General features: G+C 43.5%; 4 protein-coding genes across 5 annotated transcripts in view; 1 reads left to right on the plus strand and 3 right to left on the minus strand.

The window, feature by feature from the left end:
• Positions 1 to 608: 608 nt before the first annotated feature.
• SYNJ2BP (synaptojanin 2 binding protein) lies at positions 609 to 8,489 on the minus strand. Of its 2 annotated transcripts, XM_082058423.1 has the most exons (5): positions 7,927 to 8,489; positions 3,810 to 3,946; positions 2,208 to 2,303; positions 1,077 to 1,198; positions 609 to 901 (listed from the first exon to the last, which is right to left on the minus strand). In XM_082058423.1, the coding sequence occupies exons 1-5, from the start codon at positions 8,360 to 8,362 to the stop codon at positions 847 to 849; spliced, it is 846 nt and encodes a 281-aa protein (XP_081914549.1). In that variant the 5' UTR covers positions 8,363 to 8,489; the 3' UTR covers positions 609 to 846. The 2 variants fall into 2 exon arrangements, with proteins under 2 accessions (XP_081914549.1, XP_081914550.1); XM_082058424.1 differs by having other exon boundaries at positions 609 to 1,198; positions 7,927 to 8,479.
• A 3,389-nt stretch (positions 8,490 to 11,878) lies between these two features.
• ADAM20 (ADAM metallopeptidase domain 20) lies at positions 11,879 to 14,366 on the minus strand (the record flags this gene model as incomplete). Its single annotated transcript, XM_082058757.1, has 1 exon — positions 11,879 to 14,366. The coding sequence occupies one exon, from the start codon at positions 14,364 to 14,366 to the stop codon at positions 12,093 to 12,095; it is 2,274 nt and encodes a 757-aa protein (XP_081914883.1). The 3' UTR covers positions 11,879 to 12,092.
• A 6,475-nt stretch (positions 14,367 to 20,841) lies between these two features.
• MED6 (mediator complex subunit 6) lies at positions 20,842 to 34,038 on the minus strand. The gene is made up of 8 exons (XM_082057457.1): positions 33,905 to 34,038; positions 29,939 to 30,098; positions 26,666 to 26,757; positions 24,077 to 24,159; positions 23,270 to 23,378; positions 22,701 to 22,816; positions 21,916 to 21,943; positions 20,842 to 21,341 (listed from the first exon to the last, which is right to left on the minus strand). The coding sequence occupies exons 1-8, from the start codon at positions 33,924 to 33,926 to the stop codon at positions 21,211 to 21,213; spliced, it is 741 nt and encodes a 246-aa protein (XP_081913583.1). The 5' UTR covers positions 33,927 to 34,038; the 3' UTR covers positions 20,842 to 21,210.
• Positions 34,039 to 54,904: 20,866 nt separating this feature from the next.
• The window catches only part of TTC9 (tetratricopeptide repeat domain 9), a 30,147-nt gene continuing 13,621 nt past the window's right edge, over positions 54,905 to 71,430 (plus strand). The window contains exon 1 of the mRNA XM_082059314.1: positions 54,905 to 55,381. Within this exon, the coding sequence (XP_081915440.1) occupies positions 55,018 to 55,381 (364 nt within the window). The 5' untranslated portion in view covers positions 54,905 to 55,017. The remainder of the gene's footprint in view (positions 55,382 to 71,430) is intronic.

Here is a 71,430-nt window from a genome sequence, read left to right on the forward strand (position 1 = left end):
CCTCCTGAACATCACATCCATCTTCACAAACAAGCAATATCCAAGAGAATACCAGCCCGTTCTCGGCTTCTCCCTTTCAATCATCACAAGATTTTCTGACCGTGGAAAGCAAGTTAGCTGCTACAGAAAACTTTACATAAAGTATTTTCCCCCAAAATAACCCACCAAATGGCCTTTTAACCTGAAAGATGCAGACTTCAACCCACTTGACAGATGGAGGGACTACTCCTTCACCACTAATTTAAAGACCCCACTGCAGCTTCAGCATGTCCAAATCTCTCACCACTATTCATCCCTGTGATTCAATTGTTGGCCTGTCTCTCTCCAGTATGCTCGCATTTTGTGGAAAGCTTTCTCTTAGAACTCTGACCTTAGAACTTAGAACTCTTAGAACTATGAGCAGTCATTCTGACAATCAAGGTCTTTTTCTAGCAGTACGCTATCTTCTGTCTTTCCAGAACTGGAATACCTCATGAATACTGCATATTACTGCTAAATCAGCAGCTACACTGATGATTTCACCTGTGAAATCACAGATTAGATTTTATACATTTTTCTTAAGGCATTTATTTAGCAACAACCAACAAAAATTCAATGGAAAAAAATAATACCCTCCACATTGCTCCTCTTTATTCGTGGTTCAGACAGGTATCATCAGGTTCAAGAAAAATTCAGTGAAAACAAGGCAAAGCCTCAAGTAAATGTTTTTGATTTAAAACCACCCCCTTTAGCCAAAAATTGCATCTTAAAACATGAAATAGATGAGTGTGCTTGAAAGTTCATGGTGCAAAATAGAGGCAGATGGCAAAACCTCCTCAGATTAGTCAAAAATAGAGCTATCCCACTCTATACATGAACATAGTCATCTCCCTTCTTCTTTTCCTCTCTGCTTCTATCCACCCTGGAACAAAATCAATATATAAAGAACATCAGCAGCAGCTTTACGATAGGCAATGATCCTTTTTGACATCAGTCTGTGATAAGATCGTTGATTCTCTATCTTTAAATTACATCATAGCTGTGTAAAATACGCAGTGATATCCAAAATGTGAACTCTTCACATCCGCTGCCGATACCTCAGCAAGATCCAGACCGCTGCCGCAGCCAGCGCCAGGCCTGGCACAAGAACAGCTGCTAGAGGAAGCCCACCTGATTCTCCATCACCTCGATGACCCACAGGGCCATTTTGTGGCTGCAACTACAAGGAAAAAAAAGTATTTACGTCAGAGCCCATCACAGGAGAACCCCCAGTTCTGTGTCAGGACCAGGTGGTTCTTTAGGGATGTACAAGATAGTTTTCCTAGGTACCTGTATGCTCCACACAGGGGAGGCTTAGAAAAGCTTTGGTCTGACCAAGCTTGACTGCAGGGTACCCAGTCACCACCAGGCACCCTCACGTTTCTCTGCCACTTGGACAACTAGGACTGTAACAGCTGGAGCTGCATATGTCTCATACAGCAAAAACAATGACATCCAGTGACCCCTTGATGCACTTCGCACCACAACATTTCCTGGTGTCTTTACCAGGAAAAGGGCATCACTAATTCTCTGTTTTTCTCACCTGCCCTGTATGTTGGCCCAGAAGATTTACTGCTTTTATTAAGGGAGCAGAAAAGGGGCCTCAATCCACCTCTTCCCACCAGCATGCTTCAGACGGATCAGTATTTCCTTCGTCAATGTCAATGCTAGCCAGGGATGTTCAAATGATTCCTCTCTTTCCATGTCCAAAATGGTGCCAGTATATTTAAACTATAGCAGCCTACATTTGTTCCTGTGTGCTGGGCTGCACACACATCTCAACACTAACATGAGCAATGAGCTCCAAACCAACATGGGAGTTCTGTCTCCAGTAAGATTTTGGTCTCTGAAACAAAACTGGAGAACTTGAGATTCTGTCCTCACAGACAAACTTTTGCCTCTGAGAAAGGAGATCTGTGAGAAAACACACCATACTCCAACTAAATAAAGATCTGGGGACTTCTCCAAACTCACCACTGCACTGATACTGTTACAAAGAAGTAATGCACAGATGATAACAGCCATGGTCAGCTAGAGAAGGCCATATTTCAAACAAAATATTTATATGTATAATTCACACTGAGCACCTGGACATGGTATTTTTCTGCCTAGTGAAATAAAGAGCTATCAGTCATAGAAACCAGTCTAAAATGAACCAAAAATAACTCTAAGAAAGGGGTAAAACATACCCTGCGCTGAATTCTCAGAGACACGTCACAGCCTGCATTCCTGAACATTTCCACAGCATCCTTGTGCCGCAAATCCTTCAAGTCTTTGCCATTGACCTAGCAAAAAAGGAAAAGGAGAACCAGTTGCTGAAGGGCAAAAATCAAATTTTTAATGATGCAGGCTAACATAGGAAGGACAGGAGATAAAAATCTTCCTCTTTCACAAAATTCTGTGTTTGGGGCATGATACTACAATCAGCAAGATCCACATTAATTCGTTCATATTATAGATGCATTTTTATGTTGAGAAGTAACATGAGAAACTCCAAGTCAAAAAACAGAGGTACTGAAAAAAACTACCTAGAAGCAAAACTAGAATATAAGAAAAGAGTTGTGTCAATAGCAGTTTCTTATGCGGTTGCTTCACTGGAAACAAATCAAAGGTGTAACTCTGACAGCTAATGAAAATAAAAGAGCTGCTACAGCAAAATTACTATTATGAGCATCATTTCCACATTGTTCCCTCTACTGGTCTACCTTTGAAATGTTCTGTTTGAAAGAGTCTTGTAAACATATATTTAAAAACATACTGATGTAATAAAACAAAGACTTGCATACATATTTGGCATTCACATGAAAGTTAGCATTTTTCTTAATTTAAAATAATTTCTCGTGGCACAAGTTTTTATAACCTACTTGATTTAATTCACTAACTAAAGATATCAATCCTAATTTTCCTGTTTCATCCCCATTACCCCTAGCTGTATCTGCTGAGATCACATCTAGTGCCTCTCTTGATATCTAGACTACCCAAATTCAAGTACATAAATATTAAACTGCCAAGAGAAGACAGGATAATATTCTGCAGTTTAACTTAATATCATTTTATGGATCAATAAAAGGCTCCAACTAGTACAAGGCAATCTATTTATAGAGGCTAAAATGATTATATGTGTAACACAATAACCAAGTACAAAATAAAATTAAAGAGTATTAAAAGATCACATATCACACTAGGAGAGACTACTTCTTCACTCATCACTTTGTAAAGCATATTGTCTTGTATGATTGCCAACTGTCTGAAGAACTAGGGACACTGAACCTCAGTCACTTTAAAACATTTTTCTTAAAAGAGAAGCAGCCTGTCATGTTCCTGATGAGATGCAATGAAGAGTTTTATGGCCTACAAGTTTTATAGCCTAAAAATCCTGGTAAGCAAAAGGAGATGGTTTTGACTACCAGTCAAAACATGGAAACTTAGAGGCGGAAGACCTTTTTTGTGTAAATGATGATCCATTGTGAGCAAGAGAAGGTCTGATGGATTCTAAAACTTTGGGGAGGCAAGTCACAGAGGAAATACCAATGCAGCATCAAGGAGTGCTTGTGACGCAAATCAAGAAGGCAGAAGAGATGGGCCCATGTGTGGAGGCACTCATCTTCTGAGTGCTCAAAGCTCTCCCCCCACCCCCAAGAGAGCTCATCCATGGAGTTTGCTCAGCACTATCTAATTGCATTAATCACATCCTTCCTCTCTGTGCACTACAACGGCAAACCTACATCTCATATCACATCACTGATCACAGCATTTCAAGAACACACGGGGCAACAGAAGAAAGGGCTTACCGCTAAAATTTTATCTCCTTCTTGTAACCGGCCATCAAGGTAAGCTGCCCCATCCTTTTTGATCCGGCTGACATAGATGCTGCTGTCATTGGAAATATACTGCTGATCTGTCCCTCCAACAATGTTGAAGCCCAGCCCTAAGGTAAGCCAAAGAGAAAGCTGATGAGAAAAAGCTCAAAGGTTCAGACATTCTTGTTGTTGCTGGGGTCTGTATCCTCCTATGCTGTCCTGTCTTCTCCACCGTACTAAAACTCGCAGCACACAGATCTGCATTGTCCTTTCCAATCACCGTCTAGAAAAGTTATTCTCATGAAACTGGTCTTGAAAGCAGAGGAGAGACCTTGAATGCCTGGAGGCCCAGAGGATGCATTCCACAAAGCATCCATGAGCTGTTTTCAGGTGGGTGTTGGGGAATACTGAGGGACATGCCACCGTTTCTGAGCTGTTGCTTCAGCCCTCAGCAGGAATATGCCTCTTCAGCACAGCAGGAAAGGAAAGCATTCTGCATTTCACAGGAGCCTATAGTAAATAATTACCTTTGACCAACAAGAAATCATGCCTGACAAGCATTTCATGAGCTGCAAAACAGTTAGGTAAGGCAAGGAGCATTAGACCCTGTCTACGGATGAGGAAACAGGCAAGAAGAGCTGTGCCACCAGCTCGGGGGTAGCTGGAGCTCATACGGCTCCCCTTCCACATCTCAGGAGCTGGAACCGGCGTCCTTTGCCTCCAAGAACAAGATGAGCTTAGATGCAGCTACTTCAAATTGTATGTAATCACTTTGTTCTGTTTTAGGAATTCAAAACATGACAGGAAATAAAGACACAGTTCTCTGGAATACACATACAGTAAACAGAAATTATGTCCACTTCACATTTTTGCTATGTTTCTTACTGTTCTTTCAAGTAAGCCTTGATTACAGATCTCTAGCTGGAACCAGCTGCTGGATTAAAGTGCAGTTAAAGGTTAAAACTTCTTGTTTCATCAAAATCCAGAAGAACAAATTGAATTAAAAATCTGGAAAAACACAGGTTACAAGAGCATTTTCCTCACTGCACATGCAGCGAAGTTTCTCTGTAAATAATAATAGGTGACAAGGGGTGGGAAACATTCCCTAAGAAGAGGCTCACAACTGAAAAAAAGAAAGATCAAAGGAAAAAAATCAAATATGCAATCAAAGTAAATGGAGGGAAAAAACAAACAAACAAACAAACCCACAACACCCTTTTTTTGGTGACATAAATTAGTCATCCAAAACCTATTGTCAAGAACAGCTAAAGGCAAGTTCTCCCCAGGCTCAGCCAGGCTGATTTGTTTAATTTCTCTTTCTTGCTTGCTTTCTCTTAAAGTTGGGACTAGAAACTTGGAGAAGGAGAGTTACAAATGAAAGTAAAACCACCTTGTGCCTGCTAGGAAGCAGCATTTTAAATCAGTCATAGGAGATCAAAGGATGTACAGGATGAGTCACGCTATTTTAAGTGTGCATCTACAGCTACGAAGTAAAAAAATATTATCAGCAATCTTGCCACACCTTTTTTTTCCCTCCCCTTCCTGGCAGCTTCAGACAAACGAAGACGAAAATGGAAGCAGCAGCAGATTGAAGAAACACTGATATTTCAGCTAGACTAATATCTATTCCAAGAAAGGACACTTATGCACAATAACACACCCTTTGATGGGAATTAAAAAGAAAAAAAAAATCCACAAACCTAAAAATTATCCGCTATGAAGCTAATAACCTGGGAACAGGAGGAATCAATACTACAGAAAATTAAGGTTTAATCAACATTTATTAAAAAGTCAGAAAGAAGAAATCAGAGTTTCGGAGTATAATGATTCTTTCATGTATATAAAACCCCCCCAATATATATAGATATGAAGAAGCATACATTTTGCAAGTCTTCACCCATAACTGGAAAAACAATCAAAAGTCACAGCTTTCATCAGCAGAGGCAACATGAGACAGGAGCAGATCTTTGTGACAAAAAGAGGCAGCAGTTCATGCCAGACCAAGTTAAGCCTTCACAGGCTTTTTCACTGTCTTTCCAGCACTTAAACTTCCACTCTGGCTAAAAATATCTTTCCTATCATCCCTTGAGCTCTGTGCTATTCTCCCCTTTCAGCTCATGCAGACGTAGAAAGAGACACAGCGCAACAGAGAGAAAAGGAGCACTAAATCCCTTGTCTACAAGGGACCAGAAGCAGAATGGCAGAGCTTTAAAAGCTTCTGGTTAAACTTCTGACCCTCTCTGAGGCCACAGACCTCCCTATGCCTCATTCACTCCACCTGGAACATAAAAAGTTCCTCAAAAATACATTAAAAAAAATGTGATTAGGAAGAGATAAATCAAATAATATTGCAGATTGATCTGATTAAGTTATTTAGTTTTCCATAAAACCAGATTTTTTTTTGCCTAAGTTCAGCCTAGTACTTCAGAAGGAAATTTGAAAGAGAGACATAAACATCCTGTTTTGTCTCTGTAAACACATTAACCTCCTCAGCAAACTTTTGCCAGAGATGCTTAGCATCAGACCTACTTTAAAAAGTTGCAGTCAAAACTCTGATTAGAGAAATTATGGGATTATACTATGCGTTACACATTAAAGTGTACTGTTCCTTCCACAGAAATTAATAATTCAAATGGTAAATGCATAAAGGTCATTAGGGGCTGTACAACCTTCAAATCAAGTGATGTAGTTAGAAACCTAACTCTAAAAATACTCAGTGCACCTTAATGATGGGACAAATGGTGCTGGTGACAATCAGATTTAAATTGCTGTGGCCACACTCAAGACCCCTCAGCTCTGCCCCTCAACATCCCATCCACCTCCCTCAAAACTTTAGGTTCCCAAATGTATGGAAACACTTTTCCCATGAGAACTGGCTTCATTTAGCAAATAATTTTCACTGACAAGCACGGCCTCACTAGCTTGGGCTCGTGGCTGCACAGGCAGGGCTACACAATTTTCAGAGCGGTGGCCACTCTGGCGAGCAGGGGAGGCAGAGGGATGCCCATCAGGCTCACCCTTGGGGTTGCGATTGCTAGCACGGGAGTCAGGATCGACCCCAGGCCCGCATGGGAGCTGCCTCCACCCTGCCGAAAGCAAAATGGCACACACGCCAGCGGTGCGGGTGCTGCGGGTGCCCGGGCAGCGCGCGGAGCCAAGGCCGGGAGCAGCCGCACCCAGCAGCCGTGCGGACTGAACGGCTGTCACATTTGTTTCCATGCCTGTTTTAATTAAAGAGAAGGGCTTGCACACCAAAGTACAGCTCTAGCCCCAAAACCTCTCTGGAGCCTGCGGTTCTTTGGAGCCAGGATTTTGTTCCGGCGCTGTACATTTGGTGCTAACTTGCCACACTTCTGGAAAGGTGATCTGAATGGCATCATAAATCCTGTGAAAATATGAGGGCAGGCAGGCGTCTGCAGGCTTTCATGACAGCACTCGCTGCCGTGACAGGGAAAGCAAAGCCAAAAAAGTGCCCCACAGACTGCGCAGTTCCCTCTCCCCCCCAGCCAGGGCTCCTCCTTCACCGAGAACCCGAAGCCCTCTCTGTACCTACCCCAGCGACTCACAACAAGCTGACGATATAGGGTACGATCACTCTGACTATCATCTTTCGAAATGCCCCCTAATTTTGGGTACCCAACACGGCTGAGTGCTGAGCGCCTGGCACCTCACTTGAAAGCAACAGGAGCTGCACCGCAGTCAGCCGGTCCCGGGGAAAACAGATTTGAGTTGTTTCAGAGGGGACTAGAGCCGCAGCGGGTGCTCCTGGCCGCTGTTCTCGCCGAAGACAAAGCCGGACCCAGCCAGCTCTCCCTCTCGCAGGTCACCGGCTTTTCCCGCAGCGGCGTATCCGCAACGGGCCATTTCCAGGGCACGCCGCGGCAGGGGAGGCCCCTGGGGCCGGGAACCCCGGGGCTGCCGCGCCGGTGCCGGGGCGCGGGCACCGCTCACCCTCCCTCCCTCCCGCCGCCCCGCGCCCGCTGAGCCCCCCGGGCAGCCCCCACCACCACCCCCGCGCTCCCGCTCCGGCCTCCCCGCCCCGCCGGGGGCTCCGCAGGCCGCGGGGCGGCTGCCCGGCCCGGGAAGCACCGGGGCCCGGCGGGGATACCTGAGGGTCTGCGGGTGAGGCTGATGACCTCCTCGGAAAAGCCGCCGCCCGCCACGCTGCCGTTCATGCTGCGGCCTAAAGGTGAAGTCGGCTCCCGGGGCGGCCGCTTTCGTTTCCTCGGCCGCCGGAGGGCCGCGCCGCGGAGCGCTGGGAGTTGTAGTCCGCACCCGGCCGCGCCGCGCCGCCCGGGGCCGGGGCCCCGCTGCCAGCCGGCGGCCCCAGCTCGCCGCGGACACCCGGGCCTGGGGGCGGCGGGTGAGGCCGCGCCCGGGCCCAGCACCGGGCTGTGCCCGCGGGGCCCGGCTCTTGCAGCCGGCCCAGCCGTGCCAAGGAAAGAGGTGCCAGTCCGGTTCCGCAGAGCCGGGCATCCTCCGGGCTGAGCGACCGGCGGCCGGCGGGACGCGGCTTCCCTGCGGTCCCCTAGTGCCCCTGCCATGGGCTCTCACCGCAGAGGCGGAAGGGCCTGGGGAACCCTCCCTGCCTGCCCCGGGTGCACAACACGGCCTCCCCCTGCCCGCAGGCGCCTTCCCCTGCCCCTACACAGCGCCTTTGCCTGGCCATGCTTTGCCCCCAGGCGGGAGGGGGGTTCGTGAAGGTGAAGGAGCGGGTGATAGGTTGCTGGAGTGGGCATAGCAGAGAAACGGAGGGTGTGACCTGCTCCCAGCCCTTGCAGCTGGCCACACAGCAAACTGAAAAGCTGATCGGACAGTGATGGGCAGAAGCAGAAGCCCAATGCAGGTAGGTAGCACAGGGAGCATCCATGCCAACTCCTAGTTATCCTCCTAACAGAGGAGCCACTTGAACTTGGGGCTCCTGTACCTCAGGGAGCTCTTGAATCATTAGTTTACTAGCAAAAAGATAGCAATGCAAAATTTATCCTTATTGATTTACTTGTTAAACTTTATCTATTGTAGCACATGCTACAATACAGACAAAGACAACAGGGAACAACGAACAAGGCCCAGTGCAATTTAATCATCAGACTGCTTGGCACTGTTAATACAGCCACCTCTACGTGTTGCAGGATCTTTTCTGATGAAAATGTGGACCAGATGCTCTGGTCATCATTGTTATACTACCAATTTGTTTGTTAGGTATTGCAAATACAAATATTTTTGACTGCATTCATTCCAAGACTACCTGCGCTTCTGGATTCTGGAATTTAGTAGGGAGAAGCAGCCTGGGTGCTGCACCTCTGGATTAGATGAAGAGTGTGCCACATACCTTAATGCTACACCATTAATGCTTAGTGCTAAAATGAGTGTTAGAATTCCTGCTTCGCAGGCGGGAGGCAAGCATTCGAGGCCCACATACATGTTCAATGACAAGCAAAACCAGGACTTGTCTGCCACAGGAGGACTCCTTAGACCAAGGGTGTCAAACTCATTTTCACAAGGGGCCATGTAAGCGACACAGTTGCCTTTGAGGGGCGGAACTGTAGTCTTTTAGGACTGTAGTCCTAAAATTACATTACATTCTGCCCTTTGAAGGCAACCACGAGGCTGATGTGGACACTGGTGAAAATGAGTTTGACACCCCTCCCTTAAACCTTTGGGCACAGCATTCAGTTTCACACCGGTTTCAGTCCAGTTCCCACAGTTATGTTGTCCTGGATATTTCTAACAAACCACCAGAAGTATCAAGGCATTTGTTGCTATGGTGAAATCAGAAACAATATTTTCAAGGAGAAAACCTTAGTGAGGGAACTCACACATTTAATAAAACATAGACAAGGTTTATTGGGATGCATGTTTGTCTTGCTCATGTGGCCTAAGCAGAAATAGAAGAAAAGTGTACAGAAACAGTCCAGTCCAAAGCTTGCTGAAAGCCTTCTCCCAATTAACAGTCATGGGTTTTAGATCAATCTTTAAGCATAGAGAAAAATGGAACTACAGCAATTTATTGTTTTGTCTCTTCCAAAACTACATATGCAAGTAAGCTTTGTAGCCTAAATTGTGCTTTCATTTAGACCTCTGTATCTTCTGTATGCAGGTCTGTAAATAAGAACTCTCTGAGTGTTTCTCTAGTCTCAGCATAGATCTATGCTTGGCAATTTATGGTATATTATCAATCAACAACAGCAGGCCATCAAGGTGGCAGCTTAAGACTTTTGCCATTGACGTTTATGTGTTTAAAAAGCAATATAAAAAAATGTCTGTGAGTACTTACCAGTTGTGCATAGCTAGTTGCAAGGTGCTGGGGGTAGTGCTCGTCTTACTTTTTATCTCCATCTTTCATCTAATCCACATCCCCCTTGTTTGTCACATATGCCTTGTTCTCACACCTGAATTAAGATTGTTATTTCTCCGAGGAGGGAGGAAAAACAAACAAACAACAACAAAAAACACCAAAACCAACCAAACAAAAAAAGCCCCACAAAACAAACCAAAACTAACTCTTTCCCTCCCCCTCAAAAAAGGTCTCTAGTTATAAGGAATAGACTTGGGGTGTTATCTTGTTTTCTTGTCTTTTGACATAAATGCAGGGTTAAATTTTCTTCATCTGATCAACACCATCCATATTGTATCAAAACAATAAGCATAGCCTGCTGAACAAACAGTGTGTTACCTTGTTTCCCTAGACAAATGTAGATAACAATTCAATGACCCATTTCCTTTAGACAAAAAGCTGTGAAGAATTGTGAATAACATCCCTTGTATTTCACATCCAATCATCATGTAATCAGCCATTTTTGGATGCAGAACAAAATCATTTTTAAAAAAATGCAGAGGGAAATTTTGTATTTTAAAAACACAAATGTCATAACTTGGGAGGCAGCAAGAGTTTAACATCATCATTTGTAGAGGCACCATCATCTTTCTTCCCTAATGTTGCAAGTGTTAGTGTACTTATCCTGCCTTTATAGAATGTTTCCTAAAAATGTGGTCTTTGTTTTCCAAATACATATTTGGTAGCAGGTCAGTGCATTATAGTCCTTAATCCAGAAACACCAGTTCTTTAAAATAAAGTTTTCACTGTAAATCTGGACTGCAGACTCTTATTTATGCTGATCTGGTTGAAAGATCTAGTCACTGCTATAATATAAATAATAAAAGTAAAACTTATTGAATGGTACTTCCACATCTCTTGTATTTTTCATGTTAAAAACATTTAATCTCCTGTTAAAAAATGAAACCTACAGTGCTTCTGCGTGACACTCTGTAGAGCTGCAAGGACTCATTCAGTAGTAGCTTAAGAAGCAAACACGTAGTAAACCAAGAGAAACCACCTGAGATCATTAGATAAAAATCTATCAGATATCGCAGGAATTCTGGGTGGGGGAGACTTGCATAATAGTTCCAAACATTTTAGAAATCCAGTTAACTTGTTTAACCTCACAGACGGCTCCTCTTAGCGACCATAAAACACATCGCACTTCTCAGAAGAACCCAGCAATCAAGGCACTGGAGCACTTCCAGAAAAGAAAGACAATTTGTTCTTGTGAAATGTCAGGTTTAGTGTCACTACACTCTTGATGTATATCCGATGGTTCAGAAATGTAATGCTTACTGGCATGATCTGGGTAATGCTTCTCTACTGTCTGACAAAATGAAGACCCGTTCCCTATGATTTACCTCCCTCCGGAAGGGCCATTCCCTGGAAACAGTTGAAAGAGTTTATGCCACAGACACCTGCATCTCACCGTAATACATGTTTCTCGCCTGCCTGCGTGACACAAATGTGAATTAAATGAAGACTGCAAGAGCAATTTTTTTTCTCTTTGGTTATTAATGAATGACAGAAGCAAGATGTTCGCAAACATCTCTCCCCCTGAACTGAAGAAAGCACTAGATGGAGGAGTAAATTGAAGCAAATAATTTATTTACACTTGTTTCAAGAAGTTTACATTTGTAAACTGTTGATATGAAGCATAAAAGTTATCCCTACAGCTTGCCTAACTAGTTCAGTTTAGGGGCTCAGGGTGGAAAGAAAAAAAAGAACAACATGCCTTATTGCTTGTCTTTATTAGCTTAAAAAACAAAACAAAACAAAACAAAACATTTACTCTTCTTTTAATAATACTACATGAAATCAGAACTATTCAGAATGTGCTGAAGAATTGTTTTGAAGAGTTATCAGCTGGGAGATTCAAGGGAGATTTCCAAAGGAGCATCCAAAGCTACTGCTTGTTGGTCTTCAGCAACTGCTTTGTGGTAGATTCTGACTCACCAGCAGGCATTCTCCTTAGGAACTGCTGGCACTTCCACTGTCTCAAACAACTGCTGTCTTCTGTGGAACCAGGCCTTTTTCTTCCAAACCCATCCCATTATTTCCCGTCTATAACGTGTGGCAAGGGTTACTCCAAGAATAAAGAGTAAAACAAGGCTAAACACCATGAATCCTGTCTTTGCTGCCTCAAACAGCTTCCTGGGTGGAGGGGGTCCACTGTCAACACTCCCTCCCAGTCCTTCCAGTTCACAATATGGAGGAGCCCAGCCATAGCTGCAGTGACAGTTCTTACGACTGTTACACACTCCTCTGTTGTGACACATTGTCAGGTTGCAGTCGTAGTTCAGCACTGACAAGCTGGTACATGTCCTGTTGATACAAAGCTTTTCACTACCACATGGTGTGCCTTCTTCCACAGCCCCCATGTCATCTATTGGTATCCCTGGGTGATAGTCGAGACCCCAACACTTCTTATCTTCAACAGGGGTTTGGAGTAGCGTTACATGGCTTTGCAAGACAGGCAATTTGTTTATGTTTTCACACTGGATCCTACCACATAAGATATTCTCAATACTGCATTTTGTAAACTGGGTATTGTCACGAATACCACAATTCCCAAACCGGTCACCTCGAGTATTCACTGCTTTGAAGCAATCTAAAGGAGCGACCCCGGCTCGTTTGCCGAAGAGATGCTTGCACTGTCTACTGTGGGAAGGACATTTTCCTTGATAGCAATAAGCATCGCCTTTGCAAGGGGTTCCATCTTGCATGTACATATCCAGCGGGCACTGAGGGGAGGTCCCATTGCAGTACTCTGGCAGGTCACAGTAGCCAGTACTTCCTCTGCAGAGTGTTCCTGCTGGAAGGAACTGACAGCGCTTGCAGCATTTTCCAAAAGCACAGACTGAACCTGCAGTAAGCGTACAGTTTGGGTGACAACAAGGATCCTTTCTGCAACTTGATGGTGAACCACAGTCACATTGCTCTCTATTTTCTACTACCTTATTCCCACAGTATTCACGCTTCAAGGTGTAGAAAGTGCCAGGTGCTGGAGGTCGACGAATGCAGCCAAGACCAGAGGAAAGCAGGTCAAAGTAGTCTTTGTAACTGCAGTCACTGAATGCATCGGTATCGACATCGTGTTCATGCATAATGCATTTCTTCCGTCTGCATTTACAGTGCTGTGTGTCATGGCGCATCCCAAGAATATGGCCCAGCTCGTGGGAAAATGTGACAATAAATGAGGACAACTTCCTATTAGTGAAGGAACAAACTGCTGCTGACCACTGGTTATCACACACAGACCCTAGAAACGCCAATCCCAGCCTCCTACCAAAGCGCTGATATGCGAATAAGTGAGCAGAATCATGGCGCATCCGTGGAGACAGCTCTGATTTTCGCCATCTGTTAAAGCTATCGAGTGCCTTGCCGATGTCGTTTGTAAGGATTATAGGGTTCTTTTCAGTCCAAATCTCCAATGCCAAAAGAAACAGATGAATAGAAAGCTGTTCGTACAGAGAGTCTGCAATGTTGATGATTTCTAATACTTGCCTCAAGACTTCAGATTCATTCCTGCCTGACTTCACAAACCGCACGTTGTCCACGACCACTACCATCTTCACATACCTGACATGCATCCACCAGTCCTTCACTGTCTCCTCCTCTTCCTCCTCCTCCTCCACTTCCTCCTCCTCCTGCACAGCCCGGAGGGCCTTGAACCGTGGCAGCAAAACTTCTTGGTGCTTCATCTCCTCCGAGGTCAGCCCGCAGGTGGGACCCACGGAGTCGTTGGCCCTCTCCATGCGGTAGAGAACGTGCCGGAAGGCTGGGTCGTCAGGGATGGGCTCAATCTCGTAGGTGCCATCCTCCACCCAGAGCACGCCACGGAGGCCCCTGCCGCAGGTGCTGAGGGCCACCAGGGAGCCGGGGCTCCCCTGCACCTTGCCCTGGTAGAAGCAGTTGTCCTGCACGAAGGGGTGCTCCTCCCAGCGGGTCCCGTCCTTGCCGTAGGTGATCAAGGTGAAGGGGTGGGAGATCAGGCCCCGCCGGGGCCGCAGGCGCAGCACCCGCGGCCGGCCCTCCACCTCCAGCCAGTAGGACACAGCCTGGGGGTCGGTGTCGGCCGGGGGGTCGGTGTCAGCCCGGGGGCTCAGCTGCCGCGGCACCGCCACCCATTTGGCAGCAACGCGCAGCTCCCCAGGCAGCTCCCCCAGGGCGGAAGGGCACCCCGACAGACCCAGCAGCACCAGCAGCTGCAGCAGCACCCCCATCACTGCTGGCCGGGGCTGCCTCACGCCCTGTTTTTTGAGGGGATGTAGTCCGGAATGGCCCTGCTGGGGGAGAACTGCCAGCCCGATGCCTCCAACTGTCCCCACCAACTGTCCCTGGGTGGGGAGGGCCGCAGCTGGGGAGCAGCGGTGGCATCGCAGCCCCTTCGCATCCCCCCTGCCAAAATGACACCCCATGGCCTGCGGGCACATCTGGGGGCTGCGAGGGACCCCAGAGACAGCCATCCCCTGCTCTTTGAGTGTGTATGGAGGCTCTTGTTGGGAGAAAAAAAAATTAACCTACTACAAGCATGCTCCCAGCTTTTTATAATCTTCATTTTCAAAATTAACGGGTGTTTCTCCTTCTGAGCAGACACAACAAGGAGAGGCCCCGGCTCAGCTTCACACTCCTTGCCATGGATGCTTATGTTGAGCAAAGGGATCACTTGGTTAGACCACAAGGGGGAAAATCTATTTTAATAGCTCAAAGGCTGGCTTTTGCTTTGTTCACTTTTTTTTATTGAAGGATAATTTGTGAGTGGAGATCAGGAACAGACTATTTCAGCTCAAAATAATATTTGGAAAAGCTTAGGGTCTGAAATGAAAAAAGTACAGAAATAGTAGTCTCCTAGCTGGTTACTAGGACACAGAACTCCTTGGTGCCCTTTCTCAGCACGTGTCTTACTACAGCTACTACAGCTATATGTACACACATCAAGAAAAAAGGTAGATCCAGGGAAGAATTCATGTCCACTACGTTCAATAATATAGAGGCAAACTAAAAGCAGCAAGTATAAAAGCATAAAGCCTAACTAGGCCACAGCTGCTACACACCTACAGCAACGTGCCTTAATTACAGACAGCACTGATCCAACAGCCATTTTCCTGTATGAAAGCTTTTATAAAGGTTTGTGCTTGTAGAGCACTGGAAAGAGAGAGCTCACAGGTAGGTCTACCACTTGGCTGCCATCCCTCTTTTAGGGAACAGCTCCATTAAGACAGCAATCTGGACTGTGGTAAAACAGGATGTCCTGTGCAGCACAGCAACACACACTGGGTTTTTGGCATGCACTGCTGGGATTCGACATAGCCACAGCTGTTATCTTTTGGGAACTCTTCACAACTTCCTTTTCAGCACTGAAAACATGTCTGTGATGAAGTCCAACCTTCTACGGCCCTTATTTTTCTCAGCTGCAGGAGGTGCACCCTCTCACTACCTCATTTCCATCTCAGGGATCCTGCTTTCAGCATCAACTTCTGGGTGCTGACCATCACCCTGGCATGGGCGGCAAACTACCTGAGACAGGCACTGCCCCTCAGGAGGCTGAGCAGTGAGACAAGAGGTTGGCAGAGTGCTCAGAGCCTTCCTCTGTGGCCTCATGCCCCAGGGTCCTGAGTGGGCTGGTACCTTGCATTGGGCACATGGCAGACCTAACCAGCAGCTGGGGAGGTTACCAACAGCTGCCCGAAGGGGCTTCAGATTCTGTGAACTGACACCTTGCTCATTCATTGCAAGCGTGGCCAGCATTAGTAGCACACACCTTGTAATTCAGCACCTTGGATTACAGGAATGAACATGAGGATGCTTGCTCATAATAGGATCTTTCTAGATATACATAATTGTGTATTGTTCAAATTCATTACTGCTTTACCTAAAAGTGAACAAACTCATGACCTGTGTTAGCCTTAATTTTCTTATAATTTTAAAATTATAGAAACTATTTTCTGTAAAGTCTGATACGTGCAGTTAGTTGTTGAATAGCTGTCCACTACTTTTCGAGTATCTGCTTTGCTTTCCAGGGCTGTGAACTACGTCAGATTGTGTCTTTTGAAAGAAATATAACTCAGACCACAATAACCATAATAGAAAAATTCTGTTACATAATCTTTGTGTGCAGTGCCTGTAGTGCTATTCTTAAATGCATACTCTGCTGTGTGACCACTCCCTAAGTTATAGAGAAGGCCCTACTAAATCACTCTGCCAACTTGCCGAAACATCTTGGACCTCTACCTCCAAGTTGCCCTAACTATATAGTTAGGACTAGGAAGTACTCTGTTTCCATAGCTGAACTCTTGGCAGGCTATTCTTGGTGGGGAATTGTCAACGTAAGTTTGCAACACTGTGTTGAGCACCTAAGCAAGCCCTTCGAGCATTGAGGGTTGGACAAGGTGATCTCCAGAGGTCACTTCCAAAATTAATCGTTCTGGGATTCTGTGAGGGGTAGAGAATAGAACGGAGGTTACATAAAAAGCGATGACACCGTTGTGTTCAGGTTATCAAATCTTGTACTTCTGAACCCTGATCAGATAAAGATCAAAGGGGAGGGAGGGAAAAGTTCCTGTTGGAAGAAAAAGTGACTGACCTTACAGTAGAGCAGCAATCCATAGCTCCTTCAGCTATCTTCAACTGCAGAAGGTATATCTAGCTTTCTCATCATTCATCAGAGTTTTTTGTTGTTGTGTTTTTTTTTTTTTCCAACCTTGTAGCCCCCTAACATTTCCAGAGAAGGTGCAAACTCCTATGGAATTGAATCCTACCAGCAAGAGGTTTACTTTTCTCACCTTCTGTTGAGTCTTTAGGAACAGGTCACAGACCCCCTGCAGCCTTGTGGACCACAGGCTGAAATCCACTGTCCTGGCAGAAAGAAATGAAGCTTTCTGATAGTTGAGAGATTAATAATACATCAAAACTCATCCCTCTGAGAAAATTTCTTCCCATCATCCACCCATCTATGATCCACATTAGGCTACAGAAGGATACTTGCAACATAAGTGATCATTTGTTTGTTCTGTGCATAACTACAAGGACAAAGCAACACTTTAATTCACCTTCATCTCCAAGAAAAAAAGAAAAACTGTCTTGAACATTGAATCCCTTATTATCATCTGCTTCATCACTGAAAAAATACCACAAAAATTGAAAAGTGTACCCCAACAGTTTTGGTTCAGTGAAGCAACAATCTATTTGCATAACATATCTTCACTTTTCCTCATAGGGAACCTTCAATGTCTCAAAATAAAGTCAATCTCTTCCCTTGGCATTGTCCCTCCCATTGCCTGTACCCTTCTAAACTTGCTCCAAGTACAGCTTGCTGGGAAAAACACCACATCCTGACCCTCCAAATGGAGCCTTTCTTTGCTAGAAAAAGGTTACCAAAGTATGAGGACAGAGTGGCAAAGGGGAACAGGTGAGAATAACACATCGCCTGGTCAGTCCTTACTTAGAGAAGAATTGAAAAAAGCAGTCTTTCTGCTGCATCTTAGACACCATCAGCTTTACACAGTGAACTGAGGTAGCTGGACTGCCCCTCTTCCTGCAGTCTGGCTGGACTTCTGCATGTATATGTATATATATGCACATGTACATACACATATGAGTATCTGTTCTGTGTATACATGGATTTATATGTACTTTCAGGCTTTCAAGAGAATGTTTCTACTAGAGCTCTAGGTCATTTATAGCTCCTGCTACCCCGTTATTTAGGCCAAGAAAAGCCCTTTGAATGTTACTATCTAAGAGCAAAAGCAGAGATAGCTCTCCTGTACAATCAAATCTCTCCCTTATGCAAAAGAAAGTGACACACAGGGCAAATTTCAGAACTGCTTATTTCCCTTTCATCTACAAGCTTAATGAATACTGAAGGTTCTTTGAAGGACTTAGGACTTCAGCACTCAGGCTCCAAACCAGGAGACAGTGTATAAATACCAGAGAGAAAAGGCTTAGATTCTCATAAACTGAAAAACATTACTGACTAGAAGATAGCTGCTTAACAGCTTTTTGTCAGTAAATTACTTGGAGTTTAATAGTAATATCTGACATAATGTCACTTGAGTAAGTTAATATCAAAGCACACTTAACTTATAAAATTATTTTATAATATCTTGTCAGCAAGTAACACAATTAGAAGATATTTGAGTCTCTCATTTCCTCATATAGCAAACCTTCAGCATTGAAGGACAGCTACTAAGAAGTCAACATATTCACTGGCAACTTCCCTTACTGCTTTGTAATATAACTCTCTCTGGAAAAGATCATTCCCCTAGAAGAGGCTTATCACATTCAAATGCATTGTTTCATGCATGGAAGCCAATTTCTACCCTCTCAATAGCTTAGACGCTGGCACTTGAACTCAGATGGGATCAGACCAAAAGTCCATCCTTCCTAATGCCCTCTGACACCAGCCAATACCAGACATTTCTGCAGAAAGCACAAAGGCTGTTAAGAGATGCAGGTGTGAAGACAGTCTGCCCTTCAAGTTCCACCCTCATCTCTGAATCAGCTCAAATTCTGAGCACGGAGTATAACGATTCAGTCTAAATGTAACTCCAGCTCAGCTTCATTAACTTGTCCCTCTATTCTTGCACTGCAAGACAGAACAAGAGGCCTCTACTTTCCTCCCCGCTTTGCAGCACTTAGTTTTATGAAGACTCAATGTCTTTTCTCTCCTGAGGAACTGAAGTCTTAGTTCTCACAGTGGCTTAATAGCAGAAACTTTCTCCTACTCATTTTATTGCCCTTCTTCAAGCCCCTCCAGCTTAGGAGAATTCTTTTTCAGACATTGAGCTGTACAATACACTTTATTTCAGGTGAAGTTCAGTGACTGATAGAATACTTAGAGCATACTATGTGTTCTTGCATCCATTTTTGACCACAGCTTTATGTGCCTTCAGCAATAAACAAGATATCTTTCTTATGTTAGCCATGTTAAATCTTTCCTTCATGTATGAGTAATTTTTCCTCCCTTGAAGAAATAAAAAAAGCACCCTAAATCTTCATTACAGTGCAGGCTAATAATCTTCCTTGCTTAAGTTTTTTCAAATGACATGCAGGTTCTTACTAGTATGAATAACTACATAGAAGTTCAGCTGCTTTAATGGCCTTTTCCAAGGACTTTACTCTGAACATCAAAAATCCAGGAAGGACTCTTGAGATTCCTCACCACTCATGCCTCATTTCTGGAGATCCCACTTTCCATCATGGGGGTGGACAAGGTGATGGCTTTGGTGCTTCCTGAGCTCCTTGCTTTCAGAGACATTTCTTTAACACAAGAAAGAATAAACAGTCTTTTGTTCTAAATTAAGTAATACTACCTTGCTGTCTTGCTTTGAGCACCCAAAAAAAAAAAAAAAAGCCAAACAAACAAACAAACAAAAAAAAACCACAACAACACACACACCACGCAAACCAAACCAAAGCCAACAACAACAAAATCACTGCTTTCTGAATTTTCACATATTTTTAGAGTTCACACGAGCTTGTTATCTAATTCTATCAACATTTGGAGAAATAGTTGTTCAAACTTGATGCACTCAGTTATGAAATAAAGCCAATACATACTTAAGTACACTGATATACGAATTTCACATCCATATCTGCACTAACAGCAAACAGCTACTGGCTCATCTACATATTCAATGTTAAAGCTTTGGTTTAGAGGTCAAAAATTTGATGGTTCTTTCCACCATTCAGTAGCTATCCACAACTACTAGTTAATGAAAGAGAGTCTGTTACAACCTCAAAACAAATTTGACACAGCTATCTAACCATGTGTCAGTCTTCCTATCTACATTCTGTTTGCTATGTACAGACCTTTTCCTTGCTTGCTACAATTTAATATAAGAAAGCAGGTAACAGTTGTGAAAAGAAAGCAGGTGGGTTCTCCAATATATTGAACACTTTTAAGATTCAGCTGCACAGGGTGCTGGGCCATCTTATCTAGACTGTGCTTTTGACAAGAAAGGCTGGACCAGATAACCCTTGCCATCCCTTCCAATCTGGTACTCTGTGATTCTATATTTCAAGGATTGCTCCATTACTTCAATGAAAAAAAACAAACCCAAACCAATAGTCATTTCTCAGCAATAGATGACTTCTAATTTTCTGGGAAAAAAAAAAAAAAGACAAAGGTTTGTGTAACCAATATGCTCAAATAGCACAGTGTAGAGCTGTCAGTGATGTTTCTCCTCCACTGACCTACCTCCCTAGGTCTAAAAGGCAGATGACTAATCAAGGTGATCAAATGCAGCAAGAAAGTGCTAGAAGCACAGAGGAAGTGATGTAATTGATATATTTGAGTTACAGCGAAAAAAGGGAGAAATAAAACCAGCTTCACTGAGTGTGCAACAGCAAGACATTTTAGGCTGTTTATGCCATCATAAATCTCACTCACAGAACACTAGCTTTTATAATTAAAAAAAACAGCTTAGCCATTAAGTAAAATGAGTGCCCAAGAACATTTAGAGACTGAGAGCAGTCTGACATCTAATTACATAGATTTCGGCCTCTAGTTATCAAATCTTTTATCTGTATCCCAAGTGTACTAAAGGCACAGCAATTTATAGCAGGCAGCCTAAATCCTTCAGTTGAACTTTTCTTCCTCAAAATAGCACACAATATATTCTGATATTCAAGAAAAAAAAATGCTTCCAGCACATATGGTATATTTGCTACTGACAAAGTAAGCATTTAAGAAAGACATTCCAGCACTCAGGAGTTTTATTTGCCAAGAATTCATATATTTTTTATATACATAACGTTTTTTCTTTTTACATAGGAAACAAGACGTAAGGGATGTAAGAGTTTGTAAAGATTTCGGAAGGCTGCGAAATACGTCCATCTTCAGAATCCAATATTCAAAATAAGATGAAGACTGATAACACCTTCTTTGAGGCAGCTCATATCCCGATGTTAACATTTGTGTGACAGGTTTCTACATAAAAAAGCTGTTACAGGGATTTCAGTCCTTGAATCAGTCTCAGTTGAAGAGCTTAAATATAAAGAAAGGGGAGCCACAATCTCCTGTTTTCCAGGTACTGGACTAATCCAGAAGTGTAACAACTTCTCCCTTCACTGGAGTCTCATCCGTTTTTCAGGTGGTCCTTTAGTGCCAGCACTCTGCTGAGCATTCTTTACAGTCTCTTTTTCCTCTGGCTTGACAGCTTCAGGAGCTGGTTCTGGTTCCTTCTTGATTTGGTCCACTTAAGAAGTAACAGCAAAAGAAAGTTAAACCTCCAATTTTAATTCTTAAAATGCTGTTCAGAGCACTTAAATATTGTTGATGTCAAAGGGGCAAAATTAATTTCAAATGTATAAGAATAACCAAGGACTAAATACCTTTCAAGGGAAAAAAGTGGAATAGACTGAAGAGGTAACATCTATTATTTTCCTATTCTGAAGTTGCTTATGGTCAACTCAAAGCCTTCCCACACTTTGAACTTGTAGCACCACCCAAAATCACTAACGTGCTGGACTGACCAGACTGTTCCCTCATTTGCCCTTTTACCCTCTTCCTGCTTTCAAAGATCATTTCATGCAATTGGACCTCCAGGCAGTACACCCTTACAGACAGAAAGGGCAGGACCAGAATATACTGTTTTTCAATTTCACTCTGGCTGTCACAGAGAATTCTTATCTAGTACTTTGCACAATTAGGCAATGCCAGAATTCCTAACCACCTCAGCAGCAGAAGCAAGCAGCTTATATGGCAACTGCAAGACACTGCAATATAGAGCCTAATTTTTTTTAAGTCTTGTGAGAATATTCGAGTTTTACCTGGGATAGGCTTTTCTCCAGGCTTTTGCTGTGGTGGAGAAAGAAAAAAAATACAACACATCAGTGGAACAAAAGTCATAATTCTTAACCCTTTCTGCTACTCACTTAGTAATATAAACCAAGCAGTGACCCTTGTACGTAAGAACTGAGGGTAAAAAGGATCTCTAAATACACTTTAAACAAAATCCAGTTAACATTTTATAACATCCAGTTTTTCCTCTGACAACTAAAAAGCGCTAAAGCAAAAAATACACAGCTGGTCAGTCTTTCCCACATCTGAGGAGTAAACAGTTTTGTGAGATGCTGTAAACATTATTTCCTTTGCTCCCAAGCAGAAGACCTGGTGGAACAAATGGATACTAAAGACAATCAGAGGTAATCACAACAACTTCACAGGATGCCAAGAAATTCCACGCTAATCAATAAGCCTCCAGAACAATGGAGTAACTAAAACAAAACAGCTGCCGTGGCTTGACTGAGCTCATAAAGGAGGAAACTGGAAGCAGAAGCAAAATCTGATGGCTGATAAGAACAGACCCTCTGTGATTAGATAAAGAATTTGTATACCAAAATTTGTCCCTCGTAGTTTTGCTAAAGTCATAATGACTCTCTCAGTTACAAAGGTTTATTCTACATTCCAATCAGAGACTTCCATTTAAAATTTATTATCTAATTAATGTTATCATTGCAAAAAGCACAATTCCCATTCAGTTTCAGCTGTTGAAGTGCTCAGAACTGCCTGAAGTTCTAGGTTACAGTAATACTATGGCCTGTAAGTGTCATACCTGAACAAATCTGGGTGGAAACTTTTGTCTTAGGTCTAAAAGCAAAGCATCTACCCGTTGTCTTTGGAAAATAGAACTTGGTTCTTCTTTCTTCTTGGCTTTTGGTTTAGCTTTCTCTGCAAATCATAGGAATATAAGAGGAGGCTGTATTAAAAGTTCTGTTCTCTCAGCAGTTCCTTGTATGACAAGTTGGTATTTGTCTCTCCTCTAAACTTCAGCTACGTTTTCCACAAAGAAATAACTAATGTTAAAGGGAAGACAGATTAAGGATAATTTTTACCTCCTTGCAAACTTGTTTGGCTTCTTAAAATGTACTCTGGTGCCTAGTGGGTTGAAAAGTTGCTCACTTTGTTGACACACAGCTCACCATTTTAATCTCCCACCCATGTCTGACGTTCATCCTCACTAGCACAAAAAAGCAACGTTCCTTCCATCTGACAAGGAGCACCAACCCTTCAGACAGACAGGCACTTAACCTCATTTCTACACCATCACTATGCATTGCCTCAAGCTTTTCCCTGCATTACCTGCCCTCTCCCAAAGAGCACAGAAGCAACTAGGAATCATACCTCGTTCTTCTTGATCTTTGAAATGCCACCAGTAGCCCTTGGATGGGTGATAGCGACAGTAGGACATAGCTTCTTCAAAAGCAGACTGAATTCCATGCACTGCAGTGAGCTTCAAGAACAAGAACATAAGACAGTGTTCAGAATTTAAGAAGAAAATACAGTATAAATTTTTGAAACCAGGGATTTTAAAATTAGTATTCTATATCCATTTTTGTTCTGAGAAGGGAACATGGGACATATAGTTGTGGACCAAGAATGTAATCTCTAACAGGCTCTTACAAGACCTTCTCTGAAGTGCTTTTGTAAACTGACACACTTCCTGACTTCAGGTAATCAGAAGTAGTAGTTTGCTATAACAGAAGAAATGAAAACAAACTCAAGTATGCAATTTAAAAAGAAATACATTAACTTAAAATATAAACCTCATTTAAAGAGAAATATTACATTAAAGTTAACATTCCAAACCAAGTTTCACTGAATATGTTTTAATTACTATTTCATACATATCTGTAATTTAATTTTTCTTCTGATTATTCAAACTTCATGCCGTTCCATCAATTGCCTATTTTCAGTTATTCTGACCCTTCATCATTAAACAATGTATCCTACTTTTTGGACCATACTGCACTCTCCCAGGTTCTTTCACTTCCATGTGGGATATGTAGCATATTAAGCAGTGGGGTTTGTTTTAAGTTAACGTATACTACACAAGATCTTTGCTCAAAACAGGGACTGAAACAGCCTGGGGAATAGCCAAAAGTAAAAGCAGATATAGACTGGTATGTATCAAATGCTCAGAACACTTACAACTCTGGAGTTAATGACAGACCCTAAGTCAGGTGCCTGATAAATCACTCCAGCAATAATATAGTAGTCAGCCATAGGCATAACTGTGGGGAAAAAACAAAAAAACAGGATCAGTTTAAAGCTCTAGCTGAAGACTCTGCATTTGTTGCTGAATTTCAGCAGGAACAGCAGAAATTGCAATATTCATCTCATCACCAAATTTTCTCTTTTTAACTTTTTACTTCAAGTTGCTTTATTTGCACAGTAGCCACAAACTGATAAGGGAAAAAAAACCCAAACCAAAACAAACCACAACAACAAAAAAACCAAGCAAACAACCGCACAACAACAACAGGCACACAATCTCTGCTTTACAGATAGTAAAACATCAGCTTTAAGTCCTGTCCTACTGTGGACAACTATTTGACCTTGCAAGAGTTAAGGTTTTCAGAGCAACCCAAAAGGAGTCAATTGAACTGCACTGGGAGAGTTCCACTTGCCTTTGCTACTGGTAGAAACCCACAACAACATAAGATCTCATTATTTCGGCCTCAGCTTTCTTCAATTTGTACAGTCTTCTTAGCTTGATTTCCCAGACTTGATGGCAGCTACGCACAGAATATGCCTTTCTAAATAGTATTCTGACAAAAAATACAATCTTCCAAAGGCATTTGCTAAATCAGATTTGGAACCTCCACTGACCCATGAAAACTTCATTAGCATTGCAGTAGAGGAACACGACAATTGCCTCCGTAATACTGTGCCAAACGTGCTTCAGCTGAGAAACTGTAGCAATGCTATCAGCTTCACATTCCTAAGGATCTTACCTGTGGCACCCTTGTCCCAGTTCCTCCATCTCTGTTAACACATTCTGTCTCAACTTTTTTACTGACAGGACCCAATTCATCCACTACTTGCATTTTATGAAGCTTGGACACCTGCCTAAATTAACAGACCAAGACAGCTGGGTGCATATCACAGTCAGTACCCACTTCTCCTCAAAAGAAAGAGGATTCTCGGCATTTCCTTAGAAATGAAGTAAGAGAGAGAACAGAAGCTTTACTGTCTCACAGCTCTGTACTTTCCTAGACAGGTAATTCTCCCTAGTCAGTGCATCTAAAGATTTCTTCCAAAACCACTTCAAACTGGCAAAAACTTGGCTTAAAGAATTTAAAATATAAATATACTTTAAAAAAACCCACACACAGAAGTCATAAGACAGACCTGCACCAGTTCCTAGGGAACTATGTGACTCCAGGAATGTATCTAGCACAATCTGTACAGTCAAAATGGGAAATAAGTCCCAGTTCAGTTCCAAACATACATTTGCATTACAGAGGAAGTCTGAACGCACATATGGTGGAAATTCCAGCTCTACTCTTAACTTAAAAAGTGTCAAAACAGGAAAATAAGGGCTGCATGATATTTCCATACTCACCTTTTTAAAGCTAGATTCAAAACCTTTAATAAAGAAACAACCTGAAAATCTATTAAAAGGAGGACTCTTTTTTTTTCAGTACAAAACTGCAATATAAAGAAGCCATTACCTGACACAGGCAAATAAGAAGCATTCCTAGAAACAGCAAAATCCTGCACAGGACCAAAATGCATATGGATAGCCTAAGTCACTAAAAAAAACTGTTAAGAAAAATCTAGCATTAACTTTTACAGAGAAGAAGGGCAGAGTAACTCTGACATAACCCAATTATTTTAGATATACATGCAGTAACACAGAAAACAGTCCAATAACTATTGAAATGTGGTTACTTTTTTAAATAATCACATGTGCACAAGTACATTTAAGGTTAAAGAGGAATAATGAAGCCAGTTGCATGCAAATGGAAAAAAAAAGTGCTAAGGAATTTAAAACTTGGAAAGGTCATCAGTGACACTAAGGAAGATTGGTGCTGATGTCACAAGATTCCCCCACTATTCCAAAATACTCAGTTCTCAAAGGAATAACCAAATCAACCAGCATTTGGAGTATCTCATGGTAATTTTTCACATGGGTCATGGTCTTCTACTGACAAGATCCTACTCAGCTGTATAACCACTCCACAGCTGAAGATGGAAACAGTGCAAAACAAGAGAGTGATGCGACACAAACAGAAGGATGAACGATCCCTCTCCCTAGCTAATAAAAATCATGGTTCAGCAAAATGAATGAACAATAAATAAATCAATCCCATACTAGCCACTTCAGATTATTAGCTCAAATCAAACAAAGCTCATTAGCCCCAAGCAAGGATATTGTTAGTCTTACATTCAAATAATTAAATAAGAACTCCTGCATAGCCTAACAGATAAATACAACATGGCATGAACGCTATTATAAATTTCCCACTGTAAAATATACCTAACACAGGGCAGCACTTTCTCATTGCATTCTTCACATTTCACCACAAGATGGCAATCCCTGCTATTAGCACACGAGAGGTCACTCTGTCAGCCAAAATATCTCCAGGTCACCACAAAGCCTCATACCTTTTTACTTATATTTAAAATAAAGACATAAAGGGAAACCAGAAGTGCTTAAACACAAATCAGGAACAGATAAAAGAGGCTAACTGATCAGCCTTCTGAACAGTGACAAGAACTGAGTGACCTTACCTTGTGTTGGAGATTGCCTTTGCTGCTTCCGGATAATGAAGAGAATGGGCTCTTGAGCATGAAGGAGGATGTATTCCACTCCAACCATCTGGCTGAAAAAGAAGCAACCAGAATAAATAACTTCCTCAAAGTAAAATCTGTAGGATGTGAAAAGCTAGAAAATGGCCTGGCAGTAATGGCATAAAGTTCTGATGCTCTGGAAGCCCTTCTATATCATGTGCAGCAAATAAAGGCATAGGATTTCTTGAGCTATCAAAACGTAGCTGCAAAGGGAGATACAACCACCTGACACAACATTTAAGTAGAACATGTTAACAAACAGCAAGAAAGGTAACACAGAAACAGAGGACCAGTGTCTGATGTGACTATCTATCTACAGAATAGCAAGCAGAATTGCAACTCTGGACTTCAGCAGGGCCAACTTTGGCCTTTTCAAACAATTGCTATGGGAAATCCCATGGGCAAGGCTGCTTGAAGGTAAAGGGGCCGAAGATAGTTGGTTAGTGTTCAGGGACTACTTGGTAGTGTTCTACCAAGCTCAAGATGAGAGCATCCCGACACGTAAGAAGTCAAGGAAGGGTGCCAGGAGACCTGCGTGGTTAAACAGGGATCTTCTGGGTAAGCTCAAGTGGAAGAGGAGAGTTCACGGATCATGGAAGGAGGGGCTGGCCACTTGGGAAGAATATAAGGCTGCTGTCAGAGGGTGTAGGGAGGCAACTAGGAAAGCTAAGGCCTCCTTGTAATTAAACCTGGCGAGAGGGGTCAAGGACAACAGAAAGAACTTCTTCAAATACATGGCAGATAAAACTAACACCAGAGGCAATACAGGCCCACTGATGAACGAAGTGGGTGCCCTGGTGACAGAAGATACAGAGAAGGCAGAGTTACTGAATGCCACCTTTGTGTCTGTCTACTCTGCTGGAGGCTGTCCTTCCTGAGGAGCCCTGTACCCCTGAGGCTGCAGAGGAAGTCAGGACAATGGAGGAGTTTGCCTCAGTTGATGAGGACTGGGTTAGGGAGCAATTAGGCAATCTGGACATCCATAAATCCACAGGTCCAGATGGGATGCACCCGCGGGTGCTGAGGGAGCTGGCTGAGATCATTGCTAGGCCACTCTCCATCATCTTGGCCAAGTCTTGGGAAATGGGAGAGGTGCCTGAGAACTAGAGGAAAGCAAATTTCAATCCAGTCTTGAAAAAGAGCAAGAAGGAGGACCCGGGTAACTATAGACCAGTCAGCCTCACCTCCATCCCTGGGAAAGTGATGGAACAACTTATCATTGGTGCCATCTCAAGGCATATCAAGGATAATAGGGTCATTAGGGGCAGTCAACATGGCTTCACCAAGGGGAAGACGTGCTTGACCAACCTCATCGCCTTTTATGAGGACATAACCAGGTGGAGAGATGATGGCAGAGCAGTGGATGTGGTCTACCTTGACTTCAGTAAAGCATCTGACACAGTATCCCACAGCATCCTTACAGCTAAACTGAGGGACTGCGGTCTGGGCAATCGAGTAGTGAGGTGGACTGTGAACTGGCTGAAGAAAAGAAGCCAGAGAGTCGTGGTTAATGGGGCAGAGTCCAGTTGGAGGCCTGTATCTAGTGGAGTGCCTCAAGGGTCAGTACTGGGGCCGGTATTATTCAATATGTTCATCAATGATTTGGATGTGGGAATAGAGTGTACTATCAGCAAGTTTGCTGATGACACTAAGCTGGGAGGAGTGGCTGACACGCCAGAAGGCTGTGCTGCCATCCAGCGAGACCTGGACAGGCTGGAGAGTTGGGCAGGCAAAAATTTAATTAAATATAACAAGGGCAAGTGTAGAGTCTTACATCTGGGCAGGAACAACCCCAGATTCCCATATAAGTTGGGGAATGACCTGTTAGAGAGCAGCACAAGGGAAAGGGAGCTGGGGGTCCTGGTGGACAGCAGGATGACCACGAGCCAGCACTGAGCCCTTGTGGCCAAGAAGGCCAATGGCATCCTGGGGTGTATTAGAAGGGGGGGTGGTTAGTAGGTCAAGAGAGGTTCTCCTTCCCCTCTACTCTGCCCTGGTGAGACCACACCGGGAATATTGTGTCCAGTTCTGGGCCCCTCAGTTCCAGAAGGACAGGGAACTGCTGGAGAGAGTCCAGTGCAGGGCAACAAAGATGCTGAAGGGAGTGGAGCATCTCCCTTATGAGGAAAGGCTGAGGGAGCTGGGGCTCTTTAGCCTAGAGAAGAGGAGACTGAGGGATGACCTTCATTAACGTTTACAAATATACAAAGGGTGAGTGTCACAAGGATGGAGCCAGGCTCTTCTCAGTGACAACCACTGGTAGGACAAGGACTAATGGATTCAAACTGGAACACAGGAGGTTCCACTTACATTTGAGAGGAAACTTCTTCTCAGTCAGGGTGACAGAGCACTGGAACAGGCTGCCCAGGGGGGTTGTGGAGTTTCCTACTCTGAAGACATTCAAAACCCAACTGGGCACATTCCTGTGTAGCCTCATCTGGGTGTTCCTGTTCCAGCAGGGGGATTGGACTGGATGATGTTTTGAGGTCCCTTCCAATCCCTAACATTCTGTGATTCTGTGATACATGTCTGACACAAAAGCCCCTCCACAACCACATCTGAGCGCAAGTGACTTTACCAATGAACTTCTAGCTCAGCTTGCATGCTCCCTATCACCTTGTGGAGTCTTTAAATAGTTCTCAAATACCTCACTTGTGCTGCAGATGGGGAACTGCAAGGAAAGTTAACTTGTGCATGCTGCAATCTCATTACACAACCATCTGGGATCAATTTATTTACAACACTCACTGCTTTTATTATCTATACTATAAAGCCAGCTCCTTGGAGGAATTATGTACTAATTATGGCATGTAGCCAGCAGGATATTCACTATTTATGAACTCTAAGTATCCTTTGACATAAGCCCTACTCACCACAGAAAAATATTTAGCTACATTACCATTACTCGGGTTCTGTTGAGCTAGGAAGATGAGAGAAGAGAGCTTTTCTAATTCAAAGAAATACGTGGAAGGTGATTGACTGGAATCTCAAGATATACATATAATCATTCATGCTTAATACCTCCTTGAAACGGCATACGAGGAAGCAGAACACATGCAAATACAAAAAAAAATCTGGGCTCCCTGGCAAATGATAGCACTAAAAAGCACAGAACAGAAGGAGGTTTCCAGCATGTTCCTATTCAACCACCAAAGCCTCTGGAAGGAGGGACAAAGGATACTGCACAGGTAGCAGTTCCGAATTACAACTTACTTCAAATGTTCCAAGGTCATCCGCTGCATTTTGACGACTTCATTGTTACATGTTCGGTCATAGAATGGGTTACTTCGCTCTGAGAAATAGTCCAACACACTCCCATTGTTTAGTATTGGAATCCAGGAGCTGTCAACCCAGGAAATTCCCAAGAGATTATCTGAGAAAAGAAATCTACACTGAGTACAAAAGCAGCCAGAAACACTACAAACATCCCCAAGAATAAATTGCTACCAGTTAACGATTATAGCAGGGTAAGAAGGTGGAACACAGCCTCACACAAACCAGTTCTAATCAAGAATGTGTTTCACAGAGTTCAATTAATAATTTATATCCTTTAATCTTCTGCAGTTCTCTGTAAGTACACAATGTAAATATAGTCTTTATTACTGCACTTCTCCTTCCTTGACCACTAGCTCCTGTTATACCTTTATGGTTTGAGAATGTGAGCAGTGTCTGTGTGCACATGTGTGCGCGCTGCATTGGTGGGAGTTAATTAGCTCTGATGCTGTATATAATATTATCATACTACATCTACTTCGTAGTATTATATACAGCTTATTTTATGAACTGCGGCATTAGCTTAGCAGAAAGACAAAGCCAAAGCATGGTTCCTTTTGAAAACTAGGTCTCTGGTAAGTTGAACTTACAGATGACCCTTGAGGTCCCTTCCAACCTTGTATTATATGATACTAAACTAAGCTAGGATCAATTCAGGGGGTGGGGAGGGAAGTAATACAACTCACATTAAACCTGAGCCTGGTTACATTAAAAACAGTTTCTTTCTTACAAAAAGAGTTCCCAGGCTGTAAACTATGATACTGAAAATTGGTAAAACACTGTGGAGATCTATTAATTACTAAGAGTTTTCTTTTGCCAGTGAGTAAACTACTGAATGAAACAAAGTAGTGGCATTGTTAACATTCTAAGAAATTATGTTATTAAAATACTTATCTGTATGATATCATAGCAGCTGATACTGTTATATTTCAAAGACTATTTTTTTATTGTGGGTGAAATCTATAATTTAAAAAAAAAACATACACTAAGATGCTATCTTAGGCAGATGCTTCCCAGTAGTCTGAAACAACAGATTCTATTCCTGATTCTACAATTATCTGCCAAATTGCCTGCAGCAAATTTCTTATTCCATAACTCAAGTGGATATTACAGAAATCTAACCAATGAGTATTAACAACCACATAAAACAGCAAGCTTTATAAACAAAATATACACTGTAATCTACAAATCATTATACACCAGATAAGTTCCTACAGATCTGGGACATCTGAATTAAAATAGCTGGATTTTATTATCACACTGCAGCAAAATTATGTTCTTCAAGACCAAAGAAACCAGTGTCAGTAATTGGTCCTATAGTCAACAAATTTGCTAATGTTGAAGATCCATGATGCACCCTGAAAAACCCTGAAATTCACCCATTTTAAATTGCAGCAGCAAATAGAATTCCCAAGACACTAGAAAGCAAGAAACAAAGGCATGCACTGTTTGAAATTAAAAAACAGAAGTGATGAGAAGTCATAGAAAACCGAATAAAGAACTAGAATTCCCTTCTCACAGGAACCATTCCCTTACATTCACACATCATATATACACCCAGAACTCCCACTCATCATTCCACTGTGAATATTTTACTTCTGTGACAACTCTGCATGCTCAGGGATGACTGGATCAGTTCCAAAAGTGTCAGCTCATACTATTAGCAGCTTCTCTGAGGGATAGTTGATAAAGTAACACTAGCTGCCCAGCAAACTAAGAAAAACGCAGCATAAATAGTCATGTGTAAATCATTTTGCCTTGTTAATCTCAGAATTGCTAGCCTAACTCTTTCACAGAAGGGGGGGAACCAAAGAAAGTCTAGAGCCATTCATCTTATTTCACATACATTATTCTCTCTCCTCACTACAAAAAAGAAATCTCAAAAACACAGCTCTAAGATCCATGATGAAGCACTTAAGTTGTGGTAGTGCTAATTATCCTAAATGCCTTTCAAAACCAAAAGACAAGCTTTCCTTCCCAACAAAACCAAAATTTTAAGTGCTTGCATTCTTGCCATAATAAATTCTCTTCTTGAATTTCAAATACAAACTTTTCTTGCTTTTATGATTAACAATATTTCTCAAGAGGAATGTCATGCAAGCTTCATATATAAAAATATATCTATATCCATAATGCTGTATATAGAGTGATAAATTTATCGTAAAACAGCATATAAAGTTAGGCTCCAAGGCTCAATTATCCATAGCTGCTCAGTGCCAATAACTGCCTTTGTAACTAGCAAGATTGTTCTCTTAAACTATTCTTGAAAAAAAAGTGGAGGAAAAACAAAACCATCCATGAACTGACATGCATGTTTATTCTCACTAAGAAGGATTGGTTTCTTTTGGATATGAGAAAGGATGGTGTTCCTGCTTCCCTGTTCTTTTCAAAAACAGGACATCTTGCTCAAAAGCATTTTTTGCCGGATTTGCATCACAGATGGAGAAGTAAAGTGCTTCTGACAACACTACCAATCTGTCATGATTGTCACAACAATTTGGGAGATGAGCCAGCAAACCATGGCAAGAAATAAGAGATCAATCAACACAATGTGCTGTACTTGGCCTCATCAGTTGAAAGCCCAACACTAGCCTTTCACAAATTGACATGAAAAGTAGTTTGACAGCTTAAAAATCAGGCTTCAAACTCAATATTATGAGCCACAGAAGACTCAGAGAGAGCTTAAATGGTCTGGTTTGAGGCAGAAGATTCTCACACCAGTGAATAATTTAATACAGCATTCCTGCCATTAATTGTCCACGTAGCTCCTTGCTGCAATTTGAAATAAGGCTGTCAGAAAAGCAAACAGGACACGGACATCACTAAGAAAGAATGTGAAGGAAAAGAAAAGAAAACCTCTGTGGTATTATCAAAATTAACCCCTCAGGTGCTCTCCCTAAATCTCTGCTCTTGGTCATTCTGAGACTCCACCACACAGGCTTTCAGTGAGACTTCATTCAGGCACTCTTATAGAGAAAAATACTTTCCTTTCTCATTGACTCACGAGCCTCTCTTCCTCTCTCAAACTTGCCACAGTAATTTAACTTGTATAGTGCTTACAATGTAAACTTTCTTTAATAATTCATTCAAATATCACCCCTTCTTCTTCAAAACATTCTTTCTGTTCATATGCCTGAATTCTTGCCCAAGTTTTTCCTGTTCTCAGTTACTCCAGCTGTGTTTCAGGCTGTCCTAACACCTGGCCTGCCGAGGTGCTGTAAAAAATGAGACAAACTCAACATTTCACTCTTGTGCAAGTCCCACACATGCCAGTGTTTCTCACTTTCTTCCATATTTCAGAATTAAAGCGCTCCTTTCTAGATTTTCTCTTATGTTACCGTCTCACCCCAGGACCTCCTTATTCCACCCAAAAAGGCAGAAATGTAGCAGAAGGGAGGCTTTTTTCTTTTTTTCCCCAGGTGTCCCTGAGCACATGCTCCCAACCTGCCTCACGCCCAGCAAAATCGCTTTTTGGACACAGCTTTTCCTCCCGGTTCCTCCTCAAGACATAGATCGACCAACAATGATGCTAAACTCTCTTGTGCAGAGTTTTCAAACACATACAAACAAACTCAGTAGCCCCACTGCCCCCGACGAGCACTAATAAAGAAACAGCTCCACAACCCGCATGGCTCCGGCCGCACCTGCCCTTCCAGTCACCTAGACGCTCCTTGGAGCGAATGCTATCAGCACGGCAATAACCAGGACAGCGGCCATCACACCACTCTGCTCCCTCAGCCCCACGGCAGCAGCGGCTCCTCCGCGCTCCCCGGAGCTCCCGGCGGCGGAGCAGGGCCCACAGCGCGACAGGGAGGCCGCCCCCAATGGCCCGGAGTGGCCCAGCCTCGCCAGGACCGGTAGCGGGAAGCCCCGAGCGCGCACAGACCCACAGAGCCCCAGCCCTACCTCGGATATCCACCGCCGCCATGGCCGCGCCGCGCACTTCCGCCTACCACCCTCACAGGGGAGGAGGCGAGGACCGGAAACGGGGTATAGAGCGCCGCCGGCAAGAGCGGCGGGGAACGTGAGTGGCGTCGCGCCCGGAGGGGTGGGGAAAGGGGCGGGGCGAGCCATGGCGAAGACGACGGGGCGGGGCGGGGCTAATGACCTTGGTTGCATCACAACCGCAAGGTGACCGGCTCTGCACTCATGAGTAGCCGGAACGACAGTGTTCGTGACAAAAACTAAACGCGTTTGTAATGCTGATTCTGAGCTGTTTGCTCAAAACCAGAAATACGGGCATTTTACAACCATTTTCATCTCGCCTTGGCCCTCTGGTAATTGCTGTTCACTTTCAAAGTGGAGGAGATGAGGGTGGCAGGTTCCTGCTCACCACCACACCCAGCCTGGTCGCATTGGCTGGTGTAGCTCTGATTTAGATTCTGCGTGGGAATAATACAGAATGTTTGAGATCACACCACCAGAACATTGCACGATTCCTGTCCTGAGGTTTGGTCCTTGGCATTTTGACTCTTAAGTGACATCGCCAGTCATTTATAGGGTGAAGAACAACATTCAGTGGGTGGAAGAATATACATACACTGAGGATTAACAAGCTTTTTATCTAGACTAAGAACCACAACCTACCAATCTGCTGCACAGAGTGTGGAATACCTCCCCATCCTGTGAGCACAGCTCCAGGTGCCCATCTCACCTGAGCCTCTGCAGAGGGCTGCTGAGATCATGTGCTCGCTGGGAGCACGGGGGCTGTGAAGGGAGCCTGGAGCTCACCACTTTGCTGATGGCACCTCGCGGTGCTAACTGGTGATGGAATTTCTTCCCTTTCCATTAGAGATGTGTATAGGGTATACAAAGTGCAAGAGAGGGATATTATTATTATTAATAATAATAATAATAATAGTAATAATAATAATGTTTTACAAGAGCAATCAAAAAATTAGGACAAACCAGAGCTGATGCTGCTTATTTGCTCTTCATCCTCTTGTACTGTACAGATGCATTATAAGATGGACTTTAACTGCATAACCACATACTCTTCCCCCCCCACCCAGGATTCCCATCTCATTCAACATGTTGGGGTCACTCTGTGACTCAGAGATACACTGGTTTTGTTTTCTGTGAAGTAAAGCTGCCTGCAGAGCAGGTGCTTTACATGTTTCAAGCATTGAAAGATGCCAAGCTACCATGTGAAGCCTACAGAAAGCGACAAGATCAAACAGTTAAGGCAGAAGAATGCTGCTTTGGAGAACTGGACTCTACTCTCGCAAGTGATAGAGTCATACATTACATTAATTAAGCTTTTTCAACCTAATGTTTCACAGTTGTCCAGTAATTTCAGTCCCTCATTTGTTGGAGGCTGACACTGGGGATCCGATCTGCAAATGTGCTGAGCCCTCACTGCAAATGAAGTTATGCTGGTCGTGCTTTGTGTGTTTTATAATTCTCTGCATTCTGAGGAGTCAAGTTCTCTGAAATCCCTCTCACTTTAAGCACTCAAAATAAGATTTTTTGTAATCTCTGTGTCTCCAGACTACATCTCTATTAGGGGAGTGATAACAGATCCCTCAACTCAGAGTGGTTTGTGAAAATAAATTTAATAATGTCTGCAAAAATATTATGATGCTGGGGTGGTAATGTCACGTGGAAATTAATAATTCCTGATTCAAAACAGGATTTGCTTAATGTGCAAAAAATAAGAAAACAAGGTTGAACAAAGGAAGAAAGCAAAATATAGAACACATGAGCACCATCCATCCTTAATGCTGAATACACAAGGAAGCCATGAAAACACAGCACTTGGTTGTCTTTAATGGCACAACTACATTAAAAATCAAAGCTAACTTTAATTTTTCAATTTTATCATTTCTGAGTGCTTGTCTTTGCTATTGAGATAATATTCTGTGTAATATAGTTCCCCAGTGGGTAATTCACTTGTGCACACACAGTGCAGAACCCCTTTCATGAGCCAACTGCTACTTGTTAGCAGATTCTGCCTTTGCCAAACACGCCTCTCTAGCGTTATCCACAGCAGAGTGTTTCCAAATAAAATAATGATAGGTTGCCTTTCTAAACTTAATATTTTAATATCCCTGTCATGAACAACCCTCCCAGAGACCAGAAACGTCACCAGATGTAACAGCCGCAGTTTTGGAGCATATCTTATTTTTGGGCAAACCATTTCTCTTCAGTAGCAAATGGGAACTCAACCTCCATTTTAATTATTCATGTTGTCCGTCTTTCCTGCTGACTTTGCACTTCTCCTTAGCAAGTATGTCTTTGGATGAGTGAGGGGCTGAAAAGCAAAGACTCCTGGATGGGAAATAATGGGGTTTGATGGCTTCAATTACATGGTAAGTCTTGCCAAAGCACTGCTGGAAAGAATTGTTCCTCTGGTAACATTTTCACCTTCTACTGCAGCATAAAAGTCTAGGGCTTTTTCACCCAGCTTCCTCTGAAGGGAGAGTCCTAATGAGTATTGCGGTTCTGTCCTTGCTAGCAGGAGGTGTGGATTTCAGATAGAGAGCTAATGAAAGCTATTAGGTAAAATGAGGAATTTGTGCACACTGCTTTTAATGTCAAAGAAACGCACCTTAAGCAATTAATATTTAGATGTACTAATTCCATTTGTGTCTTTTTAAAATGCATAAAATACTGGTGTTTGAATGTCATTTAGTGTCACTCTCATCCCAGTGGAATTATTTTTATATATTTCTCTGGTCAGCGCTAATGGGAAATCTCGACCTACTATGCCCTCTCTGCTAGGCACTACACATATATATACCAAAAGAGACTGCCCCTAATTTATAATGTTTTTTATCTTGAGTGAATGCAGCATTCGTAGCGCTGGGCATTCCAGTCACGTTATGGGTACAGTGGGGACACTAGAAGGGATTCCCTTTATAGTCTTGAATGAACACAACTAAATTGACAGGACAACCTCTACAAATGGAAGGAAAACTGTCTCTGTGAGTATCAGGTAAAAAGTGTTCCCTACATATCCCTATTATACTCTGGGCAGTTTCCAAAACATGTTAGAGGCTGCTGAATGAGGAGATAATCACAGTGCCTTGGATTCTGCCAACCTGCATTTGAACTCAAGGATCGAGAGTAACAAGCCCCAAGTCCCATTCCATGTTCTGGGCAGATCTAGTTCTGCAGCAATTTACAAGGGAGATTTAAATTCCTATGCTAATGCAAAATTGCTGGGTTTGAATTAGCAATGAAATGAGCAATTTGCTACTGGTTTTGTAGTAAGTAGGAATTGGAAAATGTTCTTTTAAATGCTTATCTTCTCATTTGGGAGAAAAACATTTAAAAAATTAACAAACCAGGGACAGGGAGTCGTGGGCAATTCAAGGAAAAAGCTGAAATCACAAAATTTTAAAGGGCGGAAAGAGAAGATATGAGTAGGCTAGTATGAGTTTGTCCCACTTATTTTGTTGTAATATTTTTGCTGGTGAAGTTTCCTTCTTTCCATCCTAGAAACAATGACAACATTACCAATATCTTCAGATGGCAGTACACCTGCAGTCATTTACAGAATAGCTTCCAGTAGGCCTCAAAAGCCATTGTTGAATTGTGCTTTAGAAATCCATAGCACAGCCAAATTGCAAAATTCTGCTTTTTAAATCCTTAATCAGGCACTTTTGCTGACTTCAAAGTCTGTTAATTTCTCCTTTCGTTCAGCGCATCTGCCTGTACTTTTACTTTTCCTGAGATGCTGTTTTCTGCATGGTTTTTATAAATACCACTAATCACATGCATTGACTATAGAAAAAAATAGCCAGGCTTGTGTACTCTTTTTTTCTCCTGGAAAACTGCCACGGGGAAGATCTAACTAAAGTGGTTGCAATGATGGCTGCAGCTGGTGCCCTCTTAAAAACTGGATCACCCCCCCATTGCTCTCAGCTCTGGGCTACAAAGAGCAGAGAAGCTGGGGGACAGTGAGAAGAGTGATGCTACTGGCATCCCTGGAGAATTTTAATACACCTCACAGTGCTTTATTAGAGTCACCTGTTTGAAGGGATGGGTTAAAAAAAAGGTAAAACCTTACTAACAGTCTAAAAGCTCCCTGAAAACAATCACCCAGTAAACCCCAAAGGCTATCTGTAAAGAAGTAAATAAAGATGAAATGTCAGAATGTCACATAGAATCACAGAATCATAGAACAGTTTGGGTTGGAAGGAACCTTCAAAGGTCATCTAGTCCAACCCCCTGCAATGAGCAGGGACATCTTCAACTAGATCAGGTTCCTGGCCTGGAATGTCTCCGGGGATGCGGCATCTACCACCTCTCTCGGCAACCTGTGCCAGTGTTTCACCACCCTCATTGTAAAAAAATTCTTATTCATGTCTAGCTTGAGTCTCCCCTCCTTTAGTTTAAAACCATTACCCCTTGTCGTGCCCTGCTAAAAGGTCTGTCCTTATCCTTCTTATATGCCCCTTTTAAGTACTGAGAGGCTGCAATGAGGTCTCCCCAGAGCCTTCTCTTTTCCAAACCTGTGCAGGCAGGGGGGCAAATGAGCTCCCAAGTAAGAAGCACCAGCTGTGGCATCTTGTGCATGAGCACATTACAACCATGCTGAGGCTCCTGGTGCTGGCTTTTGTGTTCCTGCAGACATGTCTGATCTCAGCATCTCTGTGGCTGCATTGGCACCATCAACGCAAAAGCCCACAACAGAGAAGAATCCAACAAGTCCAATCTGCGGGTGTTGGGTCACCCAGAGGGGACTGGTGGGAGAAGCAGAAGCTGTCCCGTGTCCCGACAGACACAGGGGTCAGATACAGCTGTTGTCTGGGAAGAGGCAGATCGAGGTACCCCTGGAGCACAGCCTCCATCCGGCACTGTTTGTCTGCATTTGTTTCCTGGACTGGGATTCAGCTGGTGTTTCATTTCCACCCAGTTTCCAAAGGGCAGATCATGGCCCTGGGAGCAGAGCGCTGGCCCCGCTGGCTGCCAGTGAGCACGCAGTGAGTGACAGCTGACAGTCAAGGCTGGTCTGGGAGAGGGAAGAAAAGCAAAGTAATTGCCTCCCCATGCATCCTCTGTATTGTACTTGCCTAATAATCTAATAACCCAAATCTCCAGATTCTACTACAGATCTAGTGTTTGCAGAATACCTCTCTGTAAGCTTTGAATGCCATCATTTTACTGTGCATTATAAACCCTGATATGGCCAAATTGCAGGGTCCTTGATTTTTATACCCTTACTTGGCTGATCTGAAAGGAGGTTTTAATAAAATAAAGAGTCTTTCTAGCCTAATGAATAAAATTAGGATTTGCTTTCCTGGTTTACTGTATTTTCTATTAAAAAACAGGGCTTTGTTTGGCAGTGAGCCCTGTGCTACCCAGTGGGAGGATGCAAAACATGGACAGGCTGACCAGATCAGGAAATAAATGCTTAATTTCAGTGTTTAAAGATTGGAGGGAGCTTCAAAATCCAACGAGCAGCATTAGTGGCAGACCATGAATGAAAAACCTAAAAATCACTCTGCTTGAACAACCCCAGGCCTTATAATGCTTAAAATAAAATATTTTGTTTCTTTTCAGTGAAGAATTTTCATCCTTGCTCTGCCCATTTAGCTACATACTTTCCCCCCCATACTCTCTGTCTACCTAAAACAGATTTCCTCACCTACTATGAAATCTTAATGTGCTCACTCCATCACTGTCTCCATTGCCTAATTAGCCAGGCAGGTCCTTGATTGGATCCCTTCTTTCCTGCTCTCCTTTCACAGTATTTTTTCCTACTGGTGGTTGCCTGGTAACCTTAACACCTCTGCTTCCTTCCCAGGAATTTTACGTGTTCCCCCCCAAGAGATGCTGATAAAAACCCACATTATTTCCATCCTGACTGCTGTGTTCCTTCTTCATTTGTGCTTCTACACTTCACAATGTTGAAGGCAGACAGGTCAGCCAAGCATTGACGCCACGCTAGCCATCTCCATGTGGCAAGGTCTGCTTGTCCTCAGGCCCAGAGGCAATTAACGCTAATGACTGAGCTAACTAAGTTGGAGAACTTGGCCCATTTGCCGAGACTGTGAAAAATGAGCTATAGCAAAGTGTTCCTTCTCTGTCAGGTAATATTGCATTATCAAAGGTTATTTGTGAGGTAATTGGAAACTGTTTGGGGCTGAGGACAGTTCCAGTTTGGTAGAGGTGACAGGAATTTACAGGGGCCTTTCAGCTCAACAGCTACATGGGGCTTTTTGCCTTTTAGTCTGCACAAGTTATTTTCACTGAGGGGATTTATTCATTCACCGCAAATGTGTCTGAGACGGTCTGGGTTCCTCTTCCTTTCCCTTCAGAAGCTGTTGCAGAAAGCATCACTACAGGCTTCACCTGGTTGCCCAATAGCCTTTAAGCTACAAGGTTCACTGTAGGGTAGGAAACTACTAGTGAAGCAGTGTTCAGTATGGGCTCTGGGAACTAAAACAGCAGCATAAGTCTACTCAAATAGTTCTAGACTGCAATTTGCAGAGCAATCCCACTCTCAGGAGCACCCATCCCTTCTCCTGCAGGAGTAGCAAAATTCCTATCACAGGCTGCATTAAAAAATGTTTGGTTTTCCTCCCCAAATACAGATTATCTCATCTTTGGCTTCTGTATGGTCCCAAAGAAATGAGGTTGATCCCTTGGGTATCAGAAAAAAAACAGCCCATTATGCTGGTGCTGCACTCTCCATCATCAGAGACTGAGATTAGTCTAGCCCAGACACTTCACACGAACTTTAAGAGGCTGCAGTTGTAACCCTGCCCTTCACGATGTACAAAGCTGGAAACCATCTTGGCAAGAGGGCACTTCCAGTACATTTTGCACAGGAGAGAAACCTGCATTTGGGGATATTCGCTCAACCACATCAGCCAAGAGTGGGCCAGTCTTGAGTATTTTACACCAGAGTTCAATAGGAAAGAGTAGGATAAATCAATTAAGCTCATGTCAGAGAGCCAGCATGTGATCCAAACATGTGACAAACCTGTACAGCATCAGAGCTTCATCTGTATAACTGAAAGTGCCACAGCACCTCCCTACTCCACACATCCTACTAAAATCAGTAGGTATGTGGCAACTTACAGAATGTGCTGGGATAGTTGCACATCCAGCAAAGAACTAGTCACATTTTTCTATCAGTGCAATGAAGAGTGGAGCAAGGATACTTAAATCATAGACTGGTTTGGGTTGAAAGGGACCTTAAAGATCATCTAGTTCCACCCCACTTGCCATGAGCAGGGACACCTTCCACTAGACCAGGTTGCTCAAAGCCCCATCCAACCTGGCCTTGAATGCTTCCACAGTTTCTCTGGGCAGCCTGTTCCAGTGCATCACCACCCTCACGGTGAAGAATTTCTTCCTTATATCTAATCTAAATCTACACTCTTTCAGTTTAAAGCCATTACCCCTTGCCCTATCACTACATGCCCTTGTAAAAACTCCCTCTCCAGCTTTCTTGTAGGTCTCCTTTACACCCTGGAAGGCTCCTATAAGGTCTTCCCAGAGCCTTCTTGTCTGCAGGCTGAACAACCCCAACTCTCTCAGCCTGCCTTCATAGGAGAGGAGCTCCAGCCCTCTGATCATTTTCATGGCGCTCTTCTGGACTTGATACAACAGGACCATGTCTTTCCTGTGCTGAGGGCTCCAGGGCTGGACACAGGACTCCAAATGGGGTCTCAACAGAGCAGAACAGAGGGCTAGAATCACATTCCTTGACCTGCTGGTCACGCTCCTTTTGGTGCAGCCCAGGATACAGTTGGCTTTCTGGGCTGTGAGTGCACATTGCTGGGTCAGGTTGAGCTTCTCATCAACCAGCAACTCCAACTCTTTCTTCCCAGGGCTGCTTTCAATCCATTCTCTGTCCAGCCTGTATTTGTGCTTGGGATTGCCTGACCCATGTGCAGGACCCTGCACTTGGACTTGTTGAACTTCATGAGGTTTGCACAGGCCCACCCCTCAAGCCTGTCAAGGTTCTTTCTGGATGGCATCTCTTCCCTCCAGCGTGTCTGCTGCAGCACACAGCTTGGTGTCATCAGCAAACTTGCTGAGGGTGCACTCTGTGCCACCGTCCATGTCACCAACAAAGATGTTAAACAGCACCAGTCCCAATACCAACCCCTGAGCAATGTCACCCATCACTGGTCTCCACTTAGACATCAAGCCATTGACTGAAACTCTTTGAGTCCAATCATCCAGCCAGTTCCTTACCCATTGAGTGGTCCATCCATCAAATCCATGTCTCTCCAATTTAGAGATGGGGATGCCATGTGGGACAGTGTCAAATGCTTTGCACAAGTCCAGGTAGATTATGTCAGCTGCTCTTCCCTTATCTACCAACACTGTAACCCCATCCTGGAAGACCACCAAATTTGTCAGGCATGATTTGACCATAGTGAAGGTATGTTGGCTGTCACCAATCACATCCTTATTTTCCATGTGCCTTAGCGTAGTTTCCAGGAGGACCTGCGACATGATCTTTCTGGGCACAGAGGTGAGACTAACTGGCCTGTAGTTCCTCAGATCTTCCTTTATTTCTGTTTTTATAAATGGAGCTTATGTTTCCCCTTTTACATTAACAACCATCAGATGTTATTTGATCATTCCCCGCAATCCCCCCTTTCCAGTGTTTTATAGATCCCTTTTGTCGAACAGGAAAAATCAGGACAGCAAGGCAGGAGATACACAAATATAGCTGATCTACTGAAGTGAAGCCAAAACTGCAAAGCCAGGCATGTGTTTCTACAGCACTTAACACAGTGTTGCTCCACTGGGACTCAGAAGCTATCATGATCCAGTGATAAATAATGATAACAGAAACATCAGGAGATTAATACAGACAAGCTATATGTCCTACAAATCTGTCAAAAATTAACATTTACCATCAGCAGTATACCACATGACTGACCTTCACAGCTTGATTCAGTGCCATGAGGTGTAGACTGTTGTCTGAGGAAACAGAATGCAAGGCATGGCAATGAAGCCCTCCATCAATAGGGCTGTTTCTTCAGGACAAGCTTCCCCAGTATGGGACAAATCAGCAGTAAAGTGTTTCATTCACATATGCACCATTGCATCTGTAAAAAATTGCATCTGTAAGAAATTGCATTTCTACCCAGCAAAAAATGCCCTTACCTAATCAGCCTGGGCTCCATTCTGACAAAGGACATCATGAGCCTTACCAGGCTATATGGTCTTGTTCACTCAGCCCCAAAATATATTATTTACCCTTATTTAGTCTCTGCCCCTTTACCAAATCTCTCAACCATGGTTTTGTTTTGGTTTGTTTTTTTATTCCAGATTATAACAAGGTTTGGATTTAAAGAAGGTTGAGCTCAATTAGTTTCCTTGCTTTTGCAAATCTACTGGCAGATCCTGTGGTGAAGGCAATATCCTTCTGCTTTAAGCTTCAGGACAACTAGGGTATTTTTTCCATCCATATTATCCATCTATGCGACTCAGGATGGTTGTTACTTCCTAAAAGGGAACAGAGCAGAGAAGAAGATTTGATGGCTTCTGACTTACTAGCCTTTGAGAGGAAACCTTGGACTCTGTTCTAGGTAGAATAACTGATCATTTCATACTGTACCTCAGGTGAGTATCATGGATACAGAAGCTGTAGCCTGAATTTTGTGTTGCTTGTGAGCTTTCTACTTTTTCATGCACAGTGGCTTTTATGGCACATCAAATGTCTCCTCCTTTCTTTGAGCATTTACAAAAGTGGATGTGGAAAGCTGTAGTCATCACACATTTCTCTCTCTGTATGAGTCTCATTTGTTAAAATTCCTATGTCTACCTCCATTTCATACACATAATTTATCATATTTATCAGTACCTTTTACAGGCTCTCTCAGTCTGTCTAAGGGAAAAATACAGTATATATTAAGTGTTGTAAATTCTTGGGTTGCACCCCAAAGATCTCAAGCCCTTCATGTCAGGACACATTGACTTTCTCATTTGTGAATATTACATTTCTGAAACCTGACTACCTTTCACTGCTGATGGAGTGGAAGTGACTACATATAGCATCTCTTTTCCAGATATTAACTCTATCATGTCCCATTCCAGTTTTCAGTGGAACAGCTTGTCTCAATGAGATCCAGAATCTGTCTGTTTTTAGGAGCTGTATTTCTATTTCTGTCATCCTGAGACCTCAGTCAGTTGAGCAGATAAACACTGGATTTATGAGTGCAAGGGTATGTCAAAATATCACCCTTCAAACAGAAGGTAAAAAAAAAGAATCTATGAAGCTACAAAGATGCTGCTGCTTATCCAGTCTGTCTACACAAATCAGCTTTTTAATAAAATATTTGCTGCAATATTGAAGTGACCTGCTTGCTTTCAATCTATAGAAGACTGTGTTACACAATGATCTGATTTGTAATGTAAGCATGACACTAGGTGATTATATAGATTCATGTATCCTTTATGCAGCTCAAATATCTCATTTCAGCTTCCATCTTAATTTTAAAGCACTCTTAAAATATACAATAAATATTTACAAGCAAGTTTCTAAATACTTTGTCCATGTCTGTCATCTCTTGATGACCTAAGAATAATTTGAGTAAACTGTGTGGCTTACACAGAACCCTTAACATTTTATAATGTAAATTATATACATAAGATCTTGCTAAGAAGGTCAAGCATAGCTTATACTTCTAAGTGCTCTACAGTTTTCGGTAGGAGTTTCTCAGCTTTGCACTGTGATGACGATGGGCAAGTCCACAAAGTAATGCAACAGCCCAGTGAGAGATTTTTCTAGGCTGATCTTCGTGAGCAAACCATCCATAATTGAAAACTAATGGACCAAGAATTAAATGAAATCTGGATAGTGTAGTCAGTGGGTAGTTGACAGGAGATGCAACCAGAGAAGCAAACAGAGGTGTGGACAATGAGCAATTTCATAAATCTGTATTAATACCAATATTTTCATTTTAGAGAAAAAGTGTCCATTTTCTTTCTGTTCAACCGGTCTGGATTTGGTTAATATAAATTATGAGAATAATGAGGGCAAGGAAAGCCGGGTTTCAGATGAATTCCTCATGCACTGCAACTGACCTCAGCATGAGAAAATTGTAAAGAGCTGCAAAGTCTGTTATCTACTGCAGATTTGGCAGGTCTGCAGACAGGCTCTCAGAAAGTCTGTCCCACATGCCCATGTACTTCACTGGTATATGCACAGACCTCTGAATTTACGCAACAAGGATTTTGCAAGTCCATCTTTTGTAGAAGGGGTGTCTTACTGACTTTAGCTGAACCAGATCAAGCCTACAACTTTTTGTCCCTGTTTAGAAAACAAGTTTTCTCCTTAATCACCTTTCTCCGTCTCAGTAAGTTTGGTTACTCATTTGGGAATAGTATCTCCTTTTTTTTTATTTGTAGAGATCCACACCTTTGGCATCTCGACTACAATCCACTTCTGATACATTCTGGAAAACAATCAATGTGTGTAATTTCACAGATTTGTCTGAAGAAAACAGTGAGTCATTTCTCAGACAAATTCTGCTTGCTATTCCTGTCACAGGGATTACTAAAAAAAGGCTGGTCATTTTTAAAATTAATTTGGGGTTAAATTGGCTTCTCCAGAGAACAGTTGTCTGGATAGCAAATGCTACCTGTAGGGTGATGACAGATAAAAGAGTTTTGCACATTTTGCCCGTTTATGCCCCAAAATGCATTTTTCACTGCCACTGACATTTAGCTTTGCTTCCTCTTAGCGTCCTGTGCTGCTGTGGCCTCTCTTTGTTCCTGCTCTAGAAATCCTGATTTGTACAGGTGTTCCAGCCAGCAGTTCCATTTTCAAACGTCCATTGCTTCCTCACTGAAGTGCAAAGGTACTGTTTTTCTTGTAGTATTTTCCATTTTCTTCCTCATCCATGACATCATTTTAGTTCATCTTTTCTCTTTCCACCCTGTCTTTGTTCTTTCATATTCTCACTACCTCTGATTTCAAAGCCCATGTTCTAATCTTTCTTTGGGGCGTCCATCCAATGCTCTCCAGGTCACTGATTCTCCATTTTTCAATCAATTTCAGAATATATATTTTCTCTTTTCCCTAGCTAGTATTTAACTGCTATCTGCCTTGAAACCACACAGTATTTAAAGAAACACTGGACTGGAGTAGAAAATTACTTCCAGTAGAAAATTACTTCCATATCCAATATATATAAGGACTATATCTCTGTTTGTAGTAAATACTATATACTCTATATACTAAAGTTTTTAAATAGGACATTATAAAGGAGGAAACATGTTACTGATGTATCAAGAAAGGAAGCTCATAGCTGTAGTCCAAGACAAAGGAATTTCCGGCTTTAGATGCTCTAAGCAGCAATTTCCCATAGTTGTTTGACAATATGTGCTATATTTTTTACTGATTTTCATACTCTGATCCTCTAAGACAAGTGCAGGGTAGGGAAAGAGTATCATAAATATAGCTTAAAGTGGCCCTGTTTTGAGAAATTTGGAATCACTGCATTGAAACCACCTGTTTTTAACCTGGTGTATTCTGATGAAATGCATTTTATTTTGCCCTAACATTCATACACAAAGTACTTCAAACTTTGTGTTGTTTAACCTTGTTTTATCCAAGGGACACAACTTGTAGAAGACACTTTCTCCAGAGCAAAACTGACCCGTGTTACAGCTTGCTCACATTTTAGATGGACTTTGTATGCACCCTGATTTAGAAATAGCTCAAACAAATAAAGAGAAATGATGAAAACTATACTTTGTAATGGTAACTGTTTATTTTGAGAAAAAAAGTCTTTGGATTGTATTCTCTTTGCTGCTGGTTTAGCTAAGGATTTTAATTCCTGTGTGTATAAGTACACATACACGTATACCTATGCAGGATTTACATTTTTGCATTCACCAAAGGCATTTCATCAAAAGTCTTCACATATTGCCTGTCAATGACATTTGGGAGCCGAACCACCTGGCCAAGGATCATATCACTGTCACACAAAATGCAGAAGTGAATTAAAAAATCATAGAAAAGGCACAGAAAATTCCCAAGGCAGGCAGCAACAGGAAAAATCTCAGAACAGTAGAAAAAACTCAAATGCCAAGACAGCAGCCAAAATCTCCACAACACCAGGAAGGCTTCCTTTTCTGAACTACTAGGACACTCCTGTTCAGGGCTAAAAAATTATTGTGACAGCTGTGCATGGACAAGTAGGGCCATGAAGGCTGCTCTTTGGACTCTCCTTGGTGTGATCCTGCTAATACAAGCTGTGCCAAACAGCTTATGGGGAAGGAAACCTTTTCAAACACTATAATAATGCAGCAACAGTGTGTTGTAGGAACCACTAAATAAATACTATTTTTCTGCAGCGAAATCCTCAGTGAGCTTTGATTTAAAAGTGATAGTGCTAATCTCCCAATGCCCACTCTTGGGACCTTCCATTTGCAACATCACGTGCCCCCTCTAAGTGAGTTTGAAAGGCTTTCATAGATCAAGGTCCATTAGAATTTCTCTTCTCTTTGCAGGAATGAAGCAATGATGTTTCTTCACTTAAGGTTCACTTAAGCTCCCAGTATACACAGACTTATACTGATACCACACTGTACTGGCCAACTTCCATTACTGCAGTGTTCTGGGAGATGAGGTCTGGCCTGGAAAGCTCCCTGGATGGGGAACAGAACGATTTCTAAAATAAAAGAAGAAAGTCAAGAACCTCACATGTGAACTGCAGCCCTGATGCTACCAGGGTCCTTCACAGATGGTAACCCTGTGACCATTCTGCCTGGGCCCTTGCAATCACCAGACCTTACAAATTTGTTTCTAGCAAATATGGGATTGCGTGTCCTCAGGAAATCCCCCTATGCTGCAGAATGATGAATACTGGAGATGCAGCAAGAAGCATTCCTCTTGCAGACCTCTTCTCCCTTTTTTTGCTTCCTTGTGAGCACATCACCCATGCATGTGGTAAATGACCTTAAAGATCTCCCATTTCCACTGTAGCTTTCACTCAAGTGGTTTCGCTCAAGCACTTCTTTAGATACATGAATCCCCATGCTCAGAAATGGATTCGTCTCTAGGATGAAGTGAGCCATCTGCTTAGCTGTGCACTGCAGCACCCTCAGCATGTTAGGATAGAGAGAAAAGCAAGCAGAATAATGATATCCAGCTGGAAAAGCAAGTGCAAATGCATTTACACTGAAATTTGACCCAGGGCTTGCAGCTTAAACTTCAAACTCAATAACAGCATATTAAAGGTCAGGAGCATAAAACACCTTCATCTCACCTCTCTTCCCAAGATAGCAGAGTTAACTGAGCTGCAGGACCTGCCAGTCTGCTGATAGAGTGGCTAAGTACTCTCTTAGGGGAGAGTACCATTTACTGCAGCATCAGCCACGCTTCCTGAAATAGCCTGTTTCTCCTTGGAGGCCTCTCATCTGATCACCCTCTAGAACTTGCAGGGACTTCTGAGACCAGACAGGAAAAACACAGAAACTTTCCCATTGACATCAGCCCAGTCAGGTACATCTAGCACAGCAAGGGCTTTCCCAGAGCCCGGGGTTTGGTACCCATCAGGCACGACAAAGTTGGTAGCCATTGAATCTTCACCTCAGTGAAGACTGCCCCATGACATCAGAAAATAAAAATGGATGCCACATAAGAGACAATTCACGTAAGCCCCGGTTTTCAAAGACATAGCCAAACTAGGAACTTTGCAGACAACTCAGCTTGTTGTGAGATCTTAACTCCTTCCTACGTCACTGGGAGAGATATTAAAAAAGCAGCCACTTCTCTAGCAGGTCTGCTTGCTCTGTAAAATTAGCGCTCACAGTTTTCCTCTTGCAGTTCAGCTGTAAAATGGTTTGGGAATAGCTGTGCCTTGCACTATCTGGCTGTCGCACAAAGCAAGCAATTAGAAACACAAGTGTCCCCATTTGCTCCCACGCTTCATTTTTAATTTTATAAACAGAGACTGAGCCACAAAACTGAGAGAGACATTTTTTCGAGCTCAGGGGTAGTTCAATACTTTTGAGTTCAACCCAGTGGTGCTGGTGTTAGTTATGTAGGCGATGGGCAAGTAATGATAAATATGCTCTTATCCTGGAGTGCAGTTGCAATCATGGCTTGATCCTGAGGGTGTAAGCATGACATAAAGACTAGGTAACAGTCCTAATGTAGATGCATCAACTGAGCCTGCTTTACTGCTGGTGGTCACTGGATGATATGTCTCTTCTGACTGCCAGCAATCCAAGATTTATGGGGAAATAGTGCATTTTAGGATTCTTTTTATGTTGTTCAGTGATTCAGTTTCCAGCTACCCTGGCACACACTTCGATTAGACCCAAACCTAGGTGACTTCCTCTACACTCCTGTACAGATCTGAACACCAAGTATCACCTGCTCCACCTCTGGAAGTTAAGTGATCTTCACTAACCTTGAACTATCTGCCATTTACCTGGGCAGTAAGGGGATGCCAGACATGAGCAGCCCTGCAGCAACAGCTTCTATGCGGTCTCATATTCCCCACTAACACTGCACAACAAGTGGTCTTTCAGCATTACAAGAATGAGTGTCCTCACCTTCAGGAGTGGTCAGAGCAGGCACTCTGCCACTTGAGGGGGAGCAGCTGATGCACAGCAACTCCAGCCCATCCTGCCATGATGCAGTTCTGCAGGTCTCTCTGAGGGAGTAGTAACTGGGACGATGGAGCTAGGGTCTGCTTCCTTCGCGTCTCAGTAAAAGCATTGCTCTCAAATCAGATCTAGGTCATTGCTAGCTCAAAACCCTCACACCATGCTCCTTTGCCTGTTGTAGATGTGCCTCCAGAATTAGGACAGCCTTGGATGCTAGTAGATAAGGTAGAAGAAAAATGAGGGCTGAAAGATAAAGAAGTGCCTACTTTGCAATTCTCATTATCTGCCTGATAGGAGACATGTAGGTGGGTTTTTTTCCAAATGTACTCTTCACACACAACAGAGGAATCAACCTTGCTGCTCTTTAGTCCAGCCTGAGTAAAGTGCAAGAGCTTTCCCAGAACATCAGGGTTCACTTAAGAGATTATAGCTGCAAGCTGCAGATGGGCTGTCAACAACTGATTTTAAGAGATTAAAAGTGTTTCTCAAACTTTGTTGGCAGCATTCTCTTCCAGTGCCACCATTTTGCAAATTGGAATACCCGTTTTTAATTAAAATGCAAAAAGAAACACTGGGAATTGTAATAAATGGTTTTGATTTGGCCCATCCTGGGTCTTTTAGCCTCCATGGCTAAGCCCCTTAGTTAGCAATTTGCTATTGTCTTTATGAAAAAAGAAAGAATCCGGTATGTTGAAAACAGCATTTGGAACAGCCATTTTAACTCTGAACAGCTGTTCTGTTTAAGCATCTAACTCTTAATATTCTTTATGAGCAAACACTTCCATGACAAAGATGCTGCTCATATACACACCCAAGAAATGGCTTGTCACAGAGACATTCTTATTTGCCTGCAAACATTTCTGTTGACTATTCTTCCTTGATTGTATACTATCCCTGGGAAATTCATTGTAGTCCTGATTAACCATTCTCCGCCAGGCAATCAGCAGGCATCAAACAGCCCAGCAGGATCGACTGACCCATCACACAACCCAGACTGTGGAAGAAAACACATGCACAACACTCTCTGAGTGAAGTGTGCTGCATTTGGTGAACACTTGTAAACAAAGGATCTCTTGTGCTAAAAGAAATTGTTGACTATAACAAATGATATGGAGAGATCAAAGGAATTTGTAGTAAGGTGGTAACATTTTGTTCCATATGATTTTATGTCCCTTTCCTCTCTTATTTGGATATAACTACACAAGACAATCTTCCAAGCAAAGGACTTCAGAGGTTTCTCTGCTTTTATTTTCCCAGGTCTTTCAGAAGCTCTGTCTCTTCTTTTCCATGTACATGGACTAAAGGCTATGACACACAGCTTTACATACGATTTGGAAATAAATAATGGATGACTGACTAATCTGGTGACAGACTGTAGCAGCAGCAGCTGTATATGCGGAAAGCTTGGTGCAGCTTGGGAATTCTCTTTCCAGCTGAATGGAGGGAGTTAGGGACCTCTTCTCTTGTTCTCAAGGATCTGACACCATTGTCATCACAATCTGGTTTCAGCCCATCGGAAAGGGGTGAAGCTTTTGGTTTGCCTCTCTGTTCATAAAGGACTTGATGAAACAATTCTCACGTGGCCAACAGTCCCATCAATGCCAATGAATGCACAAGGAGAGCTGGACTGAGGTGTTGCAGCCTATAGTACTTTCCAAAATCATATCTGATTTTGAATGCATATAGACTTGAGTCCTCATGGCAGTCCTTAAAGTTTCAATTTGTAAAAAATCTCACCCAACAGCAAAAATGCTGCAGCAAATTCACATCCAGCTAGAAAAATGCATTCCCAGAGCCCAGGTAGCCAACCTCCTTAGCTCTCCTCAGAAGCCTTTCCAGTTTCCTTACAGAACTGTCCTGAAATGAGAGGAATCTGTCCTACATCTGCAAATTAATCATCCCATTGGGCAGATGCAAACAATCACAGCTAAAGGAAGGCCTGAAGATCTTACAGGTAAGTGTCCAATATCTTTCCCAATATTTACAGTTTCACCCAAGAACATACCTCCCCACTGTGAACAGGACTTCACAATTTTCCTCAGGTAAGCTGTGAGCAGGAAATTATGGTTTGATGAGTCACAGATCCTAAAATATCACTATGAAGCATGTGACCACTGCATAATAGTAATAGTAGTAATAACTGAGCAATGCAAGTGTATGCTTTTGGAACGTGCTAAGGAAATCTCAGTGTGGAGGAGGAAAGACAGGCACACCCAGGCAGTTTTAGACACTCACGGCACCTAGGGGCATCCAGACAGACAGGCACACCCCATCTGGTACAGAATGAGACAGATAAGCATGTTCTGCTTCTATGGACAAAAACTTCAGTGTTGGACAAAAGACAGGCACGACAGCTAATACTGACCAGTACCATGACCTCATCTCATGGCATACAGATAATGACTGCAAACTGGCTTTGTTTTATCTGAATGTATGCCTTATTTCACAGTCCAGTGTAGCTATATAGTATATAAACCTCCTCTTTCTGATGTTTTCAGGTTCCTGTCAGGTGTTGACCATCTGCAAGGCTGTACAAGGAGTGTAGTGGGCCCCAGAGAGCTGAAATCTAGATCTGGACATCATGTCATATGTTAAATGAAATGTGAGGTATGTCTCAGGTGCAAATCTTATCTGTCTTGGAAGGGCAATAGCTTCTCATGTTTTCCCTCAAACACCAGATTCCCCTTAAAAAAGAAACAAACAAAAGTCATCCCTTACAAGAATGGTCAATGTGGTGGCTCTATGACAGATTGTGATGTTTCCTAAATATTTTAGTGCAGCCAGCACATTACTTTGCTCCTCTCTAGGAGGAAGGAGCTGGTGGGCTAAACTGACCTTTGCCAATTATCCTGCACAAATCTTATGGCAGCTTTAAATTCTCTGTCTGAGACATCCAGCTCTCAGCTGAGGGATACTGTTTGATATCAACATAGAGTCTAAGTTGGCCAACAAACAGCAATCATTCCAGCACTTCTGCTATCATCTATTTTGGGATTTACACAGTTGTGACATTCGTCTTCATATTCACCAGCAATCTGTCAGGAAGAGAGCCTGGACATTTCTGGAAGAACTACAAGATGGGAAACTCATTTGGGTGCGTAAGCAATATTTGGGACTAAGCCACACTTCAGTATAATTCATAATGTGAGGAGCACCCAGTTTTGTCAATATTTTGTGACCTTTTCTGACCAGATTTGCACCCATATTGGCAGTGACCACTGCCAGGCTCCTCTGTAAGAAAACTTCAGCTTTGCATAGCTTGTTTCAGTCATCCATTGATGACCAGTTACCAAAGGAAGAAATCTCAAAGACTTCCTTACAGCTAACACATAGGGAGAAAGAAGGAAAAGTCACCTATGTCTCAGTGCCCCCTATATCACGTATGTCCGTGGGCTCAGGCAAATTCTGAAAGAGGAAAGCAACATCAACTCCCAATGTCACTTTGCCACACCACTGTCCAAGAAATGAGTGCCTTCTTCAGTTGTTTCTGCAGCTGCTCAGATCTGAGGAACTAAAACTGTGGCAATCTTCCTTCCTCTGGCAAAGTCAGTTTTCCAACACAAGAGACATACATTGTCCTTGTGAAGTCTCCTGAATAGCAATCAATAATGGTACAATGAAACTTCTGAAATTACTTAAACCTACTTTGTACAATATGACCAGCAGACAGATTAAAAAATGACCCAGCAGGAATTTTCCTTCCTTAATTTTTAGGTTCCACTCTAGCTACTGTGACTAATACCTAACACCACACCCGGCCCCCGAGATATCCTAATTCTAGACCACACATACTTTGAGCAAGATTTTTAAGTAACTTATTCTTGGCTTGAGAAACCTGAAATGCTGAGCATCCATTTACATAAAGTAAGATTTTGTGAAGATGTATCTAGCAGAGCACCTGGAAATCAAAGCACTCGAAATCATGTAATCATTGCTGAACATCTTAGCTTTAATTTCTCTCATGCAAGTATTTTCAAAATTATACTTTTATCACAAGTATGATGCTATTTGCTTCTCCTTGAGGCTCTGGCTCTTGGATTCAAGTAAGTGTAATAGATGCATGTCTGTACCACACTGTGATGACAACCTCAGCAAGGTCCAGAAACCTAGCAGCAGACTGATATTACCAATGCATAAACCCAAACTTCTTAGCCCTGCTAACAAGGAATTATCCAGGCACCAGTTCCAGACCTGCATTAATACCCCTACATGGAGCTGTGCTGTACAGCTATCCCAGTTTGTCCAGCACAGCACCACCACATGCTATCACATTAGGCTGGACATATCTCAAAGAGAAACTCAAGTATCCATTTTAAAATGCCCTCCTGGTTGCAGAGGGAACCTTGAACACATTGTACCACAGCTGCAGCTTTACCATGTAAAAGTTACAAGGGTAATGAAAAGACGCCTCCCAATATATTATCGAGAAAAAAAATCTCACTATGTTTTTTTCATCCACCCTCTTATTTTTACGCATGAGGTACAAACTACAAAATATTTTGGCACAACAATGCACCCAAAATGCATCAAACTGCTCTAATACACAATGCAGACATGGTGTTTGGCCTAATAAAGCAAAGCGTGGTGCTCACAGCAGTTCTTCCACCATTTGTCTGCAAGAGGAGAGCCATTCCCCAATACCCCCAAACCACGCAATGTTCCAGGTATTGAGCATCGACCCATTTTTCAGCAGCACGTGGGAAAACCTGTTTCAGGAAAATCAAAGTCCGTGAGTGACTGATGCCAGGGCAGTTGCCAGGCCTTTGCCTTTGCCTTTGCTGCCCTGATGCAGTGGACGCAGCAGGCTTGTTTCCCTGGCATTTGTTTGACCAGCGCTTGTTTGCCCAGTAATATGGAGTATATGCACCAAAACGCGTTGAGGCACACCTTGAGCTGGTGTGGGGGTGCATGGTCCCTGGTGGGATAGTGCCTGGTGGGATCTGGGAGAGGTGAGGGAGAAAGGAAATAGTGGTGAGGAGGGTAAAAGAGGACATGAGACCCTAAGGTGCAGGAGGGTGAGGCACAAGGAGGGGAAGGGACTCGGCTACCCGGGGCTGCGGGGACCTCAGTCTGAGGGAGAGGAGGAGGGCTGGCGGGGGGTTTGTGGGGACGGCCAGTTTGGGCAGCAGAGGGGGCGGCCATGCACTCGCCCCTCGCCCGGCCAGCGCGGAGAGCGGAGAGCGGAGCCGCTGCACCCGCACCTCGGCCTCGCCCCCGCCGCTCCGCGCTGCCCTGGGCGGGGGTCGCGGCGGTGTGGGGGGCGGCGGTGCCCGCGGCGGGCGGCTGGTGGCGGGGGCGGGCGGAGGCGGGCGCCCCGCGGGTTGCGGGGCGGGGGAGGAGGAGCGGCGGCCGCCGGAGGATGGGAGCGAGCGGCGGAGCCGGGGAGCGGCGCGGGGGCAAGGCCGGGAGCGCGGCGGCGGGCGCCGCGGCATCGCCCGCGTAGGGCGGCGCGGGAGCCGGGCGGCGCCGCGGCCATGGAGAGGGCGAGCCCGGCGGCGGGGAAGCTGAACGCCGGCGGCCGCGGGGCGGGCGATGGGCACGGCCCCGCGGGGGGAGCCCAGCCGCGGGCGGCGGCGGGCAGCGCGGAGCCGGGCGAGCTCATCGGGCGGGCGCTGGATTTCAAGAGCGAAGGGGCGCAGTGCTACAAGGACAAGAAATTCCGGGAGGCCATCGGCAAGTACCACCGCGCCCTGCTGGAGCTCAAGGCGCTGCTGCTGCTGCTGAGCCAGGAGCCGGCCGGGCAGCGCCCTACCGCCGCCGCCGCTGCCGCCGGGCTCAGCGAGGAGCAGCGGCAGGCGGTGGAGGCCATCGAGGTTGACTGCTACAACAGCCTGGCAGGTCAGCGGGGCCGCGGGGCGTGGGGCGGCGGGGTCCCCCCACCTCACCTGCGCCGCGCGCCCTTCCCTTCCCCTCCGCTAAAGAGCGCTGCCTCTCTTCTCTGTTGATTTCGTCTCCTTGCCTTCCGTTGCCTTCCATTTTTATTTCTGTTCCCACGTTTGACACACAAGCGCTGCCTTGGGTAGCGCTGGGGAGGGGGCGCACGGCCAGGCCGCTCCTCGCGCGGGGGCTCATCTGCAGCCCCGCGGCCCCACAGCCCTTCCCCGGGGCTGCTCCAGCCGCCGCCGATTGATCCCCGTGTCCCCTTCCCTCGGGAGCCGGGCGGTGGGGCAGCGGTGCGTACGTGGGATGATGCTCAGACTTGGGGGAATTGTGGCGCGTGAACTGGCCGAGATTACATGCTGTGTTTTTCCCTCCAGCCCGCGATGTCCTGCAGTCCCTTCACCACAGCTCCAATTCTGGTGCCTGTAATTAACAGTATTACAGAGAGAGACTCTTTCTCCCACAGTCGATGTAAGGAAGGGGAAGGCTTTGGCCACTGCTGCAATAGCTCGGAATAGTACTAGATATAAAAAGAATTTTTTGGCCTCTTAACAATGAAAGTTGAAAGCAAATACAGTGCTGGCTTCTCAACTGGCCACCAGTCACCACTGTGGTCAGTAGACATTTGATCATCACTCCCTTTGCTCCCTGCCATCTGTTTAGAAGAAGTGCTGCAGGAAGATGGAAGGGAGGGGTGAGGAGTTGAACTACAGGGTGTTTCAACAAGATGGACCCAATACAAAATCACTACCTTTTGAAATTGGGTCCATCTATTTGAAACACCCTGTATAATGTGGGCCGATTGTGAAGTCCTTGGAGAGGCAGAACTCCTGTGGACTTCAGGGAGCTTTACCCATGCAAGAACTGCAGGATCAGAGGTTATTTTTTGGTCCCTAGCAGCACATGGATATTTTCTTTCCAAGTCTGAAGGCATCTCTAAAGCAAAAACTTGTGCCTAGGTGTGTACGTGGTGAGGATGTTCATACCCTGAACAAGGTGGACAAAATGACAACATTAATAAAGCCGTGCTGTTTTCCGAAAGGATGGGGGGTCACTCAGTAATCTTCATATCCTTGGGGGTGGAAATGGTGAAAATCAGTGTGTCAGCTCTCATGATCACTTGTCTTTTGGCTCTCTAGACAGAGTTGGTTAGCTTTGTTTCTTGTCATCTAGTGGTAAAAAAGATGCAGAATAAAGCAAACAGTTTGGAACACCAAGTCAGAATTTTATCTTGTCTTAGTCCATGTCAAACTGTTACATGTGATATGTCTTTTGGGATGTAATGGTAGGCACAATTTAGCCTCCTTTCATCATGTTTTCAAATACTCTTCCTTCAAAAGCCTGTTGAGATTGCATAGAGGGAGAGGCAGGTGAGATTCCAGAGCGATACCATAATTGCATAGCTGTAATTTTGTGTCTCCAAATTTCTGTTCACGGGTTTATTAAAATCCATTGTGTTTGGCAAGTATCATTTAAATTGGCAGGGTTATACAAAGAGCCCATAATACTCTGAACAAGATAGCTTGGTGAGTTTCTGGTTTTGAAAAACTACTCACAGGAAATATCTCTGTTAGATACAAATGAGATGTGGTAGGTAGTAGGTAAATGAAGTGGGAGGAAGGGATGGGATTTGCTTCTGTGGCATTCTTTGCTGAGTGCACAGTTCCACTTGCTAGAAGTGTGTCTGCTCCTGCTGACAGAGTTGTGCTATGTAATGGTTGTTGTCCAGCAAATTTATTTACTGTTTTGGGTTTGTGTGGGGAATTATTTTCACTGTTGGTTGTATTTGTTCTTGTCAGCAGTAGCAATCAGTGTGAGAAACATGCTCCATCTTTAACCTAGATTTGAACAGATTTTTTCCTAATTTTAACCAGTGTGAACCTAAGAGGAGGTGATTCTAATTAACCCTCAAGCGGCAAGCAGTGCTTTTCCTGGGATAACCTCACAGCAGGTCAAGGTGTTATTTTGCACAGCCAGTTGTCACAGGTTTTCAGTAGATGGCACGCACAGAGGAGGAAGCAGGATTTGTCTCAGAAATGCATAGCTTAACGCGTGTCTGCTGAGCTGTCTACACACAATGTTAAAGAAATGCCCTGCATATTGGAGAGAGGAGAGTGCAGTCAAACTGGAATTGCAGTGTTGATACTCCTAGCCCAGTCCCAGAGCTCCCATTCTAGCAGGAGGATCTATGAATTCATGTCTGAAGGGAAGAAGGGGGAGGGACTTTCCCCTGGCATAATCATTATTATACCTTTCTAATAGCAACTTCAAGAAGTGCAGTAGTGGGATTTTATTCTCTAAGTGTGGTCCAGCAGAAGCCACTGGTTTCTTTACACAGTGGGCTTTGGTAGAGGCATGAGCACACACTGTTTGAGCTGAAATCAGTGTTATTTGATATGGGGAGGAGAGGGAGATGCAGGGAGTTTTGTTTCTGAGCACTGAATGGGTGCCTAGAGCTGTTTTTAAGATAAATAGTGCAGAGAGCATAGCAGCAGGACATGATAATTCTAGAGCAGGCAGTTTTTTTGCTTGGCTCTGATGTATACCCAGTAGCATTAGCAGCTGTCATCTGAGTGTCCTTATTATCAAGTTCTTTTAGCACCTCCGCTTACTCTCTAAGCGTAGCATTTAAGAAACCCACCTTGCTTTTGCACTGTCATTTTTCATGTGGCCACCACAAATCCACCTGTCAGAGATGTTTTGCATCACGTAGATGCGCACACACACACATACACACACAGAGTTGCTGGTTTAGATACAGCATACCGGTCAGAGGAGACCATCAACTATGGGTAAATATGCACTTAGCCCAGTAAGCAGGTGAGAAGTATACATCCAAAGGGAATTTGGGGCAATCTCATAGGTAAAGGCTGGGGTTGGTTGGGCTGTTTGTTGGGGTTTTTTTTTTGTTGTTGTTTTTAGTTTTTTTGGTGCTTGTTTGTTTTTAATCTGACTGATTACATGAGTAAGAATATGTGGGCAAATACTAAACTGTAGTCAGTGTATGTATTGCCTTGCAGAATGTAAATTTAGGCACAAACGTGCACACAGATTCATGTTAAGCTCTGCCTCTGTTGTAGAGCACCTTCAACAGGCAATTCTTGTACTGTGAGGTGGGGTGGCCAACTCTTGTGTTTGACTAGAGCCCCACACTATTTGGTGTGTTTTTTGAAGTCCCCTGTTTTAGAGCTGTGTGGCACCTCCACAACCTAAACGATTTAGCCTGTTTCAAAGAATCCCAAATCTGCCGGTGATTTCAGTTTTTGTTTGGGTTTTTTTTTGCCTGTATTTTAAATTGGCCTAGGATTTTCACAACTTGCCATTGGCAATGCTGCTTGCATTTCTTTCTACAAGCTATTAGGTGGGTTTCAGTTTAAGCTCAAAGAGTTTTGCCTTAAAGGGACTCCCCCTCACATCTGCAAAATCCAGCGCTGCCGCATTCTCACACGGGCCTGCCAATACCCCTCCATTTTACCACAAGCCTCTTTGACAAATGTCACCAGATGCAAGAGCAGCAGCAGAGTCGAGGCTCCAAGGAAATGCTAGAGTAGGCAAAGAAAAAGCCTACCAGCAGCGTAGAACCTCGCGGAATGAATGCAGGGCTGTAAGGCAAACAGTCCATCCTTTATGACTCACCATAAGTCTCTGACCTTGAAGAAGTCACTTGACCTCTTTTTGCCTCTCTCAGCCCTATGGAAAAATAAAGAACAGGGACCACAGTCTCATCCTGATGGTACATTCAGCTGAGTTTCCCCCAAGTCAGTGGTTTGTGCTCTTTTGAAAAAAGATGAATGTATGAAGAATGCCTGCGGAAAAAGCAAACTGGCCAAATATCCCTCAAGTCTTAGTCTCCTCCTTTCCACTCCTACAGAATCTTTGATCTAGAAGAAACTTAAATGCTTTATGAATCGCATGCAGGAAGAGATCATTTACCTCCTACATATGCAACCATTACTCTCATTAAACACAATGGTCATTTTATTCCAGTATTACTGCCTAAAAGTTTGCAGGATCAAAAGGACTATGTCTGCTCTGCAGAGAGAAACAAGTCCTAGTCATTCCAAAGCAGCAAAATGCTAAGAGTAAGCATAGTTTTAAGCCTTTCTCATGAGGGAATGCTGCAGCATGATAAGCAAACCTTTGTTGGTTTTCCTAAGCACACAGAAATGCCGGAGCTAATCCTGGCAGGAGAAACGGAACCAGAGAGAGAGCTGGGGACGAGGAGCGGTGCTGGGGGATCTGGGTTTCTAATCCTTCCTCTCTGTGCCAACCAGTTGTATTATCTTCCCCAAATCTTTTTTCTTTGAACCTTAGTTTATCTGTCTGCATTTATGACCTCTTAGGAGTACTGTAGGGCTTTGTTAATTACCTTAATGAAAATTTAATGTAACATGCTTATATCCCCATTCAGGTATGTTTACTTTAGTATGGGAGTCTTGGCAGGAGGGCACACATACTGCACAGAGTATTACAAAATGTAGCCATCCAAGATATGTGTCAGCCTGGATAATGATGATTGACCTCCTGCACTGGCAGAAATGTGCACTGGTACCATTCATGACTATGCAAAGGTCATAGTGACAGTCCCACAAAACATGGCCCTTCCAGCAGTGTAGGAGCCTCCTGGCACCCTCAGGCTCTAGACCAGCGTAGAGGTACTACTCCCAAACATCACCAGTTGCACAGACATTGGTGAGCAGTCCCACTGAGAAACACAAGTAAAAATACTTATAATACTTAATCCAAGTAAAAATGTAACTAAACATTAGGAAAGCTGGTAAAACTTGCCTCCACTGACCACCCACTAGGACTCCTCACAAAGAGTCTCTGCTAAAATCCCATCCCAGTATATAGCTGTTAACAAGTACAGACTCTACCAGGACACATGGTGCTGTGGGTGTTAAAGCTGTCTTGGATTGTTGCTTGATGTGAAGTTATTTTTTATGTGCTGCATCAACAAAAAACACCCTCTGTAAGGATGTCGTGCAGTGGGAAAGAGAGGCAGCAGCAAGCAGAGCAGGATGTGGTCTGTGCTTTCACTGACTGAGGAAAGAGTTTACCGACGCTCTTGGTTTAGATCCGTCTGGCCAGCCAGAGCGCACGCATGGGAATATCTTGTTTTACAGGCCTGATGCAATTACTGCTCGAGGTAGGTGCAATTGCAGCAGACAATAAACACAGGTGACTGCGTGGGTTTTTAGTGATAGGCTCAAACTCTGGCGTGTATTTAAGAAAGAAGTGGGATTTGAAGCCATTGTCATGAATTACTCTTTCGAAATACTCTGAATTTACTTATTCCCTTGCATTTTTGAGGACGAAATTCTCCCTGTTCAGGGAAGAGTTTTTTGTGCATTGAGAGGATGGTATGGAAATACATCCAGATGCCAGGGGGTGGGAGGGAGGGAGAGAAAGGACAGCAAGCTGCCTCCAAACTTGGTTTAAGTGATACACGTCTGACAGCATCTCCCTTGCTGAGGCAGGAGTTGCGTTTTCCTCTGTATATGTCACTGTTCTTCCCAAGCCTTTTCAAAACTTCAGGCTCTGGGGGAGTTTTTTTGCAGCCACTTTTACCACATGTTTAATTCCCTTTGCCTGAGAAGAAACCTGTCCCAGCTGACCTTGTCACCATTTGCCTGAAACAGAATGTATCAGGATGGTATAGAGCCCCTTGCCAGACTGCCCCGAGGAGCTGCAGTCTTGGTGAGCTGAGATCTGTCCAAGTCTAGCTACAGCTCACCATGGGAGCTGAAGCAAGATATGTCAAAAATCAAAAAGCTTCCTTAAGAACAGAGCAGTGGTTAATGTGTTTACCGAAGTAAAAACCTAAGTAGCACATCCTGCCACCTTTACTCTGTCCTCTTCTGAAATGCTGTCCTGAAGTTTCCTCCAGCAAAAGTCCCACAATGAGTAACAGCCTCTTATACCTCCACAGGTTTCCACCAGTGCTGTGCTGAAGATGGTTCAGCTGGTTCAATGAAAACTAGTGTCAAAATCAAAGCTGGTTCCCAGTCTATTGCTAAATACACCCATGAGCTCCATGGTTACCTCCTTTTCTGGGAGCTGGGCCACCCCTGCATGGTTCAGCAGGTGGAGGGTCCTTCTCTTCCTCGTGTTCACTTGGGCTCAGACCCAGAAATTTCTAACCCAACTCCAGACCTGTTTCTCCAGCCTTTCTCCCAGAACTGCTTGTCAGTTCAGTAGCACATCCCCAATTCCTTATCAGTATCCTCTGAGCAATGCAACTGATGCTGCAAGAATGGAGGGTCATCGGAAGTTTTCAAATTAGGATTTAAGGATGAGATCTAATGCAGACCTGCTAAAGGAGCTGCTGTGAGGAAAGGAACAGTAAAAATAAAAGCGGAGATCTAAATATTGCCAGGTCCCAGTTTCTTCTTGACATTGTGCTGTCTCATAGGAAATAATAAACAAAGGACTATGAAACTGAGGAAACAAAATGAAGAAAGGGAGAAAATACATGACGAAGTTTTGAGAAATTTACTGGTTATTTATTTTCTTCTTTGTTCTCTTACTTCATGGGTTGGAAACTGATACAGAAGGAAGACAACTGTTTATTAATCTTGTTTTCAGCTTATTCAGGCAAGCATACCAGTGAGTAATACTAAGGGTTAAAAATGCTTTGGAAGAGAGTCAGTATTAGCTATCATTAACCAGAAAGTTGTTACTAATGACTGCTCAGGAATCTGTCTCCTTTTGTTCGTTCCTGCACTGCATCTTGGATGGGAAACAGTACGCTTAGGACATTGATCGATGAATGCAGGTAAATCTTCTTGTGGTGGCATGGAGCATTACTATTCTGTTCTCTTTAACAAAGGTTGTAGAGTCAGTGCAGTTTCTGGAAGCTTTGCTGGAATTGCTGGAGGCAGCTTCAGCTGCAGCACACTCACTAGCATGAGGTTGGGAGGTGGTGGTAGGACAGTGTAGCTTGCCCTGTTCTTACACACTTGCCTAGGTATTGGCGGCCATTGAAGCAGGGCTGGAGTAGAAAGTCTGTCTCAGTGTAGCCATTCAGAGTTTCAGACACTGCTAGAAACAGTACTAAGACAATTCATGGGAATGAATTAGGCACAGTCACGTTTTCTCTCCATGGTAACCCATGGCAGAAGGGACAGCTGGGAGCAATGATCTTTAGCTGTCATAGCTTGACATGCCAGAGCTCATCTGTTACTATTCATAGGCAATAGCTAACGTCACAATCTTAATTTCAGAATTCACCCCGTTCTCTGCACTGTCCAAAATTCTTGACATGCCATCGCCCGGAGGATCATAGGCTGGATAGCACCATCTGCTTCTCCTTGGCTTCATCCCGTGTACCCAGTTCTCCCATCACGTTTCTGAGCACAGGAGTCGGAGCTGCTTACGCAGTCCATGCCTTTTGCCTTTGAATTCCTCTGCTGGCTCTCCCAGCTCTCCGTAGCTCTATTAGACTTTTTGACCTCCCAAAGTTTTGTCCCTTTCCAGGCTTCTGCCAGCGAGGCCCTCTCTCCCCTTTGCTCTCATACACTGCTCTGCAGCAGCATGTTGCACCTGGTTCCTTTGAGCTGATTTTGCCCGTGGTATATTAGTTCAGGTTGGACCTTCTCTCCCTTCCTGGCTCTCTGCAAGGCCTGTCTCTGTTGTGAAACCTATAGGAAGCCAGTCAGTTGGTGCCGGTTACCAATTTACATATAACAAGGAGGAGAACCTCACTGCACCAATGTCTACATGTCCAAGCATGTGACTGTATGCCATATCTTCACACCCTTTGCCATTCACCTTGATAAAATTGCTAAGTCGTCAATCGGGACATGAATTTTAACACATGCATGTCCTGCATAGCCATGATTACAACTTTGCCCCTCCTAGCAGTACATACTCATCTTGAAAGCCTTAGGCTGTGTAAATCGCTACCTCAGAATGGTTCTGTAACAGCCTCCCAGCAGGCATCAGGGGAAAAAAAAAGAGCAGTTCGTGCTGTTTGCACCTCAGGCAGTTATGGATCTGTTTGCCAAAGAACCCAGAGAACTGTTTGCCAAAGAACCCAGAGAACTGTTTGCCAAAGAACTGCCTGGCAAGTCCTGTGTCCCATGCTCCTGACTTTATCATGATATCTCAGTCCTATTCACTCATACGTACCATCAAGAAGGCAGGAACTGCAACTCTCTACCTGTCCCTAGGTGGAGAGAACAACCATCCTTACACTACTGCATAAGCCTTTCAGGATGCAGGCCACTGATCGCTGGTTGCAAGGCTACAGCATTTTTCCTTCTCTGACACACCTGTGTTTGACAGGTCAAATCTCTGCCCTACTAAAGCGAATACTTTTCCAGCCACTGCTCAGTATTCCCTTTCTTTCTTTAGTAGGAGCACTGCCCATTGCCTTTACTTGCTGCCAGTTTAGGGGGCTGTCACCTAGATTGTTCTGCATCGATGGCAACAGCAACTCCTTTCATATCGGAGTGGCAGGCAGCAAAACTCTGCTAAACTAGCCGTCGATCTACTTGCCTGGGAGCTGCTGGAAAGGAACAGCTGGGTCAGCCTGCAAAGAGCCACCAAACTAGTGTTCCTCAATTTTTGATGACAAAGCTCCTGCAATGTCCTGATTACACATGTCAGTTTTCATGCCTCTGGTGTTGCTCTGGCCTGGCCACATCCGGGACATCTACACGGCTCGTTTCCTACTTGAGGAAACTCAAGTGAGGTATCTATCTTGCTGTAAGTCACCTTATTCTGTAAAGCAAGAGGGTTCATGGCCCTCTTGGTAGAATCTAATCAGGCAGTGGTGGAAATTTGCTACCTGTCTGATGTATCTGTAAGGCTTAGCCTAACATGCAAAGGCTGATTTCAGATCAGCCCAGCTGGATGCTGTTTATCTTAGGTCTTTTCCAACTTGAAAGACTTAGCGCTTGACTCCAGGCAGCAGAGCTGTTTACTGCTACCTGCAGCAGATGGAGAGGAGAATACAGAAAAAGCAACGGGGTATCTTTGCGCTGCACATTCCCCAGTGTAGTCTGTGGAAGAGGAAATTTACTCTTAGAAGCAAATTAAAAGCAGAGGAAGTGTCTGGAGCTTGAAAATTTATATCAGACACTTAGTACTTCCTTTGGCTATTCCTGGGCTGATGTGACTAACAAACTTCTACCCCTGGTGTGCTGTGCTGTCCTTAGAGTCCCCATCTAATCCACAAATTCACCCTGACGTGAAAAGCTTCTTTATGATACAAAGAAAAATCTTTCAACCAAGTGCAGGGAAGAAGCTGGGAGAATTTGCATTCCTCTGCCCCACTTTGCCTGCCAGAGAGAAAGAGGGCAGAAAGATTTATGTTTCGTCCAGTCTTTCAGAGAATAAATGGGGCCCATGGCCATAGCCTCTCCTGAACAGGAGCTTGAACAGATTGTCCTGAACAGGAGCTTGAACAGATTGTCCCCCCACCAACTTGACCTTGCAGAAGCAGAACCACAAGGGAAGAACTCTGTCGTGATGCTCTGGAGGACTGTCATAAGTCAGCACTAGCCAGTGTTCTGCAAAGGCACCTTTTGTCTAGTGCTTCAAAAGGAATCAAATCAGAATCTCTGCCCCATGTCTGTAGCAATGATTGTCTCAAACAATGTGGTGCAGAGTTAAGCCTCAACTTCTTTAGCCACCATATTTTTTTAATACTAGCATAATTCAAATCCTGGATTATGATCCTCTTAAATGCTTTGCAGTGATTAATTGCTTAAGACACAGTAGTGCATTCATGTTGCAAGGAGAGCAGAGCAGCATAAGATCCTCACCTATACTCGAAGTTCAAAGAAAATTTATTCATTTGTCTTTATAGATTTTCTAACTACTGTGATGGAGCTTGAACTGAGGCAGCTCAGGAGCTTTTCTCATGGTGGGGGAGTGTAAATTAATAAATGAATACAAAATAATTTTTCAAACCCAGGGCTGATTAACTTGAAGTACAGTGCCAGAAGGTATCATGAAGCTAAAGAACCTAATAAGGTTAGAAAAGAAGGCTTAGACATATAACTAATCAGAACATTCACTGCTGCATTAGATAGGATAAAAACTGTAAAGCAAATATTACATTTTCATGCTTGAGAACCACTGCTAACTGGTTAGGATTTATGAATAAACTTCTCCAAGGTTTTAATTTCCCTCTCCATAGACATGTCACATAAATGACTCAGTCATCCTGTGATCAGCTAGCATATCTGCATCCTTTTCCTCTTTGGTTGTTTCCAGCTCATGAGCTCACAAATTCTACAAGAAATTCCTATTAGTCCCAAAGAGCATGGTCTTGAATTTTGTATTATCAACTTCCATTCCAAATAACTTTATTGCTGTCCGCCAGGTCTTGTAGTTCTTTTTACATGACATTGTCATCCCCTTTGACAGTATCTTCCAACTGTCAGTAGGGCACTCCTACTTTTAGATCAGGGACATTAAAAAAAACCCAACAAAACAAACAAACCCAAACCCACAACCAAAACACTAAACAAGCTCAATTCTGAAATTAATTCTTGAGGTATTCTACTAGTGATCTCTGTTTAATCAGACACACACTCCTACCTCATTCTTCCACTGCCAGCAATGCATTGCACAGATGTGAGTAATGAAGGGTTTAGGAGCAATGTGGGAATTTTACCTGAAACACTTTGCTGTGGCTCATATTGAAGAGAAGACATCTTATTAGAGAACTGGCTTATGTTCCTGCACAGTTCAAACCCTGACTTTTTTAAGCAAATCATGTACTGAAATCATCCCTCTGGTCTTTGGTTTATTTGTTTTCAGCCTGATTTCCAAATGAAAAAAGTCATAAGTAAGTATGTTTTCAGTAGTGTGCCTGTCAGCCTGATCTCAATAACTTTTAAACCTATTGACCAGCTAGATTTGATGGAGACAGATGTCTCAATGGTACCAAGTTTATATTGTATAAATGGAGGGCAGGGAAGAGGCAAGGATGCTAGAAGCCCAACTGTACTAAGGGGTGACACTTAAGCTCACTTTACATTGTCTATCAAAGCTCAGCCAGGTGACACAGCCTGACACAGACAAGGTTAGTTGGCTCTGCTGCTGACAAACCACTCTGCTGTGTATGTTTGTTAGTGCATTTTTAAGGAAAATAAAGTTGAGAGCTTTGTTTTACACATCTTTCTCTTCAATTAGTTAGAAAACAGTTGACTCAGGCATCCTCTGGATCTTTGATTCTGTCAGTTGTTCTCCTCTCTATCCCTTCCACAGTGGCCATAAAGGTTTCTCTCTGTTTCAAAACATCATTAAAATAGAAAGGTTTTGGACTACACTGGACATGGATAAAACATGTGAACGGGTTATTATTTTAATTAATTACAGAATCATTTTGGTTGGAAGAGACCCTCAAGATCATCAATTCCAACTATTAACCTAACTCCGGCACAAAACCATGTCCGTAAGAACTTCATCTATAGGTCTTTTAAGCGCCTTCAGGGACGGTGACTCAACCATTTCCCTGGCCAGCCTGTTCCAATGCTTGACAACCCTTTCTGTGAAGAAATTACTCCCAATATCCAATCTAAACCTTCCCTGGGGCAACTTGAAGCCATTTCATCTTGTCCTATCACTTGCTACTTGGGAGAAGAGACCAACCCCCTCCATGCTACAACCTCCTTTCAGGTAGTTGTAGACAGCGATAAGGTCTCCCCTCAGCCTCCTTTTCTCCAGGCCAAACAGCCCCGGTTCCCTCAGCCACTCCTTGTAACACTTGTTCTCTAAACCATTCACCAGCTTCATTGCCCTTCTCTGTACTCTCTCCAGCACCTCAATGTCTTTCCTGTAGTAAGGGTATTCGAGGTGAGGCCTCACCAGTGCTGAGCACATGAGGATGATCACTTCTCTAGTTCTGCTAGCCACACTATTCCTGATACAAGCCAGGATGCTGGTGGCCTTTTTGGCCACCTGGGCACACTGCTGGCTCATATTGAGCTGTCTGTCATCAAACTCCCCCAGATCCTTTTTGTCCAGGCAGCTCTTCCCAGCCACTCTTCCCTGAGCCTGTAGTGTTGCATGGGGTTGTTGTGACCATGAAAGAAATGTTCCTCACCATTTGACCCCTCCATCTTCCCAGATGAGTTTTTTTTTCAGCTAGGGAGAATTCAAGGGAAAAACAAAAGCATTTCAGTCCCTATCAGTTATACATGGTATGAGTACATAAGGAGGTGACCTCAGAGACAGACGGTTCTTCACCCCTCAGTGGACTCTGCAATTGTCAGCTCTTTCACATGTCCTGGGAGGTGAACTGTGAGCCACCACAGGGCACAGCACACAGGTGTTATGCAGCCATGTCATCCTGCCCTGTTTGTGGTACAGGATGAAGTGCTAGCCTTCATCCCAAATTGAACGTGCTGCAATAAGCCAAGCCTGAGACAGTTGTGGCATGCACCACTGTCAGTGACTTCATCTGAGAGCCCTCAAGCTGTTCCAGCTGCATTTCACAGTACTGCTGTCAGTGTTTGAACCACTATGAGCAAAGGATGCTTTACTGTTCAGTAGAGAAGGCAACTTGAAATCCATGAGTTCCTCCAAAGCGTCCAAAGGTACTTACAGAAACCCCCTTGTTGTCTCACATGGGTTTAAAAAAAAAAAAAAAATCATTCCATTCAGACCTTAATTTCACTGTGTAATGTACTCTGGTAAGAATCATAAAATATTTGAAAGCACTTGTTAGAGTTGGACTGCTGTTGAACTCCAGGCACTTACCAGATGGTTGTCGCCATCTGATGTTGCTGATTTATGATAAAATTCTGTGTACTTTTCCCTTGTGAAAACAAGAGACCAGATGCTTCCAGTGGGTGTCAACAGCAGCAGGAAGGCAGAGGCAGAAAGTGTATGATGTAGAAAAGGTGGCACAGTGAGAGGATAGAGCAACACAAGGTGAACAAAAGCAAACAGCAAGGAAGAGGCAGCAGAATAAATATCAACTGGAACAGTAGCTCTGAAGGCCAAACATTTCTAAAGTCATATTGACTGGACTAGGTGAGTACTGATTTTAAAAGACAGATCAAAGATTACTAGATAAATATAAAGTCAGAGAGGAGGAAACCTCTAGGGCATTTCACCTGGCAGATCAACAATAACGGCCTTGGCAAAAACAAATAGAAGGTACTTCCATCTCTTCTAATGTGGCTGCAGGAGGAGCTAGTATTTATGGATATCATAGGATCAAAATTGTCTAGTAGTTAAAAGCTGACTGAAGCTCTTACTCTACTCGTGCTTTGCTAGGACTTTGCTCCTACCTCTCCTGGCTGGGAAAACCAAGAGCATGGATATTAGAAGATGTAATATGAAGATCATCTCCACCTTAAGCTCTTCATTTTGGTAGAATAAAGATTTGCTGGTACACAGCTGGGTGCAGATTTTGGTTTCAGAAAACAGTTATTTTTTGTTTAACATCTAGGTTTTAACTACTTCCTTAATATTACCATAGCTAAGAATTTTCAGTAAGCCTCTGGTTTTACTTTGAAGGATCAGTAACTGCAGGAACTGGTAGGTCAAAATACTCTTTCAAAACAGAAGCTTTAAGGATCAGGTGAAAAGTTTGCTGAAATTCCTTTCTTCTGAAAGCTTTGGCCCTTTGAAACTGCAGTACTGTATCACTGGATTTGTGAGGAAAAAAAAAAAAAAAAGAAGCATAAATCACCACTTGTCTTAAAGTAGCTTAAGAATAATTTAGAAATAACGAACACTTCTGAAGAATTGGACTCTTGAAAATTAGAAAAGTCTGAAATATGGGAGCATAAACACACAGCAAAGGCAGAAATCATTCACGCGTGCTGTCACTTAAGTGCTTACATATTCACGTGTCTGGCTAGGATGTTGCTCTGACATCTCCAGCAAGACCTTCTGATAGGAATTTACACTAAATGGGAGAACTGAGGACTGTTCATGCTCTGAGTGTTACAGCCCAATCAATAACAGCATGGCAGAACTGAACGCAATTCAAGAGTCTTCTATCCATACCCATGGGTGGTACAAGGGTATAAATAAAACATATCCCAGGTAACATTTTCTTAAACTGTCCTTAAGCACTTGCAAAGCTCAGATCCTTCACAACTTTGTCAAGCAGTCTCTTTTAATGCTTCACTCTCTTCACTGCTAGAAGGTTCTTCCCAGCTGAAATGCGAGCCTTCTTCTTACTTCCCACGTGCAAGATGAACAGATCGTATCCTGGTTAAACCCTTCTCTGCATCACAGTTTTTTTTGTGGGCTTGTTTTGTTTGTTTGGTTGGTTTTGCTTGTTTTTTTGGTTGTGGTGGTGGTGTTGGTTTGGGTTTTTGTTTTTTTCTTTTTACATATATGAACACTGTTAGCCAGTGTTCCCTCTGTGTCTTCTTGAGGGCTTATATTGTGTCTTCTGTGGACAACCTGTTATTGTCAGGGTACTCCTGTGGAATCTATCCACATGTTCTTTCAAGATTGGTATAAAAAATGAGACACGGTACTTTCACACCTTGGAAACTGCTTTGTTTCATGCATTTTGGTGTGCATTTTTCTTCGTTAATGGGGTAGCCTTGTTGACTTCAGCTGGTGATCCACTTCACTCCCCAGATCCTTTTCAGAAGAATTAATCTCCAACCAACAGTTCCCCTGCTATACTTATCCAGTGCGGGGTTTTTTCTGCCTGATTGTAGGACCTTTCACTTGCCCCTGTTGAATTGTATCCTATCTTTATCAGGACACTGACAGTTTGTGGGGATCCTGTGGAATTCTAGCTCTGTCTTCTGTCATACACCAGCTCCTCACATCTTGGGGTTATCTGCAAATTGGCAAGGCACTCTGCAGTCTGTCATTTAGGTCTTTATTGGCAATAATGAATACCATGGGGCCTAGGACAGATCAGTGTAGAACTCTACTCAATATTGTCTTTCACTTTAACAGAATTAAGTCTATTCATTTAGAGTCTTCTCCTTCAATTTGCTTAAGAAAATGTCACTAAAATTTGTCATCTGACGAGTGTAAAAGACAAGATATGTAACATCTACTCTTTCTCCTTTATCTTCAAGATTGATCACCCTATTGCAGACTAAAGTTAAACTGATTTGTTCTGACAGCTCACATTAGCCGTTACTTATCTTGTTATCAGCCCTATGCACTCCAAGGGTTGGCAATAGGCAGAGTCTTGGGGTGGGCTGCCAGCCACAAAAAGCCTGACACACGGACCCGGCAGCTCCTTTGAGAACTGCTGGATGCCTCCTAACATGCAGGATGGTGGAAGCATTGGCATGCTTCTGTCACTACTGCTGTCTCTCTCTCTCTCCTAGAAAAGCTAATTGAAATGTTGAAGTCAGGGTCTTTCTTCTGGAAGAGGTATGAAGGCCTTGGGAGCAAAGGAGAACTGAAGAAGACCAGGCTACATATTGAAAGGAAAGCATGGCCAAGAAGGCAGGATGAGGAGGAACAGTAGGGTATTTGTCTACAAATTGAGAGCCAGTCTGAAAAGAAGGGGAAAGCAACTTGGAAGAGGTGGCTCTCTTTGGGCTCTCCAAACATTTGTGGATCCACACCTCATTTAGCATTAATCCCTCCCTACGGAGAGAGACAACCTGTCGTACAGTTTGCATTTTAATTTTCCACACTTTTCCCTGCAAGCAGAAACATACGGGCATGTTTAGGCCTTTTTGGTACCTGGAGGGGAATAATGAGAGCCACTGGCTGGAAAGTTGTACTGTCATTCTGATATTCCCTTTTCATCCCATTAAGGTTGTCCAGGAACTAGGAGTCAGCTGATCAGATTATTGCAGGACATTATCAAGCTGTCTATAATTAGCTTTCTGTTGATGAGAAGCCAGAAAATCCTCTTTGTTTGCAAGCTTGGACTGTAGAGAAAGAAGAGAAATATATCATGGAAGAGATTGTTTGAAAACTGCAGATCCTAATTAGTGTCTCAGCCTTGGAGTGAAACTGCCTGCAACAGTTCTCTGAAAAAAACAACAACAATAGCAACAACAACAAAAACCCACCACACCAAAACAAAAAATGATGCTTTA

Source organism: Streptopelia decaocto (assembly GCF_964273445.1).
Source record: "Streptopelia decaocto genome assembly, chromosome: 7".
NCBI classification, from domain to species: Eukaryota; Metazoa; Chordata; class Aves; order Columbiformes; family Columbidae; genus Streptopelia; species Streptopelia decaocto.

Excerpts from the sequence above, each read along its gene's own strand:
- MED6 (XM_082057457.1), bottom strand. The coding sequence starts at position 33,926 with ATGGCGGCGGTGGATATCCGAG. Across the intron at positions 26,758-29,938 it reads ATGACCTTGGAACATTTGAA|CCAGATGGTTGGAGTGGAAT; the intron begins GTAAGTTGTAAT and ends CTTCTTTTTCAG. Across the intron at positions 21,342-21,915 it reads TGGAGAAAAGCCTATCCCAG|TGGACCAAATCAAGAAGGAA; the intron begins GTAAAACTCGAA and ends TTACTTCTTAAG.
- SYNJ2BP (XM_082058423.1), bottom strand. The coding sequence starts at position 8,362 with ATGGCAGGGGCACTAGGGGACCGCAGGGAAGCCGCGTCCCGCCGGCCG. Across the intron at positions 1,199-2,207 it reads CTCTGAGAATTCAGCGCAGG|TTGCAGCCACAAAATGGCCC; the intron begins GTATGTTTTACC and ends TTTTCCTTGTAG. Across the intron at positions 902-1,076 it reads GCGGTCTGGATCTTGCTGAG|GGTGGATAGAAGCAGAGAGG; the intron begins GTATCGGCAGCG and ends ATTTTGTTCCAG.